Source organism: Saccostrea echinata, unplaced genomic scaffold (assembly GCF_033153115.1).
Source record: "Saccostrea echinata isolate AGI-Se365-2 ecotype Australia unplaced genomic scaffold, CSIRO_AGI_Sech_v1 ptg000013l, whole genome shotgun sequence".
Classification (NCBI taxonomy): Eukaryota; Metazoa; Mollusca; class Bivalvia; order Ostreida; family Ostreidae; genus Saccostrea; species Saccostrea echinata.
Genome location: NW_026889762.1, coordinates 1,351,265 through 1,423,353, shown reverse-complemented (window position 1 = coordinate 1,423,353; position 72,089 = coordinate 1,351,265). Strand labels below are relative to the sequence as shown.

At 33.0% G+C, this 72,089-nt stretch overlaps 1 protein-coding gene across 1 annotated transcript; it reads left to right on the top strand.

Moving 5' to 3' along the window:
- The first annotated feature begins 32,586 nt into the window (after positions 1–32,586).
- Positions 32,587–46,549, top strand: LOC133186220 (probable serine/threonine-protein kinase roco4). Its single transcript, XM_061321453.1, has 5 exons — positions 32,587–32,737; positions 36,899–37,111; positions 37,986–38,083; positions 38,213–39,032; positions 46,380–46,549. Exons 1-5 carry the CDS (start codon positions 32,587–32,589, stop codon positions 46,547–46,549), a joined length of 1,452 nt encoding a protein of 483 aa, XP_061177437.1.
- Positions 46,550–72,089: the final 25,540 nt, after the last annotated feature.

Below are 72,089 nucleotides of genomic sequence, written 5' to 3'. Positions count from 1 at the left end.
TGATGTGAGGGAAGAAGAAGACATAGATATGTTCATGAGCTGTGAAGATCAATTTCAATACCTGATCCTAGAAAAGGAAATTCATCCCTGGACAGGAAAAGTGCATCAAATCAGGGGATTCATTCAAATGAAAAAACCTGTAGGAGGACTGAATGTGGCTAGAATTCACTGGTTTGCAGATTTTTGTATGTCTCACAGTACACCAGAATTAGAAAGATTGTTTTACAGGCAAGGTGACAACTATGAAGAATATGGAATTCTGAAACCAGAGAAGAGAAACAAAGAATTAGACTCTAGAGATTGGATACAATGGGAAATTGGTGCCTGGAGAGATTACATAGAAAAACAGAGAGAAATGATTGAGTATATGGAAAATTCAGATTAAAAATTTGTTAACAGTTATTGTTGTTGTTAGTTATTTTGTTCAGGTTATATATATAAAAAGGTGTGACAATGAAAAAAAAATTTATTCCTAAACATGAGTTTACAGGAGATACCAGGAGATTTATTAAACTTTCCTGTAGAAGCTATTGTACATCAATGTAATTGTTTGACTGTAAAAGCTCATGGATTGAGTCAAAGTATAGCTATGAAATACCCCAGAGCTAATCTCTATGCGACCCGCAGACCTTTAAGGTCTAGAAATTTAGCCCTAGAAGAAGATAGAGGAATTCCAGGCACCCTTCAAGTGTTTTCTTTACAAAAACCTGTAGTCATTTGTCTGTTAGCTCAATGGGATTATGGCACAGAACATTATAATCGCCTACCTTATTATCAAGATACACCAGAAAATAGAGAAAAATGGTTTCAAGCTTGTTTACAAGAATTGGGCACTTTACCTTACCAGACTTATGCCTTTCCTTATAAAATAGGATGTGGTTTAGCAGGAGGAAATTGGACACATTATAGACAATATATTGAACAATTTGTACACACTTATCAAAAACAAGTGTACATTCTTCATAAACATTGATTGTGTGTGTGTGTGTGTGTTATAAAGATTGTGTTATAAATAAAATTAAATAAAATAAAAAATGTGTTTATGTTATTTCATTTTTAAAAAAAGATTCATGTTTTACAAAAAAAAAAAAAAAAAAAAAAAAAAAAAAAAAAAAAAATTGTGACCTGGTGTTGATAAGTTTCTATAACCTTGAATGTTCTTAAAAAGGTATCTATTCAAATCATTAAAGTGGCCCTTAAAAGGGCCGTTGATACGTTTCTATAACCTTGAATGTTTTAGAGGTATCTATTCAAATCATTAAAGTGGCCCTTAAAAGGGCCGTTGATACGTTTCTATAACCTTGAATGTTTTTAGGTATCTTTTCGTATAGGTATCTATTCAAAATAAGTGGCCCTTAAAAGGGCCGTTGATAGGCTTCTATAACCTTGAATGTTTTTAGATATCTTTTCGTATAGGTATCTTTTCAAAATAAGTGGCACTTAAAAGGGCCGTTGATACGTTTCTATAACCTTGAATGTATTAGAGGTATCTTTTCGAATCATTGGAGTGGCCCTTAAAAGGGCCGTTGGTTGATTTTTTTTTATCAAGGGTTTACTCCCTGAGAGGCCTGCCTCTACCTCTGCCTCTGCCTGAGAGGGGAGGTAACTGGTTACCGGTCAACGGCTCCATAAAGTCTGGCCTTCCGGGTCGGGGTAGAGATGACTCTCTTGGAGGAGGGGGTCTCAATCCTCGCCCGCGAGCTGCATATCTCGAAAGCCTGCGTCTACACAGAGGGCAACATTGGTTCATCTGTACCAGCACAGCTGAACACTCGAGACAAGCCGGTCGACGGCGACACTGACAGCAGATGTAATTGGACATCCGATCCTCCTCCAAGCAAACTGAACAGGAATCCAGCCTGCCTGCTGCAACTTGAATCCCCCATCTAGGAATTGGCCCCGTAGTACTCACACCTGGTGACATCTCCGGGGTCGGGGGTGGTGGTCTAGCCAGTTCCGGGGAAGGTGCCCAGTCATCGTTGACGGGAGGGGGCCAATCCGAATCAACGGATGAAGAAGCCCCCTGTCCAGCCCAATCGTTGTTAACGGGAGGGGTCCAATCCGAATCTACGGAGGAATCCCACTGTCCAGCAGCTGCTCCCGGGGGATGACTGGGTGACCAGGTAGGAGTTGGTGGTCTTCTTGGAGGGGACGGGCTTCTCGGGTGGTCCTCGAGTAGTTCCGGACTACTCAGAGGGGCCGAATACGAAGCAGCAGGTGTTGAATCTGTCCTCCTCCTCCTTCTCCTTGGCTGGTCATCTTCGTTAGTAGAAGACCTATGTCGTCGTCGTCTTCGTCGTCTTCTTCTTTCTTGTCTCCTTCCCCTAATCATGTCACTGGCTAGGCCCAGGGTAGCTATCGGCCAGCGAGCTAACTCCCTGCCGGTGGCTACGTCTCTGACGATCCAAACATTTTCGATCTCTACCCCTGGAAATATGTAGAAGTTTTGGACATCGTCCTCAGCCATACTGATACGGTGCCAGCAGAACTGATACTAACAGAATGACACCGAGCTCTGGCAAGCTGCCGTATTTATGCGCACATCACGAGCGTAAAAGAGAGCACCCCTAAACCGAGAGCCAAAAAAATCATGGCGACGTCAAATTGTGTTATTTTGTACTTCATAATCTATACATTGGAGTGAATAACTTATTATAGGAATAGAAATACATTCAAACATCTTACCCATCAGATGAAGGTAAGTTTCAGGCATGATTTCATAGTATTTTTGATGCATGACATTTATCTGTCGTCTAGAAAAGAAGCATTGATGTTGAACCGAAGGGCCAAAATCGGGTCACCTGAATACATAAAATAAGTATTTTAACCTTTTTTAAAGTGTGATACAAGGAAAACTTAATCTATACAATGAGATTAAACCTAGAGAAAAGTGTTGATGCTGTTTTTAAATCAAAGGAATGGTTTCAAGTGTAAAAATATAGCCAGAGTCGGTTTAGGCATAGACACAAGAAGGCGAAGGTCGGCCATTTTTTGTAGAAAATCACTGTAATGACTTGTATAGAGAATATAGGATTTTTTTAAATCGTGGCCTTTTCTGACTGGAATTTTTAAATAAATCAAATCAGTTTAGTTAAAAAACAATTTGAATCCACTTTATTTCCAGTGGGAAGGTCTAGATGTTTTATAAATATTGATACAACACAGCGTCTTATTACAAGGCACAGCATTCTATACACATAGGCATGATTTTTTTTAGAAATCCTGAAAGATTTCGAGATAAAACAGAATCGGATTAAAATCAATTTGTATCTACTTTAATGGAAATGGGAATAGATTTTTTTTTCTGACTAAACAACAACAAAAAAATCTCAGCGTCTAAAAAATCTCAGCGTCTAAACCAGGGCACAAGATGGCGTCATATTTGTATAGAAATCATAACAAAAGACTTATTGTGGTTGTCATCCTTTTATTTTTTATTTAATAATTGTTCAAATTGTCGAATTCTCCTCTGAAATCGTAATCGATCGGCTACTATAGCCATCCATGGACTTTTTCGATCTTCGGGTGGTAAATGATAAATTTCATTCAGGCGGGTATCAAAAGTTACACATTTCTTAACATGTCTGAAATTTCTACATATTTCATCCCGTATTGGATGCATATTTTCTCTACCGCTTCTATTTCCTTCCAGAGTAGACATACTTTGCTCCCTTCGGGATGACATAGGAAACTGTAAGGTTTTCCTAAATAGTCGCTCATTTTCATCCCGTACATTTTTTCTGGTAGAGTCTTTTTGATCCGTTGACAAAGGAAATGTATAATGGCTAGTCTCCCCAGTGTCGGATGATGTAATAAAGCCAGGCATTGTAACCACAAGTCCTGAGTATTTTCTATGATGGTCGTCGCTCTCTGGAACACTGGTTCCGCCTCCGGGGGTAAAGCTTCTTGATTTTTCTCGATACATCGCATTAAAAAATCATACCCTTCCAACACTAAAGAGTGAGTGTGTTTATGTGTTGACATGATAATCAATTGTGAAGAAATGACCAGAAATGTTTTGTTATTTATACCCCTGTTATCTATACAAGACGTACACAGAACGTACAATGTACTGACTCAGCAAAACGTAGGTAAAACGAGAGAGGGGTGCTAAGCGCGAGGGTACAAAACGTAAGTCAAACCTATTTTTGCACACGAAATTCAAAAGGGTATATAAACCAGAACTGGAAATTTAGGATCATTCTTACTGGGCACTTGGTACTTGACAGACGTAGAAATATGGCACAAGCAATGATGAATTCCGTGGAAAATCGTAATTATATTCCAGCTAGCAATGAAGGGTTAGGATATGCTCTACCGACAATGCCTGACACGCAGGATCCCATCGGATTTGATCTGGGACTTTATAATATGCCTGAACCCATGACAAAGGAAGATATGGGCATCTTAACCACCACTTTGGATGGCATTGTCAACATGCTGACTCAACTGAAAGAGTACAACACCAGTGAATTTTGTTTGATTCGTGGGAAATTGTCCCGATTAGAAGTTAAAGTCGCTAGAATGGAAGAAAAAATGAGAGGATACGAGAAAAATGAAAACACAGGAGCTGCCAAGAAAAATGAAAACACAGGAGCTGCCAAGAAAAGTAAACAGACAGACCCATGTTTCATATGTAAAGAATTAGGACATTGGGCTCCGGACTGTCCCAGAAAAAACAGAACTTATGCTACAAGTGTGGAAATTTTGGACATTGGGCCCATCAGTGTACAGATGACAGTATGGAATTACTCAAAGAAGTGGAAAAACTGGAGAAAAAGGCACAAGAAAACAAGACCACCCAACATAAGACCAGTCAACAGGATCAAAAGCAGATTAACAACAAGAGGAAACTTCCTACTACTACCCAGACGGAGAAGAGCCTGAAACTCCAGAAGAAAAAGTAAATATGATGTACATATTACTTGAATAAATCATCTTACACACTTTTGACTGTGTTATTGTTTTTTCCGTTTTCAGAAAATAGAGCTCTGTGTGAATGACACACATGACGTCACAATGGTATACTTGAATCGATGCCAAGATTGTGTATTGCCTAGACCTGACTCAGCACAATACGTAGATCAAACGTAGACCCCCCTTTTTTACTTGGGTTTTTCCAGGGTGTATACTAGATTGAACCGGTCATCTGGGGCCAAAAAAAAGTGTACTCAGTTGACCCGGCCATCCAGGATCTGGGGGGACAAAAGTGCACTCAGTTGACCCGGCCCTCCAGGCTTCTTATACTACTCATCTCAAAAATCCCAATATATTCATTTTCCGAAAATAATACTGCTGTATCTGATCGGTAAACCTTAGAGTATGTCAGAGTAGAGAAGGGATAGGTCGAGCTCTGTGGAATTTCAATATCTACCAGTGATGTTTTAAAACGGTAACCCGTATGAAGCTATTTAAGTAAAAAAAAAAAAAAGATTATATGTAATGTTTACGTAATGGTTAAGACAGGGGAACATTAACTGGCAAAATTGGAAATATCAGCTTTCGTCATTTTTATCTGTTACAATCAGAAGATTTAATGAAAGACAATGGAATGGGCAAGTACAATTTGGCACGGACGTCCGAGAAAACATTGGATTGAAATTCTAGTTTGAAATTCATTTTCAATCCACCTCAGCTACGCTAGAATCACGGTGTTACTGATTGACCCAAAAGACAAATAATTTCAGTTTCGGAATGGTTTGAAATTCATATAAATCAGAATTTCTGTCCAGTGTTTTAAAAGAAATTTGAAGGGACAAATATTTGATTTCTGTTAGGTATGTGCATGCGTGTGTTTGGGGGGAGGGGGGAGCTGAACGATCTTGGAAATAAAAAAGATTTTTTTTTTTTAGTTTGGACAACACCTCCCTGTTTTTGATGGTCAAACATTTTTCAGTGAAGACAAAACTAAAAATAGCTCTTGTCGTCGTAGAAATAAATATATTTTGTCATGTAATGGTTTGGGTCGTGGATATCGGCCTGGGTAGCTCAGTCGGTAGAGCACCTGACTAGTGATGCATGGCTCCCGGGTTCGATTCCCGGTCCAGCCATACATTTTCTCCTTTTCAGGTAAACCTATAAGGTTCTGCTTTGGTGAATTAACCTGGCACTGTACATTAAACCGGTATGGACGATTTCCAAATATGGATGTCAAAAACGATAACCGTGAATTGCTATAAATACACAGAATAAACAAGGTACTAATCCTTCTGACCAATCAGATAACGACATTTAGACAAAACCATGAGTAAATAAATAAAACACGTGGTTTTAAAGTTTTCTGCTCAAAAGATTTTTTTAGAACTAACTTTTTTCTAAAATTTCTGCACATTTACGAATGATATGAAATATATGACAATTCTACCGTGAACAAACGCGACTTGAAAGCTTAGAATAAATTTTAAGTGAGATTAAAAATCTGTCACTACGAGGTAGCAATCCCAAAAGTTTAATTTGTGCTAAGAAATTTAATATAAATACGGCAGATTTTCAGTTTGTAGAGCCTGGCATGAAAATGTTTTCGTAAGGGAATACAACAGTCTTAATTTTTTCCTAAGTATTTATTACAAAATCGTCTATGGAGTTTCTGGTGTGCGAGGTAAGATAAGGCGATAATAAAGCATTCACGTTTATTCCCTTTTCACCACGTTTTTCACATTTCCTTAAGTCCATTTAAAGTGTATATAACATGGCTCATGAAACACGTTTTATTTTATATTAGGACTACATGTAGTCTACACGATGAATACTTGTGTGCATTAGATCTATACGCTTGGAAACTACCCGGTATCGATGAAAATCGGACGGCTAAGTAAAATTATATTTACCAACATAGAGTATGTTCTGGTAAATGTTATAATTGTACTTGTACTTGATAATAGCTTTACGATGTGTTCTATTTCTGTGTAAACGATCGCATTGTTACATGCATTATTTTTTTTCTTTTCCAAAATGAAAATGTCAAGTTTGTTCACGGTAAATATGTGGGGAATAACTTATTCTTCGAAACTTTTCATTTTACTTCTTAAGATTTTTTTTTTCAAAAAAAATCTTTTTGATGAAAAACAAAACAAAACACGTGTTCTCTGTTTGTTCCTTTGAAATAAGACCGCGGAACATTAACTGGCAAAATTGGAAATATGCAGCTTACGTCATTTCGTTCTGTTACAGTCAAAACGATAATATTAATGAAAGACAATGAAATGGGAGGGTACAATTCGACACGGACGTCCGTGAAAACATTGGATTGAAAGTATATTTTGAAATTCATTTTCAATCCACCTGAGCTGTTTTCAAACGCAAAGTGTGAATGTATGATCCAAAAGGCAAATAATTTCAACTCTCAAAGTACATGTTGTTTGAAATTCATATTTATCCTTGTTTATATGAGGTTTTTAGCCTATAATTTTAAGGGCACAAAAAAGTCAAAGAAGACAGATTATTTTTTCGGAGGATTCTAGAAGGGGGGGGGGTGTCAAAAATTGTCGAGTCAGATCATGCCTTCACCTGACTAATATTTATTGCTAGGATGACAAGTATTTTCTTTAGTTTTGTCTTCACTGAAAAATGTTTGACAATCAAAAACAGGGAGGAGTTGTCCAAACTAATTAAAAAAACCTTTCTTTTTTATTTCCAATATTTCCAAGATTGTTCAACCAACCCCCCCCCCCCCCCAACTCACGCATGCACATATCTAACAGAAATCAAATATTTCTCCTTTTACATTTCTTCAAAAACACTGTACAGAAATTCTGATTTATACAATTAAACTCTATTTTAAAATTTAAAATTATTTGTTTTCTGGGTCAATCAGTAACACCGTGTCTTCTAACGTAGCTGAGGTGGATTGAAACGAATTCAATCCAATGTTTTCTCGGACGTTCGTGCTATAATGTACCCGCCCATTTCATTTTCTGTCATTAAATGTTTTGATTGTTACAGATAGAAATGACGTAAGCTGCATATTTCCAATTTTGCCAGTTAATGTTCCGCGGTCTTACGTCTTAGGGTGTGTGAAAATGCTGTTTTCTGATTGGTCATAAAAATATTTACGTGATTATTTATAGCCACTTTCAGTTATTGTTCTTGACATCCATATTTGGAATTCGTCCAGACCTGTTAATTAAAAGCTGACATGAATTCTTAAAAACGCAACATTTGCATGACTTGTTTCATACCAACTATTCCGCCAATTTTCTTTCAGATACCTTGTCTTATTGTAACAATATATACCCCAACCTCGCGTTACACTTGAGTGAATTTTTGGTTTGGCTATCGACGCGTGCACATCTCCGATAGTAAAGTATTTGGGAACACATGAATTGATGAAAACATTTCAAAAAGCCAGAACAGATAAAAACAGTCATAACGATAACTAGTGCTAATTGTAACGGGAACCGTTACAGATGTTCCCCAAACGGCTCCCCAATCCCTTGTGATGCCCCATTCCCTACAAGCTTCAATAAATTAGACAATACTTTTGTAATATAGATGGACACTTTATTTTTAAGGGTATTTCATTGGAAAACTACTCCGATATAGCCATATGGGTATGAGCCAATCTAATAGCTACATTTTTTACATTAATTATCTTATAGTGTCTCACAATACATACATTTGTTTTAAATATTAAAGAATTTCATTGAAAAATAAGAGAGATGTAACCCTTTAAGTATTAGCCAATCAAAATTCAGCATACGCGCATGCATGGCCTTGCATTCAATTTTGATAGTATCATAATGTAGGAGCTCTATGTGCCTATCCATGTCTTAAATTTCATCCTGTTTTGTTAAAAACCAAGGGAGTTAAAGACATTTAAAGTTTCAACCAATCAGTTTGCAGCACACCTGCATGCGCGTGTTTTCAAGAAATTTCCTATATAACATGTTGTAGCACCTTATAATATATACTTATATTCTAAATTTCAAAGTATTTTGTCAAAAAACAAGGAAATTATTGAGATTTTTGTATCAGCCAATCAGAGAAGAGCGCACATGCATGCGCGTGAGTTCACGCTAATTTGACCATGTTGTCTTGTCTAGACTACTAATATATCTTTATATTTTGAGTTTCAAAGCAATTGATCAAGAAATATAAAAGTTACGGCTTCATCAAGTATATCAGTCATTTCACTCATTGCACGCGCGCGCACGTGCATGCATGTGCGCGCAAAATGACCTTCGTTCCACACACCTACACAACATGCCTATTAACCCTAAAAAGGTTTCATGTCAATCGGATGAGTGGTTCTATGAGAACACTCCCGGACAAAAAAGTACCGGAGAAGAAAGTAGAAAAAAAGAATAATAATAATAATAACTAGAAACTCATTGCGAGCAATGAGAGGTCTTCCGTCCGATTCTGAAAATAAAAGCAAAAATTCACTCTGAAAAAGTGATAAAAGAAATTCAGCGTGAAAATCCAAGAAAGCTAACCATTAACCATTCACTTTTTTGCATCACTTCCTGTCACGACCGGAAGTAACGGCGATAGAAGATTTTCTCACGATTTAAATAAACTGATGACTGACTATCAGACATGAAAGTTTTAGACTTCAGTCGTTTACTGTTGCTGAGCAATATTGTGAGAATAAATTCTAATTTTGAGGACAGGTAATCACTCGACCGGAAATGAATTTTATAAAAAAATCTCTGCAAACTTTTTCAATCAAAAAGATGAAAACATACATAAAATTCCTAGAAGACTCTCTATTAACCCTGTAAATCCCAAAGAAAAATATTGAAAAACAAAAAAGTTGCAAATTTAACATTTTTGAATTCACTTTCGTTTGCGACCGGAAGTAAGAACGACGAAAATTAATTGTCGATCAATATATCTACATTTGATGCTCTATCACCTCAGCAAGTTTCATATTCATATCTTTAGCCATTCTCTGTTGATACTGTTTACTTTCTTTTATTCTTTATGTATTCAACTTTTTATTTCATGTAATTCCATATACAGGCATGTCCATGTAATCTTTTTCTGCAATTCTATATACTTCTGCATCAGACCATTTGTCTACTACGAAAGGTTGATCACGATACATTATTTCGCGCGAAATGTCACGGGTAAATATTCGTGCATATCCTTCGGAATGTATTTTCTATTGAATGGTGATGGTTTCAATGAAATTTCAAAATGTATGTTCTTATAACCTGAATATCGAGCTTGAGAAAGTATTTTTATCATATTGTACTTATTATATATCGTATGGATAAGTAACACTGAAGCAGTGATTTAGGTAAGATTTTCTACAAGTTTTATTTTCCTATTTACCCCCAAAGTGGACTATCCCGATTAGTTACACATTCATGGGAAGACTAGAATGTTTCGCCCAAAAACATGTCTCGTCCTGCGACGGTCAAGGAATCTGATACCATTTATGTTCAATAACAACATCTTTTAGACAAAAAAAAAATATTTAAATCATTTTCATTAAACAATCTTTAAAAAAAATGGTTTTCTTATTTCTGTCTTTTCTGTTCATTTAATATGACACAAGCCTGCATGGGGAAAAAACAATGGCCACGTAATAATTACTATATATTGATTGCTTTAGTCAGGCAAGTTTCTTGAAAAGCTTTTACTTATAACCATGGTTTAGGATCAGTTTTTTCCGTGGTGTAAAACAAAAGGTTGTAGTTATCGTATTTCCACTTGTAGTCATGCCGTTTTTCTACTTTGAGATACAGACAAGAAAAATTATTGTAGACGTTTGAGGAAACCCCGGATTAAAACTATATTGCGAAACAGAATTGCAACGTAATTGTGATGTGACATTCCAACATTTCCTTCACATTTCTTTGATCCTTATGGTACTTTCATTCACACAAACGCTCGGCTGACTCCGTAAATTCTGACCTACTTATCGGAGTTTACAGAGACAGCCGCCATTTTGGACCCGCTTCAAATTTAGAAATGCGAATATCTAGAGTTTGGATTGATCAATTCTAAAATAAATTATATATAAAGCATTTTCAGAAGAGTCTCTATTAACCTTATTAAAATAAAAGAAAAATATAGAAAAACAAAAAAGTTTAAAAATACGACTTTTTTAAATTCGCATCCGGTAACGACCGGAAGTATTGACGACGCACAAAAAGGTGATTCCCCTCATCTATAAGACATAACCTATCATCTCTAACAAGTCTCCAGTTCATATCTTAAACCATTTTTGAAAAAAAGGGGGGACAAAATTTCATTTTAAAATCAGAAAACTGTCAATAACTTGGCACCAAAAGCGAGTTTTCCAAATTTTCCTTCTGATAAACAAAGTTCATTTGACGACGCATAATTCCTGAAAGTTTCATTTAAAACCACTGAATAGTTTTTGAGAAATCGCCTGCACAAAATTTTGGGAAAAAAAAAATAATAATAATAATAAGAAACAGTAGAATCACTATAAGGTCTTCCGTGAAGACGGAAGACCTTAATAATAATAAGAAACAGAGTAAAAACAATATGTTCCCAAACTTCGTTTGGGGAACATAATTATGAATAATTATCGTTTTGAATAATATAAATGCAAGTTTGCAAGTTAGTTGCGCGTGTTTTTAAAAAGCATACGAATATATGCACAATAAACTTGAAATAATGCACAGTAAAACTCGCACAAACAATTTGCAGTGATCATGCTACACATGTCCAAATGCATTCCAATACAATTGATGCATATCGAGAGAATATGTTGAAAGCTGTAAACTTATACATACCTGGAAATAGACCACTGTACCTGTTCGAAGATGTGCACATGCCGAGTGATTTTCACCTTGTATTTCATCTATTGAAATATGCATCACAAAAAGCAATAAACTCCATAAATACTCAACAGTAAACACGTTGTCACTTCATCGTACAGCCTAGCACTCAAATGTACTTAGTCCGTGCTGATCAGATTTTGGTCAGGGAAAATATCAAAAGTGAAAAAGGGAATTAGTATTTGCGCGACAGGGTAAAAAATAAGGGAAAAAAAGTCTGATTGCTAATTATCTAAGAACTAAACTGAGTAATTTGGTGTAAAAAAATGATTAAGAACATGACATGAAAGCATTTAACCAGAACATAAATTTACAAATATACACACACGTGGACCGGGCCGGGGAGGGGGAGGGGGGGGGGTTACTCACTTTTCTCATAGTGTCTTTCAGGCACGTAGCATCTAAGAAATAATTGAAACTTTACCTGAAAAATCATTGACAAGCAAAAAATAAATGAATAAATAAATAAATAAATAAATAGAAAAATAAAAATTATAATAATAAAAAAAAATAATATAAATAATAAAAAAATAATAATAAAGAAAAAAAAATCTCGAAAATACTATTTTGTGGCTGTAATCGGGGGGGGGGGGGGGAGGGGGGGGAGGGGGGCAACTTTTTCGACGAGTTGACTATAGTGCAACAAAAAGTGGAGGGGATCAGCCTTTGAGTGTGTATTTCATACTAAACAGTAAAACATTATGCTCGGAAAAAAGTGGGAGAGGGCATATTCCCCACCCACGCCTTCTACAGGCCTATCTTTTACCGTTGATTTGTAAGGATTTTTGTAGTTTGTTTGTTTGTTTGTATGTTGTTTAACGTCCCTCTCGAGAATTTTTCACTCATATGGAGACGCCACTACCTGCCGGTGAAGAGCTGCAAATTTTGTCCTATACTCGGCACTTACGGCCATTGAGCAGTGAGGGATCTTTTTCGTGCCAGCACCTATTGCCACACAGAACCTCGGCTTATACGGTCTCATCCGAAGGACCGGGATTTTTGAAGTAACTGAAACTAATAAAGATGGACTAAAGATTTAAAATATATCAAATAAATATGATTTACTAGACAAATGGCATTCTTATACCCTTTGAAGATAAGGATTCGAAGAACAGATTTGAGTACAAATTCAGTAAAAAATGTTTTCTCTCTTATCAAACGGTCAAAACTTTTGGTTTTTGTATCAATTAGTACCTTTACACGACTACTTTACCATACGTAAAAATAATAAAATTTTAAATATACGAAGCATATTAACATAACTAATATTCCCTAATAAATAAAGAAAAGATAGAGGAAATTCGGGTTACCCAAAATCTATTTAGTTTAACTGTTTATCTTAATTTGATATCATCATCTGGTAGACCTTTTTGGTTGTATCAACTTTTTATGAAAAAAAGAAAAAGATTAAATCTTTAAAATAAAAATAAGCATTACATGATTAGCAACAATAATTTTCGATTTTTAATGATAAGGAAAAGATAATAACATATTCATATTTTTATCTCACATATCAATTTTATTATAAGGCGTCACCGTCTAAATGCCAACCCATTAACGATATTTGGAAATGTGTAACTCGTCTCGCCCATCATGCAAATGATTGCACGTTTCCAATTTTCGTTAATGGCCTGCGATACCCCCCCCCCCCCAAAAAAAAAAAAAAAAAAAAAAAACTACACAGTGATTCCTTAAAAAACTGTGAGTGGACTTACTGAACTATGGGTGAAAATATACATTCTGTGTCATTCAATCCCTATGGATTTAAAAAAAAAAGCTGTTTCCTTTTCAAAGTGAATTATTCAAGGGAGACATGTATATCTACAGTCCCAAACTTGGTCATTTTTTTTTTTTATAATCATGGTTTGGATTGAACAGTGCTTCTGCTTTAAGACGGTTTAATTTTTTATCTCCATTTCAACTAGTTAACAATTTCCTCCATCGGAATGATTATGAGTTCTACATGTAGAATGGACCTACAATAGCTTTAATCACAACTGTGATTTCATTATTGTACTGGATTAATGATTTCTTGTAAGGATTTTTTTTCAGCTTATTTAACACATTGTCATTTGCAAAATTATTTTGTTAAAAAACATTCTGATTGTACACACAAATACTCTGAAGTTGACATAAAAAAGATGCTTGAGTTTCTGATTAACAATATCTATGTGGTTTTTGGAGACCAGGTCTTCCAACAATCTATTGGAATTCCCATGGGTACCAATTGCGCCCCGTTATTAACAGAACTTTTTTTGTATTCATATGAAGCAGAATTTGTCCAAAATCTTGTACATGAAAAGAAGAAAACACTTGCTGTGGCCTTCAACTCGACATTTAGATATATCGACGACGTATTGTCAATTAACAATGGCTATTTTCATTCTTATGTCGATACGATATATCCTGGTGAGCTTGAGATCAAAGATACCACAGAATCCGACACATCTGTTTCATATTTGGATATTTTACTTGAAAAAGACGTTAATGGTAATCTAACAACTAAGCTTTATGATAAACGTGATGACTTTAACTTTTCAATCGTCAACTTCCCTTACTTATGCAGCAATATACCTTCATCACCTGCATACGGGGTATATATCTCTCAGTTGATTCGATACGCAAGAGCATGCTCTATGTATGAACAATTTCTTAAACGAGGTAAATTATTGACAAACAAGTTGATAAAACAAGAATATCAGCTGTCTCGTTTAAAGTCATCATTTCGTAAGTTCTATGGTCGATATAATGACCTTGTCAGCAAATACAATTTATCATTGAGTCAAATGCTGACTGACGTTTTTCATACTAATTGTTAGGCCATTATTTACACACTGAATTGTCGACGGATTTCTCCGTTATTTTCCGATCATGACAAGGAGCACACGGCGGGTGTGACCGGTCGGCAGGGGATGCTCACTCCTCCATGGCACCTGATCCCACCTCTGATGTTTAGAGGTCCGTGTTTGCTCTGCTCCTATTTTGTATTGTTTAATGGACTTTTGAGCTTGAATACTGTTCGTTATCTCCATATGTTTCATTATGTTCCCATTTCATCTTTTCTATTAAAAAATTGATTTTTCTTCTTTGAACTTAGCCATTTCTTAATTTTTAGTAAATTGATGCTGATTAATAGTGCATTATTATTTTTGTCTCATAAAGTTTCCTGTTTTTTATTTTTAGTGTCCAACATCCATGTCATTGTAAAGAGTAGTAATGCTCAAGTTCATTATATCGACTTTCAAATTGATGTAGACGTGGTATTTTATCATAATTTTTTAGGTATATCCTATTTAGAAGAAAATCATTCATCAATATGATGAAAAAAATATGTAATTGTACGATAGGAATGGAGTATAAATGTACTTTGATAAATAAATGATATTAAGTGTTGAAAAATGACATGTCAATTTTTCATTGAGAAAAATCATGCTGAGTGTTTAGACAGAAGTCTTAGGTCAGTTGTATTCAGTTTTCTGTATTCCCCTTATAGCGTAATGGCAAGACATCTATAGTTTCGATTGCTATTTAGGACAATGTGATGCAGTGGCGAATCATCTCAAATTTGAATTATATGGTGGTATGCAGACCTTTTCTCATTGTTGATGCGTCGAAGAATATGCATTATTTAACGAATATAAATTCCTTCTTGAATTTGCAATATCAGATCAATTACATAAACTGGAAGCAAATATATGTATGTTCGATATGAGTAATTTAGTTATAACTGAAAGAAACAACAATGACCATAATGGAAGTTTCAGTATTACATTAAATTTGGTGTAATCACAGGACGAAAGACCATCTTTAAGCAATCACTTAATGGTGGCTTAATGGTAGCTTAATGGTGGCTTATAGAAGTTAATTCTTTTAAGTCACCATTAAACCATCATTAAGCTGCAGCTTCTAGGTGCTTAATGTCCAAACTTCATTAAGCTACCATTAAGCCACCTTTAAGCTGCAGCTTAATGGTGGCTTAATGTCCAAAATTACTTAAACCACCTTAACGCATCCAGTATCAAGTCTTTAAACTAAGTTGTTAAGTTTAAGGTTGTTTCAATATCATTTATATATATATATATATATATATATATATATATATATATATATATATATATATATATATATATATATATATATATATATATATATATATATATATATATATATATATATATATATATATATATATGTCAATTTTTGATAATCGGTTACTCGGACGTTTTTCCGATCGAGTACCCGGGTACTCGGTAAAAATGAAAATACAAGACAGTGTGTTGATTTTCTTGAGCCCGGTTAAGCTCTGTTAAATCCCAAAGCTGTTTTATCACGTTTATAAATGTATTATAAACAACTGAGTCAAAGGAAAATGATTTTTGGTACCAAATTTATTTATCAAATAAACTCAAAAGACACAATTAATACATAAAAAAAATAAAAATGGTTTACAGTTCTTGTTTAGGACCTATTTCATCAACGCAAAAGGACAATCTGATACGCAGTTTTGTGATGTTAGACAAACGAAAGAGAAGGAAAAGACGTTGTTGGGATCGCTAATCTAATATTATTTCATAATTTGGTTGTTTCCCACTAAACCTACTACGCAAACTGACTTTCATTTTTTTTTTAATCTTTAGTTATTTCTAAATATTTCTTCACTTTTGAAGTGGGTAGAGGTATTTCTATGCATGTCCGATTTCACTACCGTATATTAATTAAATAATTTAAAAACGATTTGAATATAATACACCATACTTAAACGATGTTTACTGAAAACAATCATTGAAGCCATCCAAAAATTAAGGACCACAATAGGTGAGAACTGCTGTGTAGCAGATGATTGGTCATTAATTACTGTATATACGCTAATTACCATATGAATATTTAAGTAATTTTTTGATAAAAATATGTACTTTGAAATAAGAAAAAAATATACATCCGAGTAACCGAATACCATTTTTAGTATTCGATACTCGGACGTCCGACATCCCTAATATATATATATATATATATATATATATATATATATATATATATATATATATATATATATATATATATATATATATATATATATATATATATAGATAGATAGATAGATAGATAGATAGATAGATAGATAGATAGATAGATTATATTGCCAATCATTGAATTACTTCATGAATAATTTGAATTATTTCGTGGTTAAGTGCCATTATTTTTTTCTTTCTTTTAAAATACTGCAGAAGTAAGAATTCATTTAAAATAATGCAGAAGTAAGAATTTATTTAAAATAATGCAGAAGTAAGAATTGATCAAAATATACTTGGTCTTCAATGATTGTTATTTCAAAATCAATTTTCAGAAGAACAGCCGATAAGATTAAACATGAGATCCGACCAGATTTAAACACATTGGGAACCGGGGTAAAATAAACAGTGTACAGTATATCGACTGGTTAGACAATAGACCTTAATTAGGTGTCCCCACCAGTCCCAGGTCAGTTAACAGGAAAATATACACGGGAACGTACAGTGACAGATTTTGTTGATCTATTATTTTTAAAAACACTTAAAATTTACGCAAGCATATAACAAATTAGGAATTATAATAGAAGACAAAAAGACAATTATTTTGATACCCATAATGATATAAAAAGAATTAAAACTGAAGATTATATGTTAAAAAATATTTTATATCTTAAATGTTACGCAAAGATTGTCAATTAAATTGAAAAAAAAATCGTAAATATCGTTCTCTTTCGATTATATATTCCTTTTTAATAACAAAATGTTGTTATAACTGTTGAATTTAATCTTTTCATGCTTATAAATCTGCGAATAACAGAACGAGGAATTCAGTAACTTAAAATCAAAAAGTAGTTTCACACCATCACACCGAACCCCGGTCCACGTTTAAGAAATATTACCGTAATATAAAACATATTAATTTTTTTTTTTAATATATATAAATATAATTATTCGTATTATTGATTAATAAATAAAAACATTAGAAAAAAATACATGTACAGGTACCAGTCCAAACAAGTTTTGTTAAAAATAAAGGTTTTATATTTCACTTTATTTCTAACTGCCTCGATAGCTCATTGGTTGAAGCGTTCGCATTCCAATCTAAAGTTCGTGGATCGAATCCTGTTGGGAATTGTTTTTTTTTCATTTATTAGCTTAAAGGTGCTTAATGGTGACTTAAAGACAACCATTTAACAATCATTAAGGATCAATAAGCCACCATTAAGGCAAACTTAAAGGGCGTGTTTTATTTTGTGAATGGATATCAGACATTCTATATTCTGCATTCTGTATCAGCTGTATCAGCTACAGGCCGGAGTTCGGTATCATGTGGGTACAGTACCGACCAGACACAACCTAACACCAGAGCGAACCCAAAGCGCACCCCAGGTTTGCTTTCTGGGTTCGCTCGGGGTCGGCTACGGGTCCGCTTTCAGAAATTTTAGGTACGCTCTAGGTTCGCTCTGCGTTCGCTCGGGGTTAGCTCCGGGTCCGCTATAGTGAACCCGGCGTTCGCTTTCTGGGTTCGCTTTACGCACTCATGCGTGAAGCGGACCCCACTTTAATCTTACCGTCAGTAAACTCCGCCCCTTGTTTATTCCAAATACAGCATTGAAGTCGATCATTGTTGTTTTTGTAGCGATCGATACATGTGTATGTACAGTGGCTGCAACGTACGTTTTTGTTGACAACATACGCGAACGACCACATTTTGCACAAAATAGTTAAAAATATTTAGGAGTGGATATTTTTAAAGAAAAAAAAACTTAATCAACAGATATTTTAGATTAAAAATATTTACTGCTGCAATTCATTGACTTTGGAAAGCTGAAAAAAAAATTAAGAAATAAATATTTTTGAAACTACATGTAAATAAGATTTAATAGGTATTTTAGATTACAAATAATTATTAATGTAATTCTCTGACTTAGATTTTTTTTTATCTTGTTGATACGTAAAGATGTAATTTATGATCGAATTCGGCATGTTCTATCTCATGATATAGGTTGGCTGTGAGATTTGATTCAATTGGATTATACGATATGCCGTTTGGGGAGTAAAAGATTTTTTTGAAAGTGGCCTAAAAAATGAATGAAAACTTATATTCATCTTTCCTTTTATGAATTTTAAAAATCAGCATTTTTTTATTCATTCATCTGCAGAAATAAAAATAATAATAAGTATCAGGGATAAAAAGTAACCCCGGCAATTATGTCGTGTACGTTTGCCGACTAAATATTTATGTAAGTATTGGGAATTATTAAGGTCTTCCGTCTTCACGGAAGACCTTATAGTGATTCTACTGTTTCTTATTAAGGTCTTCCGTCTTCACGGAAGACCTTATAGTGATTCTACTGTTTCTTATTATTATTATTATTATTATTATTATTTTCCCCAAAATTTTGTGCAGGCGATTTCTCAAAAACTATTCAGTGGTTTTAAATGAAACTTTCAAGAATTATGCGTCGTCAAATGAACTTTGTTCATCAGAAGGAAAATTTGGAAAACTCGCTTCTGGTGCCAAGTTATTGACAGTTTTCTGATTTTAAAATGAAATTTTGTCCCCCCTTTTTTTCAAAAATGGTTTAAGATATGAACTGGAGACTTGTTAGAGATGATAGGTCATGTCTTCAAGATGAGGGGAATCACCTTTTTGTGCGTCGTCAATACTTCCGGTCGTTACCGGATGCGAATTTAAAAAAGTCGTATTTTTAAACTTTTTTGTTTTTCTATATTTTTCTTTTATTTTAATAAGGTTAATAGAGACTCTTCTGAAAATGCTTTATATATAATTTATTTTAGAATTGATCAATCCAAACTCTAGATATTCGCATTTCTAAATTTGAAGCGGGTCCAAAATGGCGGCTGTCTCTGTAAACTCCGATAAGTAGGTCAGAATTTACGGAGTCAGCCGAGCGTTTGTTTGAATGAAAGTACCATAAGGATCAAAGAAATGTGAAGGAAATGTTGGATTGTCACATCACAATTACGTTGCAATTCTGTTTCGCAATAGAGTTTTAATCCGGGGTTTCCTCAAACGTCTACAATAATTTTTCTTGTCTGTATCTCAAAGTAGAAAAACGACATGACTACAAGTGGAAATACGATAACTACAACCTTTTGTTTTACACCACGGAAAAATTGATCTTAAACCATGGTTATAAGTAAAAGCTTTTCAAGAAACTTGCCTGACTAAAGCAATCAATATATAGTAATTATTACGTGGCCATTGTTTTTTCCCCATGTAGGCTTGTGTCATATTAAATGAACAGAAAAGACAGAAATAAGAAAAACATTTTTTTAAAGATTGTTTAATGAAAATGATTAAAATATTTTTTTTTCTAAAAGATGTTGTTATTGAACATAAATGGTATCAGATTCCTTGACCGTCGCAGGACGAGACATGTTTTTGGGCGAAACATTCTAGTCTTCCCATGAATGTGTAACAAATCGGGATAGTCCACTTTGGGGGTAAACAGAAAAATAAAACTTTTAGAAAATCTTACCTAAATCACTGCTTCAGTGTTACTTATCCATACGATATATAATAAGTACAATATGATAAATATACTTTCTCAAGCTCGATATTCAGGTTATAAGAACATACATTTTGAAATTTCATTGAAACCATCACCATTCAATAGAAAATACATTCCGAAGGATATGCGAGAATATTTACCCGTGACATTTCGCGCGAAATAATGTATCGTGATCAACCTTTCGTAGTAGACAAATGGTCTGATGCAGAAGTATATAGAAGTGCAGAAAAAGATTACATGGACATGCCTGTATATGGAATTACATGAAATAAAAGGTTGAATACATAAAGAATAAAAGAAAGTAAACAGTATCAACAGAGAATGGCTAAAGATATGAATATGAAACTTGCTGAGGTGATAGAGCATCAAATGTAGATATATTGATCGACAATTAATTTTCGTCGTTCTTACTTCCGGTCGCAAACGAAAGTGAATTCAAAAATGTTAAATTTGCAACTTTTTTGTTTTTCAATATTTTTCTTTGGGATTTACAGGGTTAATAGAGAGTCTTTTAGTAGTTTTATGTATGTTTTCATCTTTTTGATTGAAAAAGTTTGCAGAGATTTTTATAAAATTCACTTCCGGTCGAGTGATTACCTGTCCTCAAAATTAGAATTTATTCTCACAATATTGCTTGGCAACAGTAAACGACTGAAGTCTAAAACTTTCAGGTCTGATAGTCAGTCATCAGTTTATTTGAATCGTGAGAAAATCTTGTATCGCCGTTACTTCCGGTCGTGACAGGAAGTGATGCAAAAAAGTGAATGGTTAATGGTTAGCTTTCTTGGATTTTCACGCTGAATTTCTTTTATCACTTTTTCAGAGTGAATTTGTGTTTTTATTTTCAGAATCGGACGGAAGACCTCTCATTGCTCGCAATGAGTTTCTAGTTATTATTATTATTATTATTATTTTTTTCCCCAAAATTTTGTGCAGGCGATTTCTCAAAAACTATTCAGTGGTTTTAAATGAAACTTTCAGGAATTATGCGTCGTCAAATGAACTTTGTTCATCAGAAGGAAAATTTGGAAAACTCGCTTCCGGTGCCAAGTTATTGACAGTTTTCTGATTTTAAAATGAAATTTTGTCCCCCCTTTTTTTCAAAAATGGTTTAAGATATGAACTGGAGACTTGTTAGAGATGATAGGTTATGTCTTCAAGATGAGGGGAATCACCTTTTTGTGCGTCGTCAATACTTCCGGTCGTTACCGGATGCGAATTTAAAAAAGTCGTATTTTTAAACTTTTTTGTATTTCTATATTTTTCTTTTATTTTAATAAGGTTAATAGAGACTCTTCTGAAAATGCTTTATATATAATTTATTTTAGAATTGATCAATCCAAACTCTAGATATTCGCATTTCTAAATTTGAAGCGGGTCCAAAATGGCGGCTGTCTCTGTAAACTCCGATAAGTAGGTCAGAATTTACGGAGTCAGCCGAGCGTTTGTTTGAATGAAAGTACCATAAGGATCAAAGAAATGTGAAGGAAATGTTGGATTGTCACATCACAATTACGTTGCAATTCCGTTTCGCAATAGAGTTTTAATCCGGGGTTTCCTCAAACGTCTACAATAATTTTTCTTGTCTGTATCTCAAAGTAGAAAAACGACATGACTACAAGTGGAAATACGATAACTACAACCTTTTGTTTTACACCACGGAAAAATTGATCTTAAACCATGGTTATAAGTAAAAGCTTTTCAAGAAACTTGCCTGACTAAAGCAATCAATATATAGTAATTATTACGTGGCCATTGTTTTTTCCCCATGTAGGCTTGTGTCATATTAAATGAACAGAAAAGACAGAAATAAGAAAACCATTTTTTTAAAGATTGTTTAATGAAAATGATTAAAATATTTTTTTTCTAAAAGATGTTGTTATTGAACATAAATGGTATCAGATTCCTTGACCGTCGCAGGACGAGACATGTTTTTGGGCGAAACATTCTAGTCTTCCCATGAATGTGTAACAAATCGGGATAGTCCACTTTGGGGGTAAACAGGAAAATAAAACTTGTAGAAAATCTTACCTAAATCACTGCTTCAGTGTTACTTATCCATACGATATATAATAAGTACAATATGATAAAAATACTTTCTCAAGCTCGATATTCAGGTTATAAGAACATACATTTTGAAATTTCATTGAAACCATCACCATTCAATAGAAAATACATTCCGAAGGATATGCGAGAATATTTACCCGTGACATTTCGCGCGAAATAATGTATCGTGATCAACCTTTCGTAGTAGACAAATGGTCTGATGCAGAAGTATATAGAAGTGCAGAAAAAGATTACATGGACATGCCTGTATATGGAATTACATGAAATAAAATTTTGAATACATAAAGAATAAAAGAAAGTAAACAGTATCAACAGAGAATGGTTAAAGATATGAATATGAAACTTGCTGAGGTGATAGAGCATCAAATGTAGATATATTGATCGACAATTAATTTTCGTCGTTCTTACTTCCGGTCGCAAACGAAAGTGAATTCAAAAATGTTAAATTTGCAACTTTTTTGTTTTTCAATATTTTTCTTTGGGATTTACAGGGTTAATAGAGAGTCTTTTAGGAGTTTTATGTATGTTTTCATCTTTTTGATTGAAAAAGTTTGCAGAGATTTTTATAAAATTCACTTCCGGTCGAGTGATTACCTGTCCTCAAAATTAGAATTTATTCTCACAATATTGCTTGGCAACAGTAAACGACTGAAGTCTAAAACTTTCAGGTCTGATAGTCAGTCATCAGTTTATTTGAATCGTGAGAAAATCTTGTATCGCCGTTACTTCCGGTCGTGACAGGAAGTGATGCAAAAAAGTGAATGGTTAATGGTTAGCTTTCTTGGATTTTCACGCTGAATTTCTTTTATGACTTTTTCAGAGTGAATTTGTGTTTTTATTTTCAGAATCGGACGGAAGACCTCTCATTGCTCGCAATGAGTTTCTAGTTATTATTATAATTTTTTTTTGTAAGAATGTTCATTTCTCATGTATTGATATATAAATATCATTAAGACAATAAGCAGTTAACGGAAGCTATCATCAGAGAAAACAAAAATCTTTAAACATCTTAAATACGCTCTATCATGTAAAGTTACGCTATTTTAAAAGAATACAATACTGTACGACTTATTATATTGATTATTTACTACCGATAATTAGTTCGTTCAATAATGTACATGTAAATCGCGCTTTGTTTTTCTTTTTTCTTTTCATTTCAGTTAATAAAAAAACAACAAGGTAAATCAAGCTTTACATTATTTTTTTGTAAAAGATAAATCAAAATAATACCAAAATAGATTACGACTGGACATACTGCACATGTACATTTATGCTGTTCTTTCTTTATTTTTTCATTCTTTTTTTTCAATTAAGAAGATCAATATTTTGATGTTGATCTCGATTTAAACAAAAATGTAAATTAGAATTACAAAAAATAAAATAATTGAATGAAAGCACGTACATATACATACATGTAATCTTATAACATAATTTGTCAAACCCCCCCCCCCTTTTTTTAGTAACAATTGTGATAACCATATTTTCTTTTGAAGAACGTTTTACGCAATATAAATTAATGGATTTTAAAAATAAAAAATAAAGAAAATAAATGTGTAAATATGACATGCTACCTGGATAATTAAACTATAAATAAATAAATAAATAAATAAATACATGTATATATATATATATATATATATATATATATATATATATATATATATATATATATATATATATATATATATATATATATATATATATAATATAAATCCACACACGTAGTCGTATATCAAAAAAAATCACAACACCAAAATAAACTCCGAAATAATTATTTATGTGTAACTAATATTATAATGTAATTTAATACATTTAATTTAATTTAATTTAACTTAATCTAATATTATAATGTAAGAACTAATATATGTGTAACTAATATTTATGTGTAACTAAGCAATATGTTGTCAAATCCTGAAGATTGAAAATGAAACCGGTAGAGTTTATTTCGGTGTTGTGATTTATATATATATATATATATATATATATATATATATATATATATATATATATATATATATATATATATATATATATATATATATATATATATATATATATATATATATATATATATATATATATATAAAGCACTAAAAATGACCAACGACACGAACAATAGAAATTGTCAAATTTTCGGGACGCCCTGTCCCTTCCTCAGTTAAGAAGTCATAAAAACAAAGGAAATAGAAAAACAAAAACGGCTAGCACTACTACTAAACTACCAAACACTATTTATTTACAATGTTACATGTTGAATTTGAATTTTATAATCAGTTGTAAAGAAATAAATCCGGACCGCTATGAAATACGTCCGGTCTCTCGGGTGTACTCTGGTGAAGTGCGATTTACATAATTGAACGAATTAATTATGTTTAATAGAGAACATTACCTGCAGGTTAATGGCACTGCTATGGGTACGAGAATGGCCCTATCTTATGCCAATATTTTCATGGGCAGACTTAAACGCAACTTGTTACTTCAAGCACCATTTAGGCCTCTTAGCTGGTTGCGTTTCATTGACGATATAGAGATGAAGTGGGTGGAATGCCGCGAGAGCCTCGAAGCATTCATTTCGTTTGTCAACACCTTCCATCAGTCTATCAAATTTACTGTAGACGTATCTAATTCCAAAAACATATTCTTAGATACTACATCTACCTTGATTGATGGCGAAATCGAGTTTAGTCTCCACACGAAACCCACCGATTCCCACCTATTTCTCATGCCGACTAGCTGTCATCCGCCACACACATTCAAGGGTGTGCCTAAGGGTCTGGGCCCCGTTTTACAAAAGAACTTACGACTAAGACCAAAATTATATTCTGCTTATAACTTTCTAATTTACATTAAATTGGAAATGGTTTTATTCTTTTGAAAAGGAATGCAGAAAGATATTCTTATGCTAGAAATTTTGACCAAAATCATGAATTCTGCCAAATTTTACAAACAACTGAAGTATTTGGTCTTAGTCGTAAGTTGTTTTGTAAAACGGGCCCCTGGCTACCAGAATTTGTCGCATCTGTTCATCCCCTACCTTATATCAGGAACAGAGCAGTCTCCTAAAGTCCCATTTATGCAATAGAGGCTACGAAGCCCACAACGTACAAACTGCTACTGATAAGATGGCAGGACACGACAGAAAAAACCTCTTACTCTACAAGGAGAGAGAAAATAGCAACAGGGTCCCTCTGGTAACCACATACCATCCCGTCCTTAAGAACCTCAGCGGTATTCTTAAAAAGAACCTGCCAATTCTCCACTCTAACAAAAGAATGGCAGAGGTCTTTAAGGAACCTCCATGGGCTGCCTACAGGCGCCCGAGGAACTTAAAGGACATGGTAGTTAGAACCAGATTGGACAATCCATTACCTAACGGAGGCTTTAGAGCTTGCTCTGACAGAAGATGTCTTCTCTGTAAGCACAGCTCTGACACAGACAGCTTTAAAAGCCCCGTTACAGGCCGCAGCTACAGAATTCTAGGGAATTTGTCTTGTCAAACAGAAAACTGCATATATCTCATCAGTTGTAAAGTTTGTTCCAAACAGTACGTTGGGGAAACGGGAGATATCCACAGGAGAATCAATAATCACCGTTCGACCATTAAGACCAAAATCTCAATGAACCCGTTGGGGAACATTTTAACCTTGAATGTCACAAATGGGAGGACATGACAGTAGTGGTTATTGACCATAATCCGAATTGGACCGATGCTCAGAGAAAAAGCAAGGAAAAGTTCTGGATGCACAGACTGAAGTCATTCCGCCCTAATGGTATCAACAAACTAAATGACTTCACCAGGATGAACGTGAACTAGACCCAATTCCTTATTGTAACAAACAAGTTTATTCTCTCTATAAAGTGTTAACTTTACCGTTAATTCGCTTTATCAATTCTGGAACAACCCACGCATAGATTTTTTGCTTACATTTTTGTTTATTATTTCTTTTATCCGATAAACAGTCCTAAAACATTTCCAGATTACATTTATAATACATCTAAATTATCTTTCCTTGGTTTCTTATTATTATATAAAGTTAAGCTATTTTGAGAGAATAAGACAGTGTACGATTTACTGCTTGGCCGTAATTTATTAGCGATAATTAATTCGTTCAATTATGTAAATTGCACTTCACCAGAGTACACCCGAGAGACCGGACGTATTTCATAGCGGTCCGGATTTATTTCTTTACAACTGATTATAAAATTCAAATTCAACATGTAACATTGTAAATAAATAGTGTTTGGTAGTTTAGTAGTAGTGCTAGCCGTTTTTGTTTTTCTATTTCCTTTGTTTTTATGACTTCTCAACTTTTTTCTTTGTCCTGAGGAAGGGACAGGGCGTCCCGAAAATTTGACAATTTCTATTGTTCGTGTCGTTGGTCATTTTTAGTGCTTTATATAATTTTCCATCCTTGACCTTGTATCTATTTAGTAGATCCGACACTTAGGATTCACACTGTGCATTAACACGCTTTGTTTGTAGAATGTTTTATTTACATCGAATGAAAAACTGTCATGCTGATCGGTCGACGCGCTGATTGGTTAACACGTCCTATCGCTTATCCTGATTGACAGCTCTGTTACGCAACACCGAAAACGCGTTCGCTTTCTGGGTTCGCTACTGAATTTGAGGTTCACTCTCGGTGTTCGCTCTATGGTCCGCTGCGGGTTCGCTCGGGGTGCGCTCCGGGTTCACTCGGGGTCAGCTGTAGCAAACCCCAAGCGAACCCGAGGCGAACCGAGAAAGCGAACCCGGGTGCGCTTTGGGTTCGCTTTCTGTTAGGTTGTGTCTGGTTGGTACTGTACATAATAATTTTGAATTAATAATCATGTAAAAAAGAAATTGCATTTCGCTATTGATTACAGTTCCAGTAAATTGCAGCTCATATATGGTTTACATATATTTCTTGATAAAATCCTCCTAAGTTCATGATTGGGGAATCCTATATTTTACGAGACAAAAATATAAGAAATGAAAGAGATGAACATAAGGAACAGCTATTTAATATGAAAGATTTTGATCATTAAATTTTCAATTGATTGCAAGTTACACAATTTTGTCAAATATATTGATAAAGTATTTTTATTGCAGTGTTGGCTACGCTCAAGCTTTCTCAAGCCAAATGGAGTATTCTTGTTTCAATTTTGATGTCAGAAAACTACATGTATAATAAATACTTGGGATCATATTTGGAATTTCGAATAGGATTACTTCATAATTATTTTCCTGTTTTAAAATGTGAATTGAGGGAACTTAACAACGACATCACTGAACTGGTTGACATTTATAAAGTCTTGGTGTTAGATAAGGAAAATAACACTATCGGATTTGTATCGGATGAAGTCCGCCATCAGGTGATGAAATATTTTGTCAAAACGTGCCTGAAAACTAATGATGACTTTGAGAATTATTTAGGACTGTCATCGGTGGACTCTTTGTTAGAATATGTGCGCCCATGGTGGTATGAGAGGGATTTGGATGAACAATGTTTGTATCTTACGCAGGATATGAATAATCTCTTCATCGAGACGCTTGACTTAGACGTCCTCCGTCACGTTATAGTCAGTAGCGAAGGCAGGGATAATGTTGATATCAGAGAATATGTGCAAGAAACATGTGAGTAGCGCTGCAATTTGTAAACGTCTTCCTTACATTTAAGGGATCTATAAATGTTTATAAATATTTATTTTACACGCAGAAAAGTTGAATATAACAGAGATCAGTCTCACAAATATCATAAAAAAGAAATTGTGAAGAGGGCAAACACTCAAAAGAACTTTAAATTTTGATCAAAACAAATCTAAGAAGACATCTTGCGTATTTGGTTTAGTTTTGTGTCGATGTCCATGAATGTGTCTTGTCTAGAAGTCACACCATTTTCATATTGCACTTTTACATACTCGTATATCTGCAATCATATGGAAATTCAGAACCCAGATTCCTCATGCAGTATTTTTGTCATTGTCCACGAAATGGAGGCCTTAAAGTTGAGTGTTTCTAGGATCGTACTCCCTCCTCCCCCCCCCCCCCCCGAAATTTTACTTTCATTACAAGTAACAAAATAGAATGGCAGATGGAAATTGATTGTGATTGCTCCTTTTGATTATTAAAACATTTGCTCCGGCATTTTTTCGTTAAAGGAACCATTTGTATCATTTTATGAATTTCTGTTTACAAAATATCATGTTTCATCTTTTTTAAACAATTTGAAATAAAACACATTAGATTTATAATCATTAATTTTAATACAGAGAATCCTTTTTCCTGTGCAAAAGCTGGATATCCGAAGAGAAACTGCTTTTATATCCTGATACTCCAGTATTTTATTTTTAAAATGAATTTCATAGTTTTAACTATATATAGTCTGTTTCACTTGTTTTGGCGTTTTTACCCATTGACTGGCAATTTATTGCCTAGAACACGATCCATCTATGATTGTTGATATCATCCGGATTTCAGAAACATCAGGATTTCAACTAATTTCCAAAAAATTATTTTTACAAAATACAAGTTCATAACTTTGATATTATTTATTTTATATTTTGCAGACGAAACTCTAGTATCAAGTAACAGTAAAGTTTTCTATGCCCGATCAGGCAATAGATTGGAATATTTTTACTAGGCATTTGGAAGAGCTCATTGTATTCTAACAAATTTAATACTTTAGTGATCTATTGTATCACTGTTTTTCACAAGTTTTTACTTTAGTAAATTAAAACATTTTTACTATGAATTTAAAGATGTTATTTTTCAGTTTTTCCACGTCTTACAGCAATTTTGATATCTATAAGAAATATTACTTGTATATTAACATATTGTTTTTAAAATGTCATTCAATGATGTGTAATTTAAGGGGCACTAAGGCTTTAAATCTCGAAAAGAAAATCTTGATTAAAGTTTCATAAATCAAATTATCAGTTTCAGTTTTTACTATAGTTGAATATAGTTTACTACAACAAATAATAGTTAACTTTAGTACTCTTATTAGGGATAGAATAAATGAGCTGTTCCCAATACCTCGATTGATTAATTGTATGTTGTTTAACGTCCCGTTCAAGAATTTTTCCCTCGTATACAGGCGTCACGGTATCCCATTGAAGGGCTTTAAATTTAGACCTATACTCGACACAAAGGACCATCGAGCAGTAAGGGTTCTTTATCGTGCCAACGCCTACAACAGCACGGAACCTCGGTTTTTAAGGTCTCTTCCGAAAGACCGGTGACTTTCACTTCTAGCAAAAGAACAGTCACAACATATGTTTTCGTCTCAGGTTTGACGCGGCGTAGGGAAACAAAGTTTTCTGTTCATATGTGGGGCCCTTATAAATTAAAGAGCGTTGCATGTTATTATACCCCCCGCTTGAAAGGTGGGAGGGTATATAGTGATCGGGATGTTCGTTCGTCAGTCTGTACGTACGTATACGTCCGTCTGTTACGCTTTGGGATACCCATCTCTTATCCGCAACTCCTCTTAAACCACTGAATGAAATTTAGTGAGACTTTCACAGAATCTTTGTTACATAGTGCCAGTTTGCACCTTCTACTTTCCTTTTTTATCCGAGACATATTTTGGGTTTCCCATAGCAAAACATGAAAACTGATATTCTTTCTATAATACTGAAAGATACTCATCTCTTATCCACAACTCCTCCCATACCACTTAATAAAATTCAATGATACTTTCACAGATTCTTTATTACATAATGCCATTGTGCACCTTCTATTTTACTTTTTGATCTGACACTTATTTCAGGCCTCCCAGAGCAAAACATGGACTTTGCCATTATTAGCATATGGGAGGCGGGGGTATCATTTAGTGAGCTCAGTGCTCACAGTCCCTCTGGTTGAACAGGGCGCGGCTGAAACATTATGGAATCATTAGTATCAATAAGAGCATATTTACTGGGCAAGAAGCATTTCTGGTAACAACATGATCACAAGCACGTTGAAGTCTTTTTTTCGGAATTAATGACGTGATTGCAAGGCGTCACGTGATCGACTCATGTGATGTTTAAAAAAGGAAAGTTTACGGTAATAAGGAACGTGATATGATTGCACCAATGACAAAAAGTCCTCGTGGCAATATTTCTTGAACAGAGAAAGAATAAGACATGACGTTGCAGAGTGTTGGGGAGCGTCGACGCAGATTTTTTTTTTATCCACGTGTTTTGTTTTGAAACGTCTAGCTTTTGTGGTAGTTCTGACGTTGAAATCTATTTCATTAATAAATTGAATTTATATCTGAATCTTTGTGTCCTCTTGTTTTCATTAATTAAAATATTAGAATTTACTACTGAATCTACATCAACGTATATATTCATTTCCTAGAAGCTTCAGACGGCCTGATTTTCTCAGTGATTAATGAAAATGGATGAACAGATGAATGCATGCGATTTTGATATAGGTTTATATGTTATAGACTAGTTTGAGGTTGCATGCTGGACTTGAAGATTTTTTTTTTAATATTGCAGAGGAAATTTGTTTTCCTCTATAAGATCTTCTCTTGCATTTTCAACATTTACACCGGCCTTCTAAATATTGAATCATCGGTGCATATATTTGTTATAAGATGTTTTATGTGTCGGATTTTGTCAAAAATTGAAACTGAACACACTTCTTCTGACTGAAAAAAAAATGTTTCTTTTTGCAAGTTTTCACAAAACTAGCAAAAAAAAAAAAAAAAAAAAAAAAAAAAAAAAAAAAAAAAAAAATTTCAAAATAATAATTTTTTGACATGAACAAAGACGCTTCACGCCGGCATATTTTATGAAGCGCATAAGCACGAAGCGTCGCAAATTTATGTTATTCATTTTTGAACCTAAACAGTTTATAGTTTTGACGTCAAGTATGGAATTATGACGTCACAATGGAGATATTATTGCTTCCTCATGTATTCATGTATTAACCTAGATCATGAGAAAATGATGCGAAGAATATGAAGTAAAAATATTTGCAAATGTAAATATTAAATAGAAAATCACTATTATTTTCCAAATAAGATATTAGGAATTTTATATATTTATTGCAAATACAATTTCTACGAAATAACCCCTATTCATTCAATATGTTCAGACAAGTGCTTTATTTAACACCCCCCCCCCCCCCCCCCGCCTCCCGATTCCAGATCATAGTGTGGAGACCTTTATTTTTTTCAGGGCTAGAACAATTTGCCCCTTGGACCACTGTGCACTGGTTTAGAATAAATACATTTATATTGATATAATAACGGAATGAATGTTTTAGAGACGGGGGAAAAACAAATGAGCATGTTATTTTTTTTAGTATATGATTTTGTTTTTTTACTTTTGTTATTCTGATTTACATATAAAATGAGCAACAACCGCAAGATTTTATTAATTATTCTTTATTAATCTATGCATATTGTTTTTTTTCTTTAGTCTTTTAACAGATTAACGTATTTAAGGTTCAGCAGCAAAGCATCATAAGAAAATTTATGAAATCTTATAATATTTTAGGAAGGGGGGGGGGTATTGAAATGTATGTAGCTTCAAAATGAATATGATGACCTTACTTCATATTTTAACCATAAGTCATTTATAATAATTTGTACAAAATATATTAGTTTTTGGAAAATTCATTGGGTACTTTTTTGTCAAGACGTTGAGAATTGCTCTTGATGTGAAAATATTACTGCAAATTTACAATGAATACTCCCCTAAGCCCCGGTGTCATTACTACATCTATTAATAGTTTCCGATTCAATTTTTATTTTGAATATCCTAAATATCAAAATATTGAAAACCTGCGGTTACCATGGCAACCGTATCATCCTTATAACCCTGATGATCATGGTTGAAATTTTCATATTATGATACCATTAACGTAAGGCAAATTATATGTAAAAATGAGAAAAATTCATCGAGCGGATTTTTTTCACGGACCCTTGCAATCGCTTCCTTAATTCGTTCCATTTTAACCGAGACAAACCCAAGGATGTCAGATGAATGACGAATGACAATTTTCCAATCCCCTTTACTTTGTTTGCATGGCTTTCTCTTCAATTATTTCTCATTCGATGCGCTTTCTATTGTTTTTTTTTTCAATGTAAAATGATTATTTTGCTACATGCAATTTTTTTCTTATTTGCAGTAAATGTACCAGAGGAAGTATTGGACTGGGAATATGACGCGAGATGTATATATATAGAGTGTGCAAAAAAGGGAAAAAAGACGATACATAGGGCTCGTGCGATGATTGTTGGATGTGCAGGTGCTGGAAAAACTACTCTTCTAAAACGCCTACAGAGGTTAGGAAAAGAGGAATTAAAACTGGTGCACTCGACTGTTGGACTAGAAGTTCATGAAGATTTGTTTGAAATACGGTTTGACCTTTCCTTAGCAGGTATGAGAAAATGTTTAATTTACTGATTTAGAGCCGAAATCTGTTTCATTATGTCAGGTTATGTACTGTCGTTATCAGAAATGATGAGGCTTGTATCAAATTTGTTTTATCGCCACAGTATATCCGATATAAGTTTCAAGTTCCCTGATTCCATGAGCAAAAGAGAAGAAAAACTTTTCTTTCATGGAAATGTTGTAGTTTGTATAACGACTTATTCAGCTTCCTCTATTTTTTTCTTACCAGTGTATCGTTATCAACGTCTGAAATATAATTATAATCTCCACATTTTAATGTAAAACAATTCAGGATTAATTATGCTTTTTTTCTGTTACTGTTAAAATCATAATTTTTTTTATCTGAAGAGATTGTTGTTTGAGGGAATTCCGTTTACGTCTCAAAGAAATAAATAATAGTAAATTGACATCAATACAAAACATTTGTGCAATTATGCTGATAGTTTAAATAATAAAAAAAAATACTTTCATATGTCCATGCAATTCAAACTTTTTTTAATTGTATAAGATGCTTTACATGAATTTGGAATCGAAAAATTTTGTTAGTTGATATATTTGGGACCTCTTGTTGTGCTAACGAAGAAATAGGTCACACTGACCTGCTTCCTGAATTGCTGTTTCTTTCTTTCTTTTTTGTCAAAAATATTGCTAAAATTCATAGATAATAAAACATCTAGGATCGAAGATATGTTTATTCCAGTATTTGTTTTATGACACGTCACTCAAAATTAGCGTAAAGTGACTTATTTCAACATTTTTTGTAAGATGGCTCTTCATATTGAAAACTTTTAAATAAAAGAAAACAAAAACAAGGAATTTTGCTCATTTGCAAGTGAAAGTAAGGATTCATCCGTTTGTTTGTTGTTGTTTAAGGTCCATATCGAGAATTTTTCACGCATATGGAGACGCCACCACTTGCCGGTGGAGAGCTGCAAATTTTGACCTATGCTTGGTACTCAGGGTCTTTGAGCAGTGAGAGATCTTTTTCGTGCCAACACCCACTGCGGCACGGGACCTCGGTTTATACGGTCTTATCCGAAGGACCGGTCTCCACGTCCCACAGTGGGATTCGAACCCGCGACTCCTTACTCCGAGACTCTAGAGCAATCGCTGTAACCATTGAGCCACGCGGGCGTTTCATCCATAGTTTGTGGATAGTCAACCCTTCTAAGTGAATAATCCTTAGAACTTTAGCAGTGTTTACTCATAAGTAAGCCAAAGTAATCTCCTTTTTGGTATGGCTCTTGATTTTAAAATTTTAAAATTTGAATGTTGATGTACATGTCATCAAGGTGTCAAGATGAGTTATCCCAAAGAAGGGGATAGTGAATTAAGTTTCTAAATTTTCAGCTACCTATTTTTTATATTATTATTATTATTATTTTGCATTTAAAATCATAAGTTACGAGTCCAAGGATCATTAAATCTTGTCACATGAGGGATTCTAGGAATTCAGAAACTTTTTCCCTAATATGAAAAATAAGGATAAAGAACAGTAATCAAGCTCAAAAGTCCATTGAAAGAATACAAATCTTGGGGCAGAGCAAACAGGGACCTTTAAAAGCATCAGAGGTGGAATCAGGTGCCTTGGAGGAGTAAGAATACCCTGTCGACGGGTCACACCCGCCGTGTGCTCCTCGTCATGATTTAAGCAAACGGGAATAATGGCTTTACAGTAAGTATGAAAACGTCAGTCAGCATTCGACTTAATGGTAGATTGTATTAGGTGACAAGGAAATTGTATCGACCATAGAACTTACGAAGTGTTGACTTCAAAGACGACTGTTTATATTCTTGTTCCATCAACTTGTTTGTCAATAGCTTGTCTCTTTTTAAAAATGTTTCTTAAGGAGAGTCTGCTCTTGCGTATCAAATCAACTGGGAAACATAAACTCCATATGCAGGTGATAAGGCAGCAATACTACATAAAAAAGGGAATTTGTTAATTGATAATACGTCTTCGATATATCTAAATGTCAAAAAGGCCAACGCAATATGTATAGTATATAGAATATAAAAGTAGATCTAATAATCGAGGGCAATTTGAACCCCTGGGAATTCCAATGGATTGTTGGAAGACTTGATCTCCAACAACTACATAGATATTGTCAATCAGAAACTCAAGCATGTTTTAGTATCAACTTTGGAGTACTTGTGTGTACAATCTGAATGCTCTTTTAACGAAATAATTTTTGCAAATGACCAATGACAAGGTAAGTAAATTAACTATTTCAAATTTATTGAAAAAACACCTGTCTATGATGTCAAAAAGCCTGGACTTTAGTTTATCTTGTGTCATTGTTGCGGTGTTTTCCTTTTAAAACCATTGTGTTTTTATCTTTGATACATCATGACTAACTGTGATCTAACAACCAAGCTCTATCAACATAAAGCACGCCAGGGTAATGCTGAAACAAATCCAGTGACCCTTGGCCTTACACCAAATAAGAAAAAATATAAACAAAGTAGCCAGCTTTATAGACAAAATACAAAGTCATGTTAACATAGTGGAGAAACATTTGCATGTCGATTTTCAAATCCAAACGGGAATCCACACAGCACATTTTCAAATGAATGTTTTTCGTCTCTCACAAACTTGAAGCGTAACAAACCACACACAATGTACTGTAGTACAGGGAATGAGGTGGATATTCCTAACCGTATTGTTTTATTAATTCCAACACAAATCGCTGCATCCAGTAATTTAGAGAATCGCTGTACATCTCGGTCAGAATGGACATTTTCCCGTGCGGTAATCGTTGAACATATAAATTGCCCATTTGGTAATTTTACGAGTGTTAGGATTAACTGACAGAAGGAATTTTCCATCATAATTTCAACTATTTATCAATTGATAAACTAACTGATCATTATTAATTCAACATAAAATAAAACAACTGGCATATTCATTCCTATAATTTAGGTAAAATTTATTTCGTTATAACCAGATAGCTAACTCGATAATTTGTTATAACGGCAGAAGTAACTCGTTATGATTAGATAATGATCTTGTTATAACGAGATAATTAATTTGTTATAACGATATAACTGGATAATCCATTCATTATAACGAAATACTAACTCGTTTATAAAAAAATGAGTGTTTTTTGTCGGAAATGAGCCTATTCGGCTTTCATACTTAATAATGAACAGAGAGAGCTTTAGTAACCAGCTTGAGATCAGCATACTGTATGATAATATATTACAGATATTGTTACAAAAATCGTACCGCTAAACCAATAATAAGAAATGGAAGGCCATTCAGTTATTGACTCATGATTTAACATTGTTATATCCTTACGTCGCGGGTTCGAATCCCACTGTGGGACGTGGAGACCGGTCCTTCGGATGAGACCGTATAAACCGAGGTCCCGTGTCGTAGTAGGTGCTGGCACGAAAAAGATCCCTCACTGCTCAATGGCCGTAAGTGCCGAGTATAGGACAAAATTTGCAGCTCTCCACCGGCAAGTGGTGGCGTCTCCATATGAGTGAAAAATTCTCAAGAGGGACGTTAAACAACAAACAAACAAAACATTGTTATAGAAAAAAAAACAATTTGCTACACTGTGTCATTTAACATCACTGTCATTGCATAGAAATGGGCAGGCAATTGTTCAAATCATAAGATTAGAATTATATTGAAATCTGCATTTAATGATATTATAAAATCTTCAATTTTAAATATATATTTTTTCCTTGAAGTAGGAAACAGAAGCAAGGGTAACTGAAACAGATTCATTAGTAATTTCTGCAATCAATATAACAGAATAAATAACATATCAGAACGTAAAGAGCACCGTGTAAAAAAGAAAATCTCATTTTGAATCGAAATGATTTATCGTACACTGTATTATTATGTGCGGAATACCTTATAAACAAGGGATGATGTGATCCTACAGTCAGATTGCTTATCTTAGAATTAAAAAAAAAATTCTCGTAGTGCCTGAATTGAAACCTAATCAGTTTTTATTTTTTGCCTAACCATTTTCTTAAAGGTATTTAATCATATAATTAAAACTTTTGTGTATTAGCAAGTAGCGTTAAGCTTAGTTTCTACAAGGACATCTACTGTTGTATCATTTAAAGTGTTTTCACAATATTCTTATATTTTGTCGAATACTAGTACTTCGATTGAAATGTTTAACAGCACTATCAGATGATTCGACGAATGACGAAAAACAGATTTTGAGTGTCATGGATTTTGGAGGACAGTGTGCATATTACGCCTGTCATCAAATCTATCTCAGCAGAAGAGCATTTTACCTTCTAGTCATAGACATGTCCAAATCATTTAAAGAAAAGGTTGACGAAAGTCTCTGTGAACAACGAGGCACAATGTTTGCAGATTGGACATACGGAGGTAATGAGAAAAGAATTTATAGCATGTATACTCTAAATTATATCTGAACTGAGTTTCTAAAAAACAAGTAAGGCAAAACAAAAAGGTACAAATAACAAGAATATGTAACACTAAATAAGTTAAGATTATTTAGCAGTGATATCTTTGAGTAATTTAATATTTCTGATTCTGATTTGTATACCATAACTCATCCTTCATTCAGGAAGTATGTTTTCATAAATTTAAAGGAAAATACCAACAACCCAATTGTTTGTTTATAGCATTGACTAATTCAATTGAAATATCACAATTGTCACCATGTTGAAAAACGCCTTAACTCATTAATAACACATCTCAGGGTTAACAGTGTAATAAACCGTGTTTATACAGGACAAAATTTGGATTAAGCTTAGTATTTGAAAGCAATGAGTTCCAGAAGACTATCAATTTTACCCAGAATTATTATAACTGTTCGTTATCCCCATATTTCATTGGTATGTTAATTCAGCGTTTCCTATTTCCACTACAAAGCTCGGATGCTTAAATGTTTGACAAGATAATTGACGCGTTCGGTTAACCTGGAAGCATTCCTGATGACCCAATACTGTATTTATTGAAATGACCATTGTAACATGTCAAAAGCTCAGTAGGTCAATGAACGAGTGACAATCATGAGATTCAAAAGATTGTTCAATGTAAAAGTGAGGAAATGACAGTATATTTTCTTTGAAGTGAAAATTTATCTTCGTTCTAAAAAAAGGCTCCAAAAAGCTGTACAGATACAAGTACATTTTTGTAAAATATTTATGAGCCAAGTTTTTGTTTATTGATTAATTTTATTTCATTTTCCAAATACAATTCACTGAAATTGTTAAATATCACTATGTAATTTTAGAGTATGTTCTATTCTGGTTAAAATCAGTTCACACCTACTGTGCAGAAGATACATCAATAATTGTCGTGGCTACACACACTGAAAATGCTACCCTAAAGGTAAGCACGCAAAAATACGAACCATGATGAGGTCACTGAAAATCTTCGGTCAGTTTTTAAAAAAAGAAGTTATTCTTATTTATGAAAAAATGTTATATCCAGTATTGCTAGTATTCATTATTTATGTAGGATAAAGAGGAATTTTACGGACAGCTCTTGGATTTGATACCTACTGATTCCAAACTTAAGAAACATTTTAAATATGAAAGATGCTTCTTCGTCGGTTTCCATAATGACAACTCTGGAGAATTAGAGCATTTATCTGAATTAGAAAATTGCATTGTTTCTATTGCCAAAGACAGAAGATGGAAAGAAACCATACCAGAAAAATGGTCGATAATTGAAATGGTATTAATTAAATTCAAAAATGATTCAGAAAAAATAGTGACGGTGGAGGAGTTGATACGGAAATATTGGGTGCCTAAGAAAGATGAAAAACATGAAAAGGGAGAAGGAATAAAAGTTGCTCTTCGCTTTTTTCATGACATTGGAACAATTCTTTACTTTGATGAGGAGAAACTTTCAGATAAAATAGTAGTTGACGTCCAATGGTTTGTTGATACATTCAAATTTATAATATCGGACAAGAACCATGTCAGAGATTTGGCAGGCACTAACAAAGACTGGAACGAATTTCATAGGACTGGATATCTCATTGACAGTTTTCTCTGTGAAATTTGGAAAAGCTTGTCAATAGATTTATGGTATAAATCGACCATTCTGCATTACATGCAAAGACTAGGATTGATAGCCATAGGGAAAATCAAACACTACGTTCCATGTATGAATAAAAGAGACTTTGGTAAAAAGGAACAGACGGCCTTGCGGAAGATGGAAACAAAATCTTCTGTGTTGGTGCTACATTTCAACTTTCTACCATTCTTTTTCTACTGTCGATTAATAGTTGCTTGCATTGTGGGCACCAAATGGGAGGCTGTAGAAGATGGTGGTATACCATGCTTGTATAAGAACATAGCAATTTTCATATACAAAGATCACTATATTGCCCTTGTTGTGACACAAACTGCAATTCAAGTCCAGATTCTGCGATCACAAAATACACCTATTGATGCAGATATCGCCGTGTACATAAAAGATGCTCTGGAAAATAGACTAAAATATTTAACAAGCACCTTTCACAAAAAAGTTGCATATAAGGTTGCATTTCAGTGCTCCAGTCAAGATGTACTTTGCGAAAATAGAGAATGTTACGTTTATAAAGAGGAAATATTTAATAAAGGACGAATATTGTGCCCAAGACACGGTTTCACAGAAAAGCATATGGTAAACGAAGAAGCTCTAACAAAGTTCTGGTATAGCGTGAGTATATATATATATATATATATATATATATATATATATATATATATATATATATATATATATATATATATATCTGAACATATATGTTTTATTATATATGGAATAAAAAAAAATCTTCTCAAGAATAGCAAAGCATGATTAGTCATATTGATATGGAAGCATCCTCAGGTATTTAGATTCATGTTTGTTCAAATGATAAGCCCCGGGTAGGGTCACAATGGAGGATCACAGTTTTAATAGGATATATAGTAAAAATCTTTAAAGTGGGGACTGTCGCCTGCGTGGCGCAGTGGTAAGAACGTCTGCTCTAGAATTGCAGATTAAGGAGTTGATCCTTACGTCGCAGATTCGAATTCCACTGTGGGACGTGGAGACCGGTTCTTTGGATGAGACTGTATAAATCGAGGTTCCTTGTGGCAGTAGGTGCTGGCACGAAAAAGATCCCTTACTGCTCAATGGCCATTAGTGCCGAGCATAGTTCAAAATTTGCAGCTCTCCACCGGCAAGTGATGGCATCTCCATATGAGTGAAAAAATCTCGAGAGGGACGTTAAACAACAAATAAAACAAATAAATTGGGCATCGAAATTTTTAATAGGTTTATATATTAGAAAAAATCTTCAGGAACAGCATTGCCAGGATTAGTCATAATGAAATAGAAGTATCCCTAGGTAGTGTAGATTCAAGTTTGTTCAAATTGTGACACCTAGATGTTGGAGAGGGTCACATGTTTTAAAAATCTTCTTCCCAAGAACAGCAAAGCCAAGGTTTTTTTTTATGAATATGGAAGCATCCTCAGTTAGTGAAGATTCAAGTTCATTAAAAGAATGACAACTGGGTGTAGTTTGGGGCCTCATCAGGGAACAAAATTTTACATAGGAATATATAATTGAAAAAAAAAAATCTGCGTATGATGAACTTCAGCACAATAACAGGAAAATGTTAGAATAATGATGTTTTTTTTTTTATGAGTGAACTATTCATGATTATGATTTTACTATAAGTCACTGAAGAGATTTATTTATCAATCGATTGATAAATTATAATTAAAAAAATAGTTTGCTAAAATAATTTATTATCCACAGATGTCTTTTGTCTTCTCTTACAAGTATTCATAATCAAGATTATCACCATATATGGTAAGGTTTTGTGATAAGATGCCAATATGATCTACAAGCTTTGAGTTCTTTGTCGTTGGCGACAATATATGCAGGTCCTTGTCCATTTTTTTCTCTGCGACGACAATGTGTGCTGTGCAAACACGCACATAATGTGGCCGGTGACTAATTATGCAGGGTCGAAAATGTGTAATGACGTAAAAGGATATAATTACTGACCAAAGTGCAGCGAAAATTTCACTTTTTAGCTCACCTAAGCCGAATACTCAATTGAGCTTTTCTGGTCACATTTTGTCTGTAGTCCGTCTGTCCGTCTGTAAACTTTTCACATTTTCGACTTCTTCTCCAGAACTACTGGGCCAATTCAACCAAACCTGCCACAAAGTATCTTTGGGTAAAGGGAATTCAAGTTCCTTCAAATGAAGGGCCACGCCTTCCTCCAAAAGAGATAATTATTAATTCGTGAAACATTAATGGCATCATTAAAAAATCTTCTTCTCAAGAACCACTGTGCTTTAAAAACTGAAACTTATGTGGAAGCATCCTCAGGTAGCGTAGATTCAAATTTGTTCAAATCAAGACGCTCGGGGGTAGGGTGGGGCCACAATCGGCGATCAAAGTTTTACATAGGAATATATAGGAAAAATCTTTAAAAATCTACTTCTCAAGAACAGCAAAGCCATGATTGGTCATATTTATATGGAAGCATCCACAGGTAGTGTAGATTCAAGTTTGTTCAAATCATGACCCTGGGGGTAGGGTGGGGCCACAATGGGCGATCAAAGTTTTACATAAGAATACATAGGAAAAATCTTTAAAAATCTCTTCTCAAGAACAGAAAAGCAATGATTGGTCATATTTATATGGAAGCATCCTCAAATAGTGTATATTTAAGTTGCTTCAAATCATGACCCTCGGGGGTAGGATGGGGCCACAATGGGAGATCAAAATTTTACATAGGAGTACATAGGAAAAATCTTTAAAGATCTCCTTCTCAAGAACAGCAAGGTCATGGTTAGTCATATTTATTTGGAATCACCTTGTAGTGTAGATTGAAACTTGTTCAAATCATGACCCCCAGGATAGGGTGGGGCCACAATGGGTGATCAAAGTTTTACAAAGGAATACATTGTAAAAATCTTTAAAACTCTATTTCTCAAGAACAGCAAAGCCATGATTAGTCATATTTATATGGAAGCATTCTTAGATAGTGTAGATTCAAATTTGTTCAAATCATGATCCTCGGTGATTCTCGGGGATATGGTGAGGCCACAACGGGTGATCAAAATTTTACATAGGAATACATAGTAAAAATCTTTAAAAATCTATTTCTCAAGAACAGCAAAGGCATGATTGGTCATATTTATATCGAAGCATTTTTAGATAGTGTAGATTCAAATTTGTTCAATTCATGAACCCCCAAGAGAATAGAGGGGCCATAACAGGGGATCATAGTTATACAAATGATATATTAATAAGAATTTTCTTCTTAAGAACAGCAAAGCCATTATTTGTCATATTAAGTCAAAGCATCCCTATAAAGTATAGATTAAAGTTAGTTCAAATCACCCCCCCCCCAACCACTTTTATACTTAAACTTTTCAACCTTTCCACACTGAACTGATTTCTGCTTTTTCTTAGCCATAGTGCTCAGGTGAGCGATATGGCCCCTGGGCCTCTTGTTGTAAATTGAAATGAGAGTGTAACTTTGAAATTTCAAAGTAAGAATCTAAAAAACGTTTATTTTAAATTATTTAATTTTTTTTCTCCTATTGCTATATATTTACTTAGATTTGGTATACAAGTTTGAGATAAACAAAATGTGTTTGTGAAACACTACTGCCCCTGTATGTCAGCTTCTGGCGAGGTCAAGGTCAAGAGATTAAACTTCAAGGTCAAGGTCAAAAGATTAAAATTGTTGGTACGCAAAGAAAGGTCTTGTCATAAGGAATATATGTGTGAAATATGAAAACTTTAACTCCAGTCGTTCAATTGTTATGGCCAAGGTTAAAATTTTTCAAAGATAGGTCAAAGTCCAAGGTCAAAATCAAAGTATCCATTGGAAGGTCTAGTCGCAAGGAATACACAAGTGAACCTTTTGAAAGTTATGGCAAAGGTTGAATTCTTTTCAGAAGAAGGTCAATCTCAAAGGTTGAGGTCAAAACTATTAGTATCTAAGAGAAGTTCTTCGTCACAGAAAAACTGAAGTCATAGCACCAAACGTTCAAAAGTTGAAGGTTAAAGATTTTCAAAAGTAGGTTTAATTTCAAGGTCAGTGTAAAAGGTTCGAAACTGTTGGTTCTCAAAAGAAGGCTTTTTCACAAGAAATGCACGTGTGAAATATGAAAGCTCTAGCGTCAAAAATTTAAAAGTTATGGCCAAGGTTAGAGTTTTCGAAAGTAGATAATACTCCAAGGTCAAGGTTAAAGGGTCAAAATCATCAAATTGTTGGTATTCGAGGGAAGGCCTAGTCACAATGCAGGAAATGCAGCTTTGAATTAGGAAAGCACTATCTCTAATCTTTCAAACGCTATAGCCAAGATAAAGGTCAAATGGTAAAAACTGTTGGTACCCATCTAAGGCTTTCTCACAAGGAATACACAAGTGGAGTATGAAACCCCTAACCCCATCCGTTCAAAAGTTATGCCCAAAGTTAAAGTTTGATAAAATTTTGCAAAAGTGGGTCAATATGATTGGTCAAGGTCAAAAGGTAAAAAAATGGTATCCAAGGAAAGGTCATGTCAAAAGGAATACACATTTAAAATATGAAAACCATAGCTTTAACCAATCAAAAGTTATGGGCAAGGCAAAAATTTTGCATACAAACAGAGATATAACTAGGCAGACAGACAGTCGGACGGACAGAGCAAAAACTATATGCCCCCAAATCTTCGATTACAGGGACATAATAAAAATGACACTTTTTTGCAAACTGCATAGCCCTTTTCACTAATTTGGAATTATTTCAAAATGCTACACCTCCAAAAGTCTGTTCTTTTGACTTCAAGAAGACGTTCACTTAAATAATATATAAAATATATGTATAATCTTGTTTATCCTGCTATAGATTTTGGTGAATCTCCTTGTGTGTTATAGCTATACGCTCTTAAAAAGTCATTGGATTCTATGAAATTGTGAAAAATTGTGATAAAATTATCATTTTCATACAATTATTGGATACGTTTACCTCATTTTTCTATGACTCTTATTACTTTAGAGAAAGTCATCCGTTACATGCAACACGTCTCTGAAAGGTAAGAAACTCAATTGACATTTGCGTTTTATTGCATTCATAGACCCAACATAAATTATTCAATGTATACTCACCATCAGCTTGCAGACAATGACGCGGACGTATTTGATTAGAACTTTCTATACTTATAAATTAAGGACTAATGACCCTCTGCTTTACATTTCTCATTTTTCAAACATCCCAACGTTGATTTTCATCAAGTGCTATAGCACTAGCTTCAAATGAAAAAAAATAGTATGGGATATGAAGCGCTGCTTTTTTCAGAAATGATTTTCATGTCATATAATATGAAGAAATTTTAATACAGAGAATGGAAAAGTAGTAATTTATTATAGCAACATAAAATCAAAAATATGAGTCTTAAATAAAAATAATATTTAGTGTCATAACTATTAAATTCATAATAGAAAACATAATAAAGCGCGCTTCCTTTGTCGGGATATTACAATGGTATATGCGGTTTTAAGAAGTGAATACATCTGTTAGCAAGAGTTACATGTATCTTTCTGCAAATGTTTTTTTTTTCAATGAAAAAAGAAAATAATACTCTAAAAAGCTTATATTTGGTACTCGAAAAATGAAATCCTTTCATAAAATGGTCATTTAAAAAAAGAACCTTTTCAATTTGTAAGGGTTTTAAACCTGGATTTATATGTTATTGATCAAATATTATAAAACAATATGAAAAAGTAAAGGGAAAGGAAATGAAAGGTAATGGTTCCATCATATGTTAAGTTTGATCAAATTGACTACTGAAAGGTCTCGATAATTAAACTCTGATGACGAAAACTATGAGTAATATTAGTGTTTTTTTACTTGGAAAGTTATTTTTCCTTATCAGAGGGTCGTCGGTCCCCTTTAATCACACTTATAGCAAAGTGCCAGGGATGAACAATTTATTTTTTAGCCCACCTGAGCCGAAGGCTCAAGTGAGCTTTTCTGATCAAAATTTGTCCGTTGTCGTCGTCGTTGTCGTCATTGTCGTTGTTAACTTTTCACATTTTCAGCCTCTTCTCCAGAACCACTGAGCCAATTTCAACCAAACTTGCCAGAAAGTATCCTTGGGTAAAGGGGATTCAAGTTTGTTCAAATGAAGGGCGACTCCTTCTTTCAAGGGGAGATAATTGCGAATTCGTGAAAAATTATGGCATCTTTTAAAAATCTTCTTCTCAAGAACTACTGTGCTAGAAAATATGAAACTTATGTGGAAGCATCCTCAGGTAGTGTAGATTCAAATTTGTTCAAATCAAGACGCTCGGAGGTAGGATGGGGCTACAGTGGGCGATTAAAGTTTAACATAGGAATACATAGGGAAAATTTCAAAAATCTTCTCAAAAACAGTAAAGCCATGATTGGTCATTTTTATATAGAAGCATCCTCATGTAGTGTAGATTCAAGTTTGTTCAACTCATGACCCGCCGAGGTAGACCGGGGCCACAGTGTGCGATCAAAGTTTCACATAGGAATACATAGGGAACATCTTTAAAAATCCTTTTTCAAGAACAGCAAAGTCATGATTGATCATATGTATATGGAAGCATTTTCAGGTAGCGTAGATTCCAGTTTGTTCAAAACATGACCCCCAGGATAGGGTGGGGTCACAATGGGCCTACCGGGGGTAGGATGGGGCAAGAATGGATGATCAAAGTTTTGCATAGGACTACATAGGAAAATCTTTAAAATTCTTATTCTCAAGAACAGCAAAACCGTGATATGTCATAATGAAATAAAAGCATCTTCTGCAGGTAATGTAGATTCAAATTTGATCAAATCCTGACCCCCAGCAGTATAGAGGGTCCATAACAGGGGATCATAGTTATACAAAGGAATATAAAGGATAATTCAATAAAAATTTCTTCTTAAGAACAGCAGATATTATTAGTCATGTTTGTTAAAATCATCCCCCCCCCCCCCCGAACCACTTTAAATATTTAAACCTTTCAATACTGAACTTATTTCTGCATTGTCTTAACCAAAGTGCTCAGGTGAGCGATGTGGCCCATGGGCCTCTTATTTATTGATGTAATTTGTTACCTGTTGAGTTCTTGATATACAAAGAATAGAAATTACGTCAATGCATTTTAACTATGTTCGCTGTAACCGTGTTTACTATGATTATTGACAGATAAATGCCAGTAAAGCGTTTATTTTGAAATTAAGACTATTTTGATTATTTGTTTTAATTCGCAATCGCTCACGTTTGAAGTGTTAAAAACAACCACTTTATATAAATACCGAAACTATCAATACTTTATGAAGTACATAGCAATTGTAAATTTTCAAAATTTTCAAATAAAAAAATGAAAGAAGGGGTTGGAACATTTACAATATAAACTAAAGGTTGTAAAAATCTTCAAAAGAATTGTGCTCATAGAAATTTTATGTTTAAAGAAAAGAAGTTAAAATGATAATTTTTATTTCTTTGTATTATTATGGATTTCTTCAAGGCAAAAGAAAAACAAAAAGTGATTTGGAGGTGCATTCGCTAGATAAACTTCACCGATGCTTACTTGCAGACCTAGTAAATGACTATCTTGACGAATCTGTAGACGGACGGCGTGTTTATGTGAAATGGAAACAATATTTTAAAACTCATTACCCAGCACCAAGGTATGATTCAACCACTATTTCTCAAGATTTCATTAAACTGGAAGAGGATGGAAAACTTTCAGTGAATAATTATGGGACATTAAAGACAATATTAGAGAATGTCGATCAAAGAGCTTGTCAAAGAGTTGTGGAGTGTGAGGAAGAACTCTCGAAATTATTGTAAATGACTTTTGGTTTGAAACTAAATTTATTTCACAAATTCCAAGACATGTACCAACCATAATTTAATTTTCCTTCTTGAATCTCTGAATAGATCATTAAGTTCTCATAGTTTATGTCGCTGTATGTCTATACCACATAAAATATGTATTGTTATTATCTATGTCACATTATAATAAATTAACGACAGATGAGATTGTATGTCTTTGTTTAAATTAGAAACTGCAAATAATTTGTATTCTATAAAAGGATGACTGCATGCAATAGTATTATCCAGTATTCCTTTTCAAAATATCGGTTAAGCGCATCTTATCTAGACAGTAAATGAAGTAATTAAGGTTATAATTGCTTTGAAAAAAATAAAAGACATCTATCTACCTGAAAACAATTGTCGGCTAAGGTTAGTGGGAACAATAACAAATCGATCTGTACCATCTCTGCGTTGTTAATTTTACATAGATGCTTGTACATACATGTACATTGTGTTATTTTTTTGCCGAAACATTGAATTTTTTATCCATTTCTGCAAAAACTTTCTCAGGTTGTAGAAGTTGCAAATGTGTCACGTTAAAAAATAACTGATACCATTTTTTTTCAATCGTTCGCGGTTTATAAAGCGTAAACTGCCCCAAACCACTTTATACCGTATAAATTGGGTAGCTATTAAATTCATTCCTTAATTAAACAATTTTAAGCCCTGTATACACAAGCATCAGCATACACAAAATTAACATAATTATGCACGCATAGCGAGAGTCTACGAGGGGTGGAACCTCTAGTGTCCATCTGTCCGACTCCTCAACACCAACAATTACAGTAAGCATTATAAACTCTCCATTATACATGAAAAATATCTATACATAATACATCTATACATAATATACATATGTACATATAAATTAAATTATTCATCATTTCTTAATATCATTGCATGAAAAATAAATTTCCCTAATCCAACTAAAACACCAACATCATGAGAGCTGAGTAACTGAGTAAGCTTGTACATATTTAGAGATCTGAAATAATATGGGTTGATATATTTTCTTCTAAAAGAATCATAAACAGGACATTCAAGCAAAAAATGATATTCATCTTCGATTCGGTGATCATTACAAAATTGACATATTCTATTACTTCTTTCTATTTTCTGATATCTTCCTGTTTCTATACTTAAGCTATGGGAAGAAAGCCTTATTCTAGTAATATACTTCTTTAACTTAGAATGAATAGGTTTTGTCAAATACGCATGGATTTTGGAAAAATTGTCACACACAATGTGCTTATACAAGAAACACTTTGTTGAATTTTCAAAAAAGGCATTACAATCTTGAAGGTAGATATCCAACAGTCTTTCCTTATATAAAGACATAAACTGTATTGGATTAATAAAATCTTGATTGATCCAAAAATTCCCAAGTCCCATTCTAAACAACTCATCTTTAACACCCCTTGCCCAGTTAAGTTTGGAATGTAATTTATTTTCAGCATTATACAATAAATATTCATAAGAAGATTTCAATATACAGTTATTTGTACTAAGTAATTTACACCAGTATTTCATAATTCTTATTTTCCTGATTATGATTAATGGATGACGGCTTTATTCACGATAAACCATATAGCTACAAGTAGATCTTTTAACTCCTAGTAGGTTTTAGCTGCAGAACTGTAGCTCTCTGCTTGAGAAAATTCGGACAGACAAAGCAGAGAGCTACAGATCCAAGCGTTGTAAAAACCTTCGATTTACGCCGCCGCTTTTTTGTCGCTCGTTTCGGCTATTATTTCTTGTATTTAATGCTTTCCCCTGCTTTAAAAGTGGTATCCAATGATTATCCATATATTTTACTCTTATTCCTGACACTTTCTTTACCTTTCAACAGTTCCAGACGGCCATAATATCAGTTTAAAAAATGCATTCCGACGTCGACGTTGGTGTCCTCCTGAAACAACACGTCCGAGTTTTATTTATCTCATTTCTTATTTACATACATGTTGTATTCTAATCTTTATAGACAATATACATGATATTTAAACCTCCTGAATTTTTTTTTTTTTTTTTACATTTTCTTGACAAGTATATGTTCTTTGAATTACTTCTTTTCGCACAACCCCCTATAACATGGACGTCGGAATGGGAATTTTTTAAACCGACATTTCAAAACCATAAAGAACTGTTTGAGACCGTTGAAAGGTAAATCAAGTATCAGGAATAGAAGTAAAATATATGGATAATTATTGGATACCACTTTTAAAGCAAGGGAAAGCATTAAATACAAGAAATAATAGCCGAAGCGAGCGACAAGAAAGCGGCGGCGTAAATCGAAGGTTTTTACAACGCTTGGATCTGTAGCTCTCTGCTTTGTCTGTCCGAATTTTCTCAAGCAGTGAGCTACAGTTCTGCAGCTAAGTAGGTTTTTACAAAACATAAGATGAATGCGCTCTATTTCAGGTGATTTGTGGAAGCACCAAATTTCACACCCACAATTCAAAACACTTAATATATATGTATCAAACAATTGACAATGCGTTTCTGCATTAAATTCAAACATTTGGATATTTCGATTTAGTCCAAAAAGTGCTTTTCGCCCCTGATCTGCCAGCTTTTTTTGTGTAGAACTAACTTTGCCATTATAAAACAGTGTAAGTCCTAAATAATTGAAAGAATCGACACACTCAAGGATTTCCCCATTATATGTCCATGAAGAATTTACTGTTCCACTGTTTCGGAATACCATTATCTTTGTTTTTGATGCATTTACGGAAAGGTCCCATGTAGAAACATAACGATACAAGGAATCGAGCATTGTTTGCAACTCCTCGGGCGAATTTGCAAATATAACCGTACATGTATCATCTGCAAACATTAAAATGAATAAATTAAGTTCTCGCAGTTCCACTGATGGCGAATTTTCACTAATGAAATGGTTTTCCAGGTCATTCACATACATGTTGAATAGGATTGGTGATAACACTTCTCCTTGCATTAAACCACTTTTAACACTAAACATATCAGATACCTGGCCAACATGTTTTACACAGGCTCGTACGTCCGAATACAATGATTGAATAATCCGAATGAGTTTTCCCATAACCCCTAATTTGATGAGCTTGTACCACAACTTCTCCCGATTAATTGTGTCGAACGCTTTTTTGTAATCGATGAAGCAGCAGTAAAGACGTTTTTTATTTAACTTTTGTGAGATCAAACTTTGAAGGGAAAATATGGCATCTACAGTAGAGCGTCCAGCTTGAAAACCGAATTGTGCATCTGTAATAACTGACTCCTCAGAATTCCAGGCAGCGATCCTTTCATTTAAAATGGACGCAAACAATTTTCCAAGGCTGCTATTAATACTTATACCCCTGTAATTACCTGGATCAGATGTATTGCCCTTTTTAAATCACCTCAAGAACATCTTAAAACAAAGTAAAGAAAAGACATACTTTTTGTTACTTTTCATGTAATTGCTCACCTGCCATTAAATTCTTAAAAAACAAAATGAAATAATTTTAAATCGCTTAATTTGCGTGTTAAAATTTTAATAAAGGAATGACAGACATTTACATGTAACCTTAATATCAACATCCAACATAATAAATAGCTTACAATCATATAAAACGCTGATCCCTTAAAAAATCCGAGCTGGGATCGGGTGCCTTGGAATATAGGATCCTTTGTAAATCTATGATAAAAGGTACGTAGATATAAGTCAAAACTTGAGCTTAACTTCATTTGACATATTGAAATAAATTAAGCGGTTCTATTCTACCTCGCATAAAAATATTAAGAATATTTCCATTATGTTTAAAGGTGCTTAGACACAGATTTGAAGTTAACATTTACTCAAATTTTCTGTATAATTTCATGACTTATATGTTGCTATGGCATTTCATACGAAAATTTGATAAAAATCTTATTATATCTGGAAGTTATTTAAACCTCGAATTTCTGGACGCGTTTGATAGACACATCCTTGCACTTTCACAAATTTTAACTTTATCCTTAATACTTTAGAAAAGTAGAAATTTTGTTGTTTATTAATGAAAAAATATTAAAACTATAATGCAGAAATTTCAGAGTAGAAATGTAGAAAGCAAAATCCTCTCACCAGTATTGTCAGTCCGTGCTCAGTGGTGTGTGCAGAGTCTAACAATTGAACACACCCGGTGATACGTAAACATTAACAACAACAGAGCTCGTGCCCTGTTTACAAAAACAGTTTACGTTTCACCGGTGTATTCAATTTGTTAAACTCTGTACACAACTACACAACAATGAGCACGGGCTGACAATGCTTAAGTGAGTGGGTTTTGCTTTAGCACATTTTTACTCTGAAATTTCTGGATTATAGATGTAATATTATTCATTAATATACAACAAAATTGCTACTTTTCTTAAGTATTAAGGATAAAGTTAAAATTGTGAAAGTGCAAAGATGTGTTAATCAAACGCCTCCCGAAATTCGTAGTTTCAATAATTTCCAGATTAAATAAGTTTTCAATTTTATTTTCGTGTGAAATGCTATAGCAACATATAAGTTGTGATATTATACAGAAAATTTGAGAAAATATAAACTTCAAATCTGTGTCTATGCACCTTTAAACTCCATATGGTTTTTTGAGTGAATATCATATATTTTTCTACCATCAAACTGTCATAAGCCAATTATAATTACACATGATGGAGAAAGATACAAGTAAACTTTTTATGGCAATAAATATAGTGTTTATGTAAGTATATTAAAGGGGAAAAGATGATATGCATCTAAATCCTTGCCACATATTCTCTATTCCTTGTTTTCGAATTCATTGAAAGTACATTTTTGTACTGTTTCAAAAACCAACCTAATCAGTCTGATCTTTTGAAAATAACTTAAATAATATAATTCTCTTCCACACATAAATGGAGACCGTAATTACTGCTGATATACAGCTGAAACAATCTAACTCGATCCAACTACACAACTCTAGATAAGGTGTTGTTACACAAAAACAATGTTTATATATATATGTGAACTTTATCAGCATTTGTAAAATACATAATAAGAAAAAGATCAAAATATTAAGGATAGAGAGCGAAAATATTCTATTGTCAGTAAAATTACGGAGTCTTTGGTCCTAATTTTTTTAAAATAAACATTCTGTCATATTTTCGCCAAATTCTGTAAAAATATTTCGACTATAAATCCGAAAAGCCTGAGTTAAAATTTCAAATATATCATGATATATTTAAAGTTATTTAAAAGATAAAACTGCAAAAATAGGGTTAGTGAACAAGCCAAAATTTTTTTTATATAATTGCAACACGTACACAATAAAATGTCAATAGTCATATCTCTTTGAAGCAAAATGAAAATTAAACATTCAAATTGAGTAGGTCACATCATTCCATATGCCGGACGGAAGTAAACTATACTGTTTCCTTGAACAGAAACCACAAGAAGATGACGTCGCAGGACAACACGGAGCAGCATCTATCGGTACAGTTTCTACATCAAAATCTACAGGAAGCATCGAAAATATCAAAATTAACCTTGCATATGTTTATAAATGTTGTAGGAATTTTTTGATTTTGATGTTAAGAGACTATTGGACGATGAACTGCCTCTAAAGAAATGAATTATCAGTAAAAAATCTGGTAAAAATCTTTATTAACATTTTGATAATGTATGTGCGCTTCAAAGCTGCAGAATTGGTGAAAGCAGAGTTACATGGTAAAAGAAATTTACAGCATCGACTAGATATCTTAGTACGATAATGAGTATAAAGTGGAATAGAAACTTCTTCAATAAATGGTAAATGCGCCAAAGAATGTGTATTATGACTAATGAATGTGATGACTTTTGACCAAAGAATGTGTGTTTGACGTAACGTTGATAAAGTGCTCCGTGTTGACAAAACATGTTAATTTCAAAATAATGTAACGAGTTCTATTTGAACATATAAATAAAATGCCCACATCAGCAAAATCAATGTTTTTACATATGTTTTTGATTTTTTTCTTTTATTTCTTAAGTATAATAAAACCAAGGGAAATATTTTAATGTATGTTTTGAATGGCCCTAATATGCACACCGAGAACTCAACGAATCTTCATATTTATATATGTATATTGTGTATCATAAAAATGATTATACTTGTTACAGTTTCTATAAATAGATTAACGGATGGGTCTTCCTTAGACACAAAGTACGTGTATTTAGTAGTAATGATGACATCTTTTTGCTTTGGGACTTTACCTTATAAAATTGATTAAGATGCAGAGAACTAAAGAATGGATACTCGTTTAAACATTATTTCTTTCGTAATAAGAATTAATTTAAAAAATATATCACAGAAATAAACAATTCATTTTTTTTTTCTTTTTTATTTGCAAAAACTTGATAAAGTTAGTTTTTTTTTTCATTCAAAGAAATATTGGAGAAAAAAAAATAATTAAAGTAGATTTTTCCACAAACATTATGTTCCTAACGCCAAAGAAAAGTTGCAAGATTCATGTTACTATTCTCTTCCGTTAAAAAAAAGAATTGAATAAAATCAAGAAATCAAATTCGGCAATACATTTTGAAATATATATTAGATAAAAATATCTGCAAAGGATTTTTTAATGTAAAAAATGTGTTGTTTTACAAATTATTTTTAAAGAAAATTTATAATGTTAGCGCATAAATCCACCTAAGTGTAATAACGAGATCTTGCCTTGATTTATAAGAATGTAATATGATGACTCCTCAAGCAGTATTGTCTACATGATTGTTAGATTTCTCGTTATCTGCGCTGTTGATATTTAATTTGATTGCCGGAACATGTATCTTATTTAAAAAACACGTCATTGGATTATGGAGTTGTTCGCCTTGTTTTCTTTCGTTTTAATGTGAACATATCCCTAATGTGATGAGATTATTTGAGAAAATATTGCTGTTATTTGAATAAGAAGCTTAAAATATTTAAAGTTAAGACAAAAATTTTAATTCAAGAAAAAAAGTAAAATCTGATTTGTGGAATTGTAATTATAGCATAAAATAAAGAACTTTAAAGTGACTACGTAATGCATGTAAACAAATTTTAAAAATCAATTCCTCCAATAAACTAAATGACTTAGGTATTTAACAGTGTGCCAATAACAGTATAATTGGGCAGGGCCCCGGTTACAACTCAAAATGACGAGTGACCGTTCTCTAGAGAAACCCATTGCAACACAATGCGCTATCTGCCATGAGGCAATAAAACCCCCAGACAAAACGACCAAGGTATTGATGTGTAATCATAGATTTCATTCTGACTGTATAAATATGTGGTTACGGTATAAATGGACACATTGTCCCTACTGTAGAAGTACTATGACTCGCGATACTCAAGAGATAGACCCGGGATGACGGACGTTGTTGTGTCGTGGTTCTGTCAGACTTTTTTTCGAAAGGTCATAAAGAATATATACACTGTTATACACATGCAAACTCTTACTTTCACCACCCACCACACACACACGCACAGAGAGAGAGAGAGAGAGAGAGAGAGAGAGCACTTACTTTTAATACAAACATTTCTTTTTATTACATTTTCAATAGAGGAATACAATTATTTATTTATTGAAAAAGTGATATTTTTTTCACAGTGTGAAGGGATACCAAAGTGAAATTCTTCACATCGTGAAAGAATATCAAGGTAAGCAAAATATGTCTGACCTGCCATAAGATAGACACAGTAACTAAATCATCTTGATAGAGACTAAAACTGCCATTTTTCTTCCCAAATATGTTGCTAAAATGCTTATTACAATGTTTTCTTTCTCAGAATATGGTAAGCTATGAGTATGACGTCTCAAGCGCTCAACTGTGACGTCAAAGCCTATGATACCGTGTTTTTAAAAAAAAGTAAATGAAAATCAAAGAAGACGTAATAAACAGAAAATTCAATGTTTTGATTTTGGATATGGAATTTATTTCACTCGTGAGACACCATCATTTCTAATATTTCCACTCTTGCTTTGCAATCGTGAAAATACATGCATAAAAAAAAAAATCTGTCCAACTATAAAACATTGAATATCCTCTATAAATTCAACAAAATTACATATGATTCTTCTATACAGCTTCAGTTTTACTTTAAACCACTGTAGAAAGTTTTTTTCTATATATAATATTTATACTTAAAGGAGATTTTACGGAAGACAGTTGAAAGATAAGTATTCCACATGTATGATGAATATTTCCACTGAATAAAGAAAAGTATTACATAACAGGTGATTATAATATCTAACACTTTCAGTTGTCCGTGTTTTAACAAAGTTATTTCCCTTAATTGCCTTGTTGGTTTGAATTTAAACATATTTTATTGAATAAATCAATAAGGATCGGAAAACAGGCAGAGCCAATACATAGCCTCTTCTTGTATAATAGGTCAAGTCAAAGACAATAAATATATATTATTATTAGGGATGTCAACGAATAGTCGACTATTCGACTGTCAGTCGAATGGACCGACGATCGAATAATGAAACGACATTCGAATATTATTATTTAAAAAAATGCAATAAAAGAGTGATAACGAAATGGAATTCTTACTTCAAAATTGAGAAACCGTCTTTCCTCGGAGACAGTTGATATGATAATTTTGCTCTACAAAAAACTTGATTTTCCATGTGCGTATAGAAAGTACAGTAATTATAAATGCTTCACTACCGCGAGAATTATCCACCAATTATTGCTCGTGTTGTTTTTGTAATAAATCAACCATCAATATATATACTAGGCTTTGTTTGTAAAATAATTAATTGGACTTGATTTCATACTATGTACCAGTTATCTTTTATTTTAAGATTGCTCAAATGCAAGAAACATGTGACATGTTTTGACGCTTCTATAATTATTAAATAATTCGCTTGCATTTTAAATTGTTTATAATATTAAGGACATTTTGATAGCCAGAACAATCAATAAATGAATAAGCAGTAACTAACTGTTTAACAATTTTACAGCCACCTGGCGTTTGGATAGTTTGAGATTACCCCCCCCCCCCCTCCTTAATTTATTTCATAATAAGCTTTAAAAAATATCGGCTAGCAAATTTTGAATGCTCACTAAAATAAAAACTAACTGCATGTACAGACCAATTTATGAATTCGATTGATGGGGAAATCATGAATTTAGGAAAATTAGATTTCTAAATTTATTTCATATATTGATGTCCAACGTTACGCTGCATTAAATTTTATGTTACATTTTAATCAGATTAAGGGTTTTTGAGTTATAAATTTTATTTTCAGAAAATGTTCCGAATATTCGACTATCGTTCGAATAATGCAATCGAATAATCGACTAAGGAAAATAAATATTTTGACATCCCTAATTATTATAACAGTAACTTGATCCGAAGAGCCGTATCACGTCAAGTTGACAGGCGCGGATCATCAGATCAAACGAGACGCGAAGCGTCGAGTTTGATCTGATGATCCGCGCCTGTCAACGAGACATGATACGGCTCTTCGGATCAAGTTACTGTTATAATGATAAATTTATTATATACCCCTTTACAACTAGCAAAATATAATAAAAGAAAACTTTTTGGATCAATTACATAACTTCTATCCATTAAACAAACCATTTTGTCGAGGAACTTTTTGATGCGTCAGCATAAAAACGTCATTTATCTGTGTACTACGTCATCAGTTACAGAGAGGGGTGATATGGACTCAGAAAACCACAGTGTGGTGATCCGGAACGTCGGATCACACCTTCACGTGATTGCATAAATTCAACAGTAAAACTGGGTGAAAACAGTTAGGTATATGATAAATAATAATACTTGTACATGGTAATAATACTAATAGTCAAAAATAAAGATTCACAATCAAGTATCATTCCTCAATTTTGTATAAAAAGAAAACCAGATGATGACCCCCTGATTATATATAAATTATTTACTTACTGTTCCAGCTTTGATATAGGTATCGTAAAACTGTACATTTAATATAGTATTTAATATTACAATATAATACTTAGTTTATAGTCTTTTAGTGGATTTAATAAATTTATGTGCATATGAAAAAATTTCACAGTTCTTATGATAGGAATATTGACATTTTCCTCTTAACAAAGTGTCAAGATCAAAAACAGCATCAATATCATTTAAATTTTTTTGCCAGTAAATTTCTTTCAACAGTATGTGAAGGACATTTGATCAAATAATGTTCAGTATCCTCAGTATAAAAGCCACAATTTTCATAAGATTGAACATCTGATAAAAATTGGTTTTCTGAATAGGCATTTAGATTGCTGGCATTGTTTCGCAATTGACAATGTAAGATATTCTCTTTTCTATTACCAAGGTTAAAGTACCAACATGGTTTGTTAGTTGCTCCCCAACTTTTATGCTTTGCTTTAAAGATAGATAATGATGAAGAGTTTTTGATATCCTCACTAAGACTGTTCCAAAGTTTTATAGTTGAGGGAATAAAATTATTACAGTAAGACATTGTTTTACAAATTGGTATACGCAAATTATCATATCCAGACCTTAGGTTGTATGCATGTTGAACTGGAAAAAAAGGTCGGATCAATTTATACAAATAATCAGGTGCAGATCCATTAATTAATTTATACATCAATTGAAGTTTATGTTTTTCTCTTCTAAGATATAATGGTACCCATCCAAGTTCACGATACAAAGAAGATTTGGAAGAGTTAACTCTACACCCAGTAATAATTTTAGCAGCTTCTATCTGAACTTTTTCAAGCAATTCTGTGTTACTTTGGATGCAATTATCCCACACATTGTCTGCATATTCTAAAATAGGTCTTATGAAAGAAAAATAATTTTTATAAGTTAACTTCTATCTATACTATGTTTCAATAACCTGTGTATATTCAATCTTTAACATGCCTTTTCATATATATTTGATATATAATTATTCCAAGAGTCATCTGCCTGAAAATGTATTCCTAGATGTACTTGTGCTTTTAATTGTTTATTTATATAATCACCTCCATGTCCAAATTGAATATCAGGATAACTTATGTGTTTCCTTGTAAAATCAACATTAACAGTTTTTTTTCATTATTGAAATCTACAGCCCAGGCTTTGGACCAATTTCTTATTTTTTCAAAATCTTGAGTAAGTGACATTCTTGGATTAGTAATATCATTGTCTACAATAGCAAACAAAGAAGTATCATCTGCAAACAATCAAATATTACAGAATATATCTTTAGCTATGTCATTTATATATAACAAAAACAAGATTGGACAAAGTAAAGACCCTTGAGGCGTCCCAGCATCTATAGTTTTATATCATGATGAAAAACCTTCCAAATTAACTCTTTGTTAACTAGTTGTCTATCAGTAAGATAATTTTCAATCCAACCTAGTATATTATTTCTAAAACCAAGGTTTTTAAGTTTAAAATTCATTCCCTTATGACATACCTTATCAAAAGCTTTGGAAATGTCACAAAATATAAAGCGTAAATCTCTGCCTTTGTCCAGGTTTGACATAATATTATCATAGATTTCAACCAATTGGTTAACAGAAGAATCCTCAGGTTGGGAGCCAGATTGGTACTTAGACAATAAGTCATGTTACTTAATGTGATTAAACATTTTTTAAAAGTATTTTTTCCATTATTTTACATATAGAGATAGTCAATAATATTGGTCTGTAATTACTAGACTGTTGGGGACAGCCTTTGTTCTTAAAAATAGGTGTAATATGTGCTTGTTTCCATATGTATGGAAGAACTTTATATGTAAGTGATAGGTTAAATAATCTACATAATGGTTTATATATAGAATAACGGGTTTCTTTTTAAAATTCTGGGAGAAACCCTGTTGGTTTGATTATCAAATCACTCCTTTCTTTTTCCCACCATCTTGGATCATTGATCGAAGTTAATGTTAATTGATAAAACAAACTCTGGTGTTAGGATTGAAATGTTAGTTCAGAACAATAAGTTTAACTTAAACATAGTTAAACATACTTAAACATAGTACATGGTACAAATTAACATGATATAATATGAACTTATCTTTGTTTTTATGAAATTTAACAGTGATATTTCAGTAATCGTCCCTGTATAACTTTTCCCTCCGTTTCATCAATTCAATTCATATATCTACTTAATGTATTTACTCATTCTTTTGGAAGATCAATTTAAACCCATAAAGAAGACTGAAAAGCAGGAGACATCAAATCAACAAATATTTGTATCTATCTTCAAATAATTGAACATATCTTCAAATTATTGAAGATAGATACAATGGAATTAAGATAGGTCTTAAAAATTAAAGATGAGTGTAAATAATTACACATATTTTATCCATATCTTAACACCTATCTTCAATTATATCTATCTTCAAATCAAATATACCTATCTCCGAAAGAATGAAAGATAAAAATCATTGAATAAAATCTATTTAAATTTCATTTGGAGATATGTAAAAGTGATATGAAGATAGGTACAAATATTTGAATTTATGTTAATTTGGCATTTCATAGAAAAGCACACTGCAACTGAAATTTCTACAGGAGGCTTGAGAAACCTATTTGAACTGGTTAACACGCGTTTGCTGATTGATGAAAGAAGTGGGTTTCTTGAGAAACAATGAAGAAAGTATCCTCGGATGAAAATATATAAAACATTGATTTACTTAACGAATTCTTTATTTTTGTTCTATAATTTTCTTTTTAAATTGGCATTATTTAGCAAATTGTAAAATCATATCATTCATTTTCGCTTTTCCTTTACCATTGCGATTACGTAGACAACCTATGAATGTGAATGAAGATCACGGATTGACTTGTTACGTCACTGGAATCCACTAATTAGTATGTTTGCAGATCAAAGTGTAAAATGGTTTCTAGTTTCATTTGGAATAAACACAGTTTTCTAATGCTTTAACATGCATTCTCTGTAAGCACCAAAAAATCGGAAACGACATCTCTCCGATTTTGGTGAAATTTGTACCACAGGTGCATCTTGGCACAAAACTAGCAAATATGGTGTTAGAAGTTTCACACGTGCACCCGGTTGCCATGGAGACGGATCCATTAAATTTGGTCATTTTTGGCCCTTTTTGACCAAATAAAAACATGAAAATTGAGGAAATGTAAATGCATTTTTGTTTTTATGCAGTAAACTCAAACATAAATCATTGTATCATAAGAAAACATCAACTTTTAAGGTATACAGGGATTATGATCGGTTATTCCAGAATTATTTCCACTCTAAGAAAAAGGTCCTGCAAAATGACATTGTTTCTGAAAATGTGAAAAATGGGAAATTGGTATTTGTTGAGAACTTTAAGGTTAAATAAAAAAAATTGTCTACGGAAATTTTTTAAATCTTATGTGTGTTTTCATACTTCAGAATTAGGAGTGTCACCTCATGAAAAAATTGGAGTGGGATCTCAATACTATTTTTAGTTACATGTATCTATAAATAGACATATTTCAGAAAAATCTAAAAAATCAAATTTGGGCAGAGTTTAAGATGCCATTCTTACATATTTAGGAAATATACTGTAAAAGTCAATATGTTAATGACAGAAACTGGACACCAATAACTACTATGCATATTATTTGAAGGGAGTTCCGTTTTCTATTTATAGCTTCAAATGCCTTAAAATAGACATGTCTCATAATATGTGTAAAAATGACTATTTTCTATCATTTAGAAGCTCCACTAAAACATAAGTGATAAACATACTGCTCTCACCAATATTTCATCAATTAGAACAAGGGATAATACAATAACTCACATATTATTGAGGACAGGCTCTCATTTCTATAAATAGTACAAATGTCTAAAATTAGACACATGGGAAATTAACGACGAAATGTAGATTTTTGCACTATTTCTCACATTAGAGATAAACAATTTGCAAACTAACTGTCATAAACTGTAACTGACATTATGTGACTGACAAGTACAAGAGAGCATTAACTGAAATGCAGAATAATAAGCGGAGGTTTCCATTTCTATTTATAGTAACAATTGTTTAAAAATAGACATTCTGCAAATTATCAAGAAAATGTAGAATTTTGCACTATTTTCTCACATTAGGGATGGACAATTTGCAGACAAACTGCTATTCACTGTTAATAACATAAGGGGAACAACAAGTACAAGAAAGCATTAACTGAAATGCAGAATAATAAGTGGAGGTTTCCATTTCTATTTATAGTAACAAATGTTTAAAAACAGACATACTGCAAATTAGTAAAGAAATGTAGAATTTTGCACTGTTTCTCACATAAGGGATGGACAATTTGCAGACTAACTGTTATTTACTGTTGTTGATATAAGGCGACTGACAAGAGCGAAACAGCATTAACTGAAATGCAGTACATTTAGTGTAGGTTTCCATTTCTATTTATATTAACAAATGTTTAAAAAAAAAGACATACTGCAAATCATAGAAGAAATGTAGTATTTTGCACTATTTCTCACATGAGGGATGGAAAATTTGCAGACTTATTGTCATAAAGGTTATGTATTCGACAAGAAAAACACAGTATTAACTGAAAATAGAATAATCAGTGGAGGTTTCCATTTTTAGCTCTTCTGAGCCAAAGGCTCAAAGACCTAATGCAATGGCCATTTGTGCGGTGTGCCTAAACTTTTTAGAATATGGGCCATAACTCAAGAACCCCTTGGCCAATTATTGTAAAATTTGTCACAGGGTATCCTTGGCCCAACGGCTCCCATTTTTACTAAAACTAGGGTTGTGACCCTTAAACAAGGGGAGATAATTAAAAAAAAATAGGAGCAAAAGTACTGGTTGCTAAAACATCTTCTTCTCAAGAACCACTGGGCAGATTATCACCAAACTTAAACAAAAGAAGATATGTTGTAGATTAAAATTTGCACGGGGAATCACCCTGGGGCAAAGGGCGTGGTCTCAAGGTCATTTCAAAGTTGACCAAAAATTACATTTTATTAAAATGTTGATATTTTGCTTACTGTAAGGACTAGGATCATCAAATCTTGTCAGTTGGTGCATCAAAGAACCTCATATAATGTTGACTCAAAAGTATGTCACGGTGACCTACTTTTTAAATTTTGCGGCCATTCTTTTTCAAAATGATTTAGAGGCATATTTTGAACAATTTGCCTTTGATCATCAAATTTTGTCAGTTGATGTTTCTTGGGTCTTCGGAGTACGTCGACTAAAAAGTAGATCACCTTGACCTACTTTTTGAATTTTATGGCTAATCTTTTTTAAAACAATTAAGGTCATTAGTTCGAAAACTGAGAGGCTTAGAATCATTAAATCTTGTAAGATGATGCATCTTTGGGCCATAACACATATTTATTAAAAAGTAGATTACAGTGACCTACTTTTTGAACGTTGCAGGCATTTGATTTCAAAGCGTTTTAGAGGCATAATTTGGACATTTTAAGGCCTATGATCATAAAACTTTGTAAGTTTAGGCATCTTGGGTCCTCGAAAATTGTCAACTGAAAAGTAGGTCACCATGACCTACTTTTCAATCTATATCACTATAATTAAATTTTTCGGGTACTAATTGTTATACTAGCATCATCAAACTTTGTCAGTTGATGCATCTTGGGTCTTCGGTGTAGATGGACTGAAAATTAGGTCACCATGACCTGCTTTTGAAAATTTATGGCTTTAATTAAATATTTCAGGTACTAATTGGCTTAGAATCATCAAACTTTGTCCGTTGATGCATCTTGGGTCCTCGACGTAAGTCGACTGAAAAGTAAGTCACTGTGACCTCTTTTTCAATTTATATGATTATAATTAAATATTTTGGGTACTAATTGGCTTAGAATCATCAAATTTTGTCAGTTGATGCATCTTGGGTCTTCGGAGTAAGTCGACTAAAAGTAGGTCACCTACTTTTGAAAATTTATGGCTTTAATTAAATATTTCAGGTACTAATTGGCTTAGGATCATTAAACTTTGTCAGTTGATGCATCTTGGGTCTTTGGAGTAAGACAACTGAAAAGTAGGTCACCCTGACCTACTTTTGAAATTCTATGGCTGTAATCAATATTTTCGGGTACTATTTGACTTAGAATCATCAAAATTTGTCAGTTGTTATATCTTGGGTCCTCGGAGTAGGTCAACTGAAAAGTAGGTCACCGTGACCTACTTTTCAATTTATATGACTATAATTAAATATTTCGTGTACTAATTGGCTTAGAATCATCTTGGGTTCTCAGAGCCCATGCTCATCAATGTGTGAAGTGTTGTATGACCACATGTACTTGAAGATGGCATATTTTAGAGAGCAATGCTATTTTAAATATTTTTGTGAAGGTTGTAATTGGGGGGAAATTTCATTTTTTCTCATTTGCTGAGACATATGTATTTTTAAGTATTTGGTGTTATAAATAGAAATGGAAATAATCTCCGCAAATTATTTTGCATCTTAGCTAATGCTCTCTTGTTCTTGTCAGTCACATTACATTAATGATAGTTAGTCTGCAAATTGAGCATCCTTATGTTAGATGTAGTGCAAAGATCTATATTTCCTTGATTATTTGCAATGTGTCTATTTTTAGACTTACATGTATGTTGCTATAAATAGATATCGAAACCTCCGCTGATCATTCTGCATTTCAGTAAATGTTTTCCTGTTCTTTTCATTCACCTTTTGTCAATAACAGTTAAGAATAGTTAATCGGCAAAATGTCCATTTTTAAACATTTGTTACTATAAATAGAAATCGAACCCTCCACTGAATGTACTGAATTTCGGTTAATGCTCTCTTGTACTTGTTGGTCACCTGATGTCAATAACAGAGAATAGCAGTTTGTCTGCAAATTGTCCATCCCTTATGTGAGAAACAGTGCAAAATTCTACATTTCTTCAATAATTTGCAGTATGTCTATTTTTAAACATTTGTTACTATAAATAGAAACGGAAACCTCCACTTATTATTCTGCATGTCAGTTAATGCTTTCTTGTACTTGTTGTTCCCCTTATGTTATTAACAGTGAATAGCAGTTTGTCTGCAAATTGTCCATCCCTAATGTGAGAAAATAGTGCAAAATTCTACATTTTCTTGATAATTTGCAGAATGTCTATTTTTAAACAATTGTTACTATAAATAGAAATGGAAACCTCCGCTTATTATTCTGCATTTCAGTTAATGCTCTCTTGTACTTGTCAGTCACATAATGTCAGTTACAGTTTATGACAGTTAGTTTGCAAATTGTTTATCTCTAATGTGAGAAATAGTGCAAAAATCTACATTTCGTCGTTAATTTCCCATGTGTCTAATTTTAGACATTTGTACTATTTATAGAAATGAGAGCCTGTCCTCAATAATATGTGAGTTATTGTATTATCCCTTGTTCTAATTGATGAAATATTGGTGAGAGCAGTATGTTTATCACTTATGTTTTAGTGGAGCTTCTAAATGATAGAAAATAGTCATTTTTACACATATTATGAGACATGTCTATTTTAAGGCATTTGAAGCTATAAATAGAAAACGGAACTCCCTTCAAATAATATGCATAGTAGTTATTGGTGTCCAGTTTCTGTCATTAACATATTGACTTTTACAGTATATTTCCTAAATATGTAAGAATGGCATCTTATACTCTGCCCAAATTTGATTTTTTAGATTTTTCTGAAATAAGTCTATTTACATGTAACTAAAAAAAGTATTGAGATCCCACTCCAATTTTTTCATGAGGTGACACTCCTAATTCTGAAGTATGAAAACACACAAGATTTAAAAAATTTCCGTAGACAATTTTTTTTATTCAACCTTAAAGTTCTCAAAAAATACCAAATTTCCCATTTTTCACATTTTCAGAAACAATGTCATTTTGCAGGACCTTTTTCTTAGAGTGGAAATAATTCTGGAATAACCGATTATAATCCCTGTATACCTTAAAAGTTGATGTTTTCTTATGATACAATGATTTATGTTTGAGTTTACTGCATAAAAACAAAAATGCATTTACATTTCCTCAATTTTCATGTTTTTATTTGGTCAAAAAGGGCCAAAAATGACCAAATTCAATGGATCCGTCTCCATGGCAACCGGGTGCACGTGTGAAACTTATAACATCATATTTGCTAGTTTTGTGCCAAGATGCACCTGTGGTACAAATTTCATCAAAATCGGAGAGATGTCGTTTCCAAGCCTTATAGTAAATTTTTTGGTGCTTACAGAGAATGCATGTTAACCTCTTTATTTGCAAATATTGACATACCCAATGTTTAATGGTATGATTTTCCGAGACAGACCTAAACGTTTTAAATCTAGTGTCCTTGATTAACTTTGTACCAAAATGTTTTCCGTTAAAAAAATATAGAGTACATATAATAATTCATGGATTTGCTGGTGAGATCAAAAACATCACCGACTTTGGCATCACCGGTACATTTCTTTTTTTACGAGACGTCCTTGTGAGCAGTTATACTTTTTATTTTCTACAGAGTGAGGGGTGAAAACCCCACCTCCTGTAAAGTCAGGTCGGGGAAGTATTTACACTGCAAGAACAATCCACGTTGGCCAGATACACGCGACATACTGCTTCCTGTAATTCAAAGTCAAGATAAATGAAAAATGAAAAATATTATAAAACAAGTGATAAACTAAGAATATTATAACATACAATACAATTTGCTATGATAAAGCTTAATTTGTGACCCAATTCTCGTAATTCACGAAGTCTGCATTTAATAATGAATATAAAAAACAGAATCAGAATCTAAGATATAATATGCATATTTAAACTAATTCAGTGTTGTATATAGTGGTATTAAAATAGACTATGTATATTCACTCATTCATAAAAATAGTTTACCTCTATTGTAACATCGTTAAAGCTGTATATACAGAATAATACACACCGTATTCCATTTCGCATCCTGTATCAGCCCTAGGGAACAATATCTCTCAGAGGGCAAATAAAGAAATAATAACTAAGTAGTTTATATAATATCAAAGAATAATTATTCAAAATCAAGAGAATATGAACGAAACGAATTAATGTATTAAAACAAGATTTTTTAATGGTTTAACCAGCAATGGGTGTGATATAAATTTGTATCAGCCCTGCAGATCAATATCAGCCCGACAGAATCCGTATCAGCCCTGAGAGCTACATGATATTACGATTGTGACGTCAGACATATCACATTTGCCATAAAACTGTATTGATAGCTAAGTATGTGTAACGATTGACCCCCCCCCCTTTTTTTTATACAAGACAGTAATATTATATGACACAGTGTAACTTATTGTTTCATCCATGACAGCGGTTCCTAAACCATGCTGCATCAATGACTGTAATATTTTGCTATTTTTGTACGTTCTTGGAGCGGGTTGATTTTTCTATCCAATAGAGTCAATGACTGTAATATTTATTGTACATTATGGTGATCTGGAGCGGGTTGATGCAGTTTACATACATTCAGAATTTGTTTTTAAGATTTAAGAGATCGACAGATTGTTTTTACTCAATGTATTAGCATTAATAGATGTCTCGGATACTGTATGTTGATATCGAGGAAATGCGGAAAGGTACTTGGTTGTGTCAACGTAACTTTTTGAAGTTTGTCATGATAAATTGAAGTCAGTGTTATGATGGATATATTGAAGCATTGCTTGTCTGAATGATTTTCTTCTGCATTAAAGTTGATTACCTGTTTATTTTTAAATCATGCTTGAAGAGTTCGGGTTTAGAATTGTCATCAAATGTTTACTTCCGGTTATGACTAACCGATAAAGTTATTGTAAATGATAATTTTAGAATGTGTCAAATTACTAATGTATTTTTGAACTGTAAGTATTAATTGATTAGAAATTGTTCAGCAGATGTTTTATTGTATTTTGGTCATGAATATTGTTATTGAAATGGATTAAACATTGTTTTTGCAATATTGTAAATTTATGTAATTTATCGGTATATTGCATTATGGTAACGTATTTGTAAACTAGATAGCATCTCGGCAAAAGCGATTTTTTTTAGCTTAGCCAATCAAATGTTTCATATGGCGAGATTAACCAATAAGAATTGATTAGTTAAGATTCCCGCGACTAGATAGTTCGTTTGGTTAAGTCTATATAAAGGGTGCATTTTCGTCTGCTTGTTATTCTGGGGAACTGGTAGTTTAGGGATAGGTTGGTAGTGTTGTTAGGTTTATTATTTTTTTCTTTTCTTTTAATTTTATTTATTTTACTTTAGGATTAGATTTTTATTTATTTATATTAAACGGAATAACAACTGATGCAGTGATTTAACTGTGGGTTGTAATTTCCGTGATTTTTATTGAGTTAGTAGATTTTTCGTAAACTCTTAGATTTATAAATTGATTGAATTTTGAGATATTTTTGATTGAGAAATATTTTTGAATAGGTAAAGAGTTAGTTTGATTATCATTGGTAATTTATTTAATTATATTTTTAATGATATTTTTCATTTTGAATTTATCGACAGATAATTTAAGAACAAACCATTCGTAAATTCATTCAGTGCGTTAATTGTGGTATACGTCTGTGAGTTAGTCTTTAGTTTATGTGCTAAGTAGGTTAACTATTGTGAACAATGCAGTAACTGAACTGTGCGTTCATACGTTAGTAAACATTATTATATGGTTTAGGTTGTCCATAGTGAACAAGTGAGTAACTTAACTCATTTTACAAATTGGTATATCAAATCCTGTTTTCATCTAATAAAATTTTATTATAGGATTATTTAATCAGAGTTATTCCCCTTTGTTTTTATTCTTGAAGTAAATTTCTTAAGGGAGAGAACACTTGACAATTATGTGTGTTATTGTTATTTATTTTTAATACATTTGGTTATGAATTGAAATTATACAGCCCGAATGTTGTGTGAGAGTGTTGTTCATATGTTGTTATTTGATTTAATTTAATAAATTGTAAACTTTACATACTTTCTATTATTTCAAGCATCATATTATCGAGGTATATGAAAGGATTATGTATTTTGTCTGTCCCTATTTCTCGATATGAATATACAGTCTGAGCAGAACTTTAATATGTACTTCTAACACTGTCTGCGCTACACTTAGCTTCTATCATGTGTTGCATTTTGAGCATACGTGGTGTGATGGCGTTACAGTATGTAAAAAAGTTTTTATTACATACTTAGAAATGATTAGATATTTTTGCATACTCGACAAGCCTTACATAACAATAGCCGTGCCTGGGGTGAGATATGACTCTGCAGAGCTGAAGGGATATATATCACACTCCGTGCAGATTAAACCTGTTTTTTTTTTTTGCTTTTATTCTCTGTAAGAAAATCTATAATTGATTTTAAATTAATTTTATTTTATAAAATCCTTCAATTCAACATTTACATATATCGATTATGTTTTGTCAATAAACAATATTCATTTTCATTCCTACGTTGATTCGATATATCCCCTGAAGCTCGAGATGAAAGATCCTACAGAGACGGAGATATCTGATACATATTTGGATATTGTACTAGAAAAATGCGTTAATGGTAACCTAACAGTAAAACTATGTTTAACGTGTTGACTTCAACTTTTCTATCGTAAACTTCCCTTACTTATATAGAATATACCCTTATCACCTGCATATGTCTTCCAGTTGATAAGATACGCAAGACCATGCTCTACATACGAACAATTTCTATCAAACAGGAATGTAAATTCATCATTTCGCAAATGTCTACTGTCGATACAATAATCTTCTCAGCAAGTCAATTTATCATTAAGTCGAATGCGGACTGGCGATTTTCATACCATTTTTTGGGTCAATTTTTACACACTGAATTGCCTATCGATTTTTCTGTTTGCCCAGTCATGACAAAGAGCACACGGCGGGTGTGATTTGTCGACAGGGGAAGTTTACTCATCCATGGCACCTTATCCCTTCTCTGGTGTTTAAGAGGTCCGTGTTTGATCTGCTCCCGATTTTTATTGTTTTAATGGACTTTTGAGTTTGATTATTGTTCGTTATCGTCATTTTTCAGAATAATTAGGACAAGACGGTGAACATGAAATTGTATTTCCGCTTGTAAACAGTTGTGATCTGCATGTTATTACTAAATATGTAATTAACATAATTATTCTATTCTTTTTCCAAATCATCTTGTATCAGTCCTCGGCCTCAGGCTGATTTTAATCAAGGAATAAAAACAGGGCGTGTTATGAAAAATGTTATATATCATTCTCTACGTACATAATTTAAATTTATCTGCTTTAAAATCATGGTAAATCAAAATTAAAGACTAGCTATGGGAAGAACACTAAAATATTGTAATACATATCTACAATCTATGTTGATTACTCGGATACACTTGACAATATACTCAATAATTGAAAATATAGAAAATCCAAGGTATTGCGGTTTATCAATGTTTTCAGTTTTTGTTTCGGTCAAACCAATTCTGCCAAAGAAAGAAATGAAATCGCACGCAATCGCTAAATTCGTAACATTGATTTTCGCCATCTGCTGATCTGCTAGGATATCACTATGATCACGAAGGTGGTGTCAAAGCAAACTTTTTTTAAATATCATAATCTGCCAAACCCGAATCATTTTTTGCTTATGATTTTTTTGTCATTTTGAAAAAAAAAAAACCTATCATAATGGAGTCATGCCATACATATGCATCTGAAAACAACATTCAATAGGTGTTGAATATCGGAGGTTGTTGCACTGCAATTTTTGATTTTCAAGAATATCATTGCCAGTGATGTTTTCATATTTAACAGACACATATCATACGAAAGTATACCGCAACAAAATTTTTAAGGCCTCTATTATGTAGATCTTTGGACTATTAATGTATGAATTTTGGTAATTTGACACCAGAAATGGAAAAAAAAATGTAAATGACGTTATGAACAAAAAATCTTTCCGTTTAATTTGTTAACAGAAATTGCAACATCAGACTATAATGATAACTGGACACTGGTTTTTATTCAGAAAGTTCAAACTGCGATTTTTAGGTGACTCTAGAATGTGTGAGATGGATAAATCTGTACCAAACAGAAGATCAAATTATGCTTCAAGTCAATTTTTAAAGACGTTTTGACAGTGATAGTGTTTTGTAGACACAGCTTTAAAAACACTTCATAATGTTTTATTTGCAACAAAATTTCTGGCCAAAAGTGTTCAGTTTTGCGCAATGTTGGGAAATGCTATTATTAAATTTGTATTAAATCTAAACGTACATAATGATTTTCAAATAAACTTATATATTATTATTAAAAATGATTGAAAATCATTTATAAGACTTTAAACATAGACGATAGATTTTGAAAAGCGAGAGTATTGATGATGGCTTAAGTGATTAAAAAGAAATGTAAAATATCTATGCGAGGGAAATATTTAATTGTACATAATATATTATATATAATATAATGTCCATAAAATAGACCTTTGAGCTTTAATACTGTTCGTTATTTCCATACATTTCATTACATAAAATAAATCAGTTGCGTCTGATTGCATACCTTGCACAAAAAATATAGTTCAGTTTAAATCTAAACAAGTTTGGCTTTCCAGAAAGCCTGAAATGTCATCTCTTTGGCTTCATTAATGTCACAGAATAAACAGTGGAATGTTATATTATTTTCTCAGCTATTACAAGCAGTAGTATCGCTTTTGAAAAAATGGGGGGTGGAGGACAAAAAAAAAAATCGACGATTTAGCTGAACAATCTTTGACAAGGAGAAAAGGGGGCTATCCAAACTCAACATTTTTTTTTCTTGGAAGGAGGGATTACAACTTTTCCGACAAACATATTTTATATTAGAATACATTCTCATGGGATGATTTGACGTACCATACTGCAACAAAAGGTGGAAGAGGGGTCAAGGGTGCGCCTTTTCAATGTTTGGGGAAAAAAGTGGAAGGGGACGGCCCTCCTGGTGCTATGTGCCTGTATTATTTTGTAAATATGCTTTATTCAGGTTAAATATATTTTGTATCATGTCTGTAAAAAATTCTAACCACTGAGAAATATTCGTAAGAATTATTTAAAGTCATATATTACGTTTTTTTTTTTTTAAAAAAATAAGTTCAGACTACCTATGTTAAAAAGATCTTTCTATTTGTTTTATTACTTTATATAAAAATAGGACTTTCCTGTAAATTACACAATTTAAATCAATCACGTTTCAAAGATATTAGAAATTTAAAGCAAAAACCGATTTATTTACCGATTCAGATTTTAATTAACAGACACAGTTTAATTTTTTTTTTAATCAGTCGAACTATGGAAACATGAGGTTATTCAAATTCAAAATCGGTGAAAAATTTAATTTCAACGTAAATAACATATATCATGTTTAGCTACACCCAATCTCGTATTTTTATTTTTTAGCTCAGATACGCCATATATAGCTTTAACAATTATTCCGAAAGAAGATGGATATAAACTTAGCGTTCCTTTTGACTTTAGTTCTTAGCCGCCTACTACGGCAGCAAAGGAGTTTTAAAGCGCCAACTTAAATTAATCTGAACCTGAATTAATTCCAAGACTTTCCTTATTTTCCTTAATCGTATCGTCTGAAGTGACTTGGCCATCGAGCCACTGGGATTTGATTGATTATCGAGCCACTTTGAATATCAAGGGGAAAATTGAGACACTCCTGCATCATGTCCTTCTGCTGCCAATATGCAGATTCATGTGTTAACGCTATATTATGTATAATATAAGTACATGTACATGTATAGGCTCCTGGGAAAAAAATCATGCATAGAAAGGTAATAAAATTGAAACGTTACCATTTAAAATTAAGTATTAACACATCGAAAAGAACCCCAATCTACCAACATCGATTTTATAGGCTGTTTCATGAGACACACATTTTATAATTTTGGCTTTATTTCAAGAATACGAGGAGTGATTTTTTTTTTACCTTTTCTCATTGACAAAAAACGCAAATTAGAATTGCATAAAGAAAATGATAACAGTTGCTTTGTTTATTAACTCTTAAAATCCGAGCCAGGTAAAGAAAACTGTATGTTTTCCTAATACTTTTCTACAGGGGCCGGTAAATTTAAATAAAAAAGAATATAGTGCACACATCCGAGAAAATACTTATGTAATGATTCTTTATGATCTTTATTCCAATGCCTGCAGCACTGAGTTACTTAAATCAGAGACATTTATGTTTCTGCCTAAATTGTGTTTTTAGGCAAAATTTCTTTTCTTCGAACTTTATTATAATTATTATTTATTTTTTTTTTGAATAAGTTCTGTTTTATTTTTCATATATACGGCATTAATTATCGATTGACTAAAGTACACATAAAAGTAAAGTTTTTGCCATTGTATTTATGCATTTAATGTGAGTTGTTATTTCAATGTTTTCACTGTTTTCTTTCGTCAGTAAATCTTGGATCCACGCCTTGGCTGATACATTCAATATGCCTTGCTTTGTGTATTTTGATCCCCGCGCGCTGACCATCGTTTTACGCAATAGCCTAGATGCAATGTTTATGTATATAAACCGTTAATGAAGACCCACCACCACCCAAGTGATCCTACCTCCATTACTCTTAATGAACACTGGTGTAGTTTTACTTTAACTTTAAGATGGA

Bases quoted from the DNA above. Each gene is read 5' to 3' on its own strand.
- LOC133186220 (XM_061321453.1), top strand. From the start codon at position 32,587: ATGATTGTTGGATGTGCAGGTGCTGGAAAAACTACTCTTCTAAAACGC. The intron at 37,112-37,985 runs GTAATGAGAAAA...ATGTAATTTTAG, and splicing joins TGCAGATTGGACATACGGAG to AGTATGTTCTATTCTGGTTA. The intron at 38,084-38,212 runs GTAAGCACGCAA...TTATTTATGTAG, and splicing joins CTGAAAATGCTACCCTAAAG to GATAAAGAGGAATTTTACGG.